The sequence below is a fragment of the Urocitellus parryii genome, chromosome 5 (genome assembly GCF_045843805.1).
Source record: "Urocitellus parryii isolate mUroPar1 chromosome 5, mUroPar1.hap1, whole genome shotgun sequence".
NCBI lineage: Eukaryota > Metazoa > Chordata > Mammalia > Rodentia > Sciuridae > Urocitellus > Urocitellus parryii.
The window spans coordinates 102834959-102907047 of NC_135535.1; the positions used below are offsets into that span (position 1 = coordinate 102834959).

Genomic DNA, 72089 nt, shown 5'->3' on the forward strand with positions numbered 1-72089 from the left:
AATAGCTTCATAGTTTTAGTCTTATACTTATGTATTTAATCTATTTTGAGATTTTTTTTGTGTATACATGGGAGATATAAGTTTCAAATTTCATTCTCCTTAATGTGGATATTGCCTTTTCTTAGCAACATTTATTAAAGATTGTTTTTCTTGATTGTGGGTTATCCCCTATCTTGTCTTTCTGTTTTAGAAGTTTCTATCTGTTAGTCCTGGTTTTAGGGTTTCCCTCTGGTTGTCTGTCTGTTTTTTGTTTTTATCTGTCACTGGCCCTTTAAGACATTGGCAATGCTGCATTGATCACACTGGTAGTCTCTGGGAAAAATCATGACTGAAAGGGTCACGTGTGTGTCTAAGACTATGACTAGATAAAAATGTAAAGATGTCTAGCCTTTGAATGTTATTCTGAATTATTATACAGCCTTGCATTTGGAATTGGCTTGCCAGAGGAACGAGTTTAAGAGGAACGAGTTTATATTATATATGTGCAGGTATTCCTGAAGTTGCATTATAGGGAATACAAACAGCTAGGAACTAAATTGATGGTGAAAGAAAGGGCACTTTCTTTGGTGTGCAAGGATAGACGGGCACAAGAAGAAAAAGTTAAATCCCTTTCAACCCAGGCTGGCAGGCCTGGCACTGCTTCTCAATCCAGCCCCAGGCAATCACAGACCACGCTGCTGTGGATCAGGAACACCATTCCTGGTGAGGAAGAAAAATTCTAGAAAAGCTCCTGGGCTATAGAGGAATGGGCAAAGGGGACTTGGCCTCTGCCCTGCCTTCCAACGTCCTTGTCCATGGTGAATGGGGGCTGCCAGCCAAAAAGGATGTGGTAGTGGGTGTCAGTACCACTATATTATGACCTGGGAAGAGGAATGGTCTCTTCTTTTAAGATGTGATAGGACACCTTATTTGGACAAAGGGACACCCATTATGGGGGCAGAATAATTCTTGCTATGACAGTATTCTATCAACCTAAATGCATGGGGAGACTGGCAGGATGAAAAACTGCACAGGAGGACTGTCAGGCTAAATGACTGCATAAGTAAGTGTGTGTGTGTGTGTGTGTGTGTGTGTGTGTGTGTGTGTGTGTGTGTGTTTGTGTTGTGGGACCCAGGTATGGCTCACAAACAGAGTTAGAGTGGAGAAAAAAATCTGCAACCTCTTCAGTTCTGGAAAAAGCAGATGTTACAAAAATAAGCTGAGCAACTGTAGGAACCTAAGGCCTGGCTGAACAAAAGCTGAAGGTCCTGGACTGCTTAGGCTAAGCTGCAGCTATACAACCAGCAGCAGAGGCCATGCCTGCATAGAGATAGTCACTTGTCTGGCCTCAGCATCTGGGATGAAGCCCCCCTGGCCCTGAGTGTAACCAGGGGCCAGGGTAATGGTGATGTTGAGGTGTAAACTAATCAATAAAATCAGTAAGAGTGTAAGTTATAGGTCATTGATTAGTAAAACATGTAGGTTATAGATATAAGATTTTGATAAGTAAGATAAGACAATTATAAAGCAAGAACTGTCATAGACGGGCTTAAGACTCCATTTTGCTCTTCTTTCTATAAAAAACTGTTATATGATCCATTTCTGAGAAACAGAAACGAAAGCTGTCTTCTTATAAAAATTTGTTTCTCTGTACTTTGTATCCCGTAGAATGTGCCCAACTCAGGATATGGTGGTGGTCGTGGTGAGCTATGTCCTGGGTTTGAGTACTTTTATGGTTCTACACGACTTTGAAATAGATTATTTCCCGGCTCAGCTGAAACTCAGGATACGGTGGTCTAACATTTGTTCGGACCTGAGATGTGGTTAAGCTAACTGTTTTTTTTTTTTTTTTTCTTTTAGCTTCTGTAACTTGCTTGCTTACATGATGTTGAGAAAAGCTCCTGAATTGTTGTTTCCATCCTTAAATTCCCAAGACACAGGCCAGGAAATTGCTGTTCTCCCACAGAGTATCAGTCTCTATGGGTGGGTGACAGACCCTGGCCACATAAATAAAGCTCTCTTTTGTTTGAATTCTGACTTAGAGTGTTTTCCGAGGCAGCTCCCATGACAGTGAGAGGCAAGTCCTCCCATACCTGCTCCTCTGTCTTGTGTCTGCTCCCCTGAGCTGCTGAGTTTTTGCCTGTCAGAAAAAACTTCTGGGTAGAGTCCTGAGTGTTGTCCACAGAGTTGAGCAGTGAAAGGGCCTCCTGGAGTCCCCATGTATGCAGGCACACCTGCCTTTTTGTCCTGTTGGTTTCTGAACAGAGACTTTCCTAAGAATCTCTGTATGGTCAATGTGACCTTAACTGGACAGGGAGCCCCAGACATACAAAAAAACTTCAGTGGGCAAACGGGGCAATTGACATAAACCCCTTGCAGCTAGTTGATATTGCTTTTCAGGTGTGCAGTGCCTGGGAGGAACAAAAACTAAAGCCAACTCCAACAAACTTGGATCTTCAAGGAAGCCTCAAGAAAAGAATGGGAAGGGCTCCTTCCATTGAAAATCAATATGCATACTGAGAAAAAAAAGGTAAGAGAGCCTGTTGGTATAATTGAAAATGAATAACTCATGTAAAGTTGATGCATTGTGATAATGAGAAGAGTGATAAGTCAGGCTCCAAACCCTTGAATGCAAACTGGGAGAAGAAAGATGATTAACTTTATATGTCATATTGTCCAATCCCTCTCCTGGGAAGAGATTTGTTACGTATATTAGATAGTCAGATAATGTTCTCCCTGCAAAAGTGATGCCAGTTTTGAAAATCAGGATAAGGTCCTTGTTCCCCAGGTGTTGAAGATCAGACATCCCCAAAAATGCCAAGGCAAGAGCAGAAAGCAAAGTTTATTTAAGAAACAGAAGAGACCTTCCTGTGGAGGTAGGCCTGGAGCTGTGGTGAGCAGGCTCAGAGGGGATGAGAGGGCCTGACTTTCTCCAGCAAGTCATACTTTAACCATTAATTCTTTAGGAAACCTCCCCAAAACTCCTTCATTGGACAAAGCCTTCAATTATACACTCTATAACACTGTCTACCTCCTTCATGTTATAAAATTTTCATTTGTGTGAATATTCTGAGTACATACTCCCTACTGGTCTACAGGCTTCCTGAGAATACAGAGTATGTGCAATTTTGATCAAAGTGTTTTTGGAATTTACCTTGTACCCTCTGTATATTAAATGCATGGTAAATCCATGTTGAATAAAGTTAATAAATGAATAAAAAAAGAAAAGAAACATAAGAGAGAGGGTGGGGTGGTGAGGGCAAGAGGGGGGGGGAGAGAGAGAGAGAGAGAGAGAGAGAGAGAGAGAGAGAGAGAGAGAGAGTCAGTCCATCCTGTGGAGAGAAGGGGGTCCGGAGCTGGTGCCTGAGGGAATGGGGGTGTCTTGCTCCTTTATAGATTTTAGGTTTTTTTTCTTCTCTTGCCTCCTCCTCCCATTGTGCCTCTGTGACCAAAAGGTGACCAAAAGACAGGAAGTGTGTGATTGCTACAGGGTGTGATTGCCTGTGTTGGAAAGTACCATTCTTCCCCTGGAAGCTGTTAGCACCCTGGTGAGAGGTGATGGGAGGTGCTATCTACCCATCTCTTTTTCTTTGATAATTAGCTACCTATCCTTTGCCCTATCTCAAAGGTAACAACTCTTGTTGCAAGTGCCACCAAAAACGTGCTCTGATTCCAGCTTTCACTTGCCACCCAGGAAAAGGAAGCTGAGCCTGTTCTGCTAGAGGTGTGCTAAAAAGTGAGTAAGGCTGTGTGGGCTAACGGGACCCTGGAAAGAATGATCAGGTTTTCCCAGCCAGACTTGTGCTTAAGGAGGAGGTAACTTGTCCTAAGAAGAAAAAATATGCCTCCCTTACCTTAAAATAGAGACATCACTAGTGATCCAGCGTCTTTTGGATACATTTTTAAAAAACATATTGAGTTAGCTTCACCAGTTCCCCTACAGAATTCCAATCCTGCCTGTGTAAAATACACGTGCATGTGCACACCCCCCCACCTCCAACAACAATGACATATACCTCCAACAACAAAATAACCCCATCACATTATGGGTAATGATTTATGCAAAGCCTGAGAACTCTATATAATGTTGTTTAGTATATTTAGCTCTGTTTTAGTCAGAATTTTTGTTGCTGTGACCAAAAGACCTGACAAGAACAATTAGTGGAGGAAAAGTTTATTTGGGGGTCATGGTTTCAGAGGTGTCAGTCTGTAGATAGCTGGCTCCATTCCTCAGGGTGGGAGATGAAGCAGCTCATCATGATGGGATAGTGTGGAGGAAGAAAGCAGGTGGGAACCTGGCACCAGGAAGGAGAGAGTGAGGGGGAGAGACTGAGAGCTCCCTGTGTTCAACAAGAAAACAAATTAAGAATCCCAAAGGCATGCCCCCAGGGACCCACCTCCTTCAGTCACACCTTACCTGCCTACAGTTACCAGTTAACCCCTATCACAGGACTAATTCACAGATTGGGTTAAAGCTTTCATAACCCAGTCATTTTACCTCCAAATCTTCTTGCATTGTCTCACACATTAGATTTTGGGGGACATCTCATATTTAAACCATAATAAACCCATAGTACCAAATCACTTATACCCTGCTGACAACAGTTCCAGGTAACCATGGCTCATTTAATAATGCCAGATTTAAAGGATGTATTCTTTTGCATCCCACTAGAAAGAAATTCCCAATTACTGTTTACTTTTGAAAGATAGGACCTCAGTACCAAATTAACCACCCAGTTTATTGGACTGTTTTACATCAGGGACTTAAAAACTTCACCTACTCTGTTTAATGAGAGTCTAGGAAAAGACCTGTGAGGGTTACAGATGGATCCACGAATTCTTTGTAATATGTGGATCATCTACTTATGGCCTGTCTTGACTATGAACACTGCATTTCAATCACTATTGCTGTACTAAACCACCCTGCCTCATGTGGATATTAGGTATCCATTAAAAAGGCTAATTTTTGTAAATAAGTCACCTATCTGGGATTCCAGATTATCCAACAAACCCAAAGTTTGATGTCATATCCAAAGCAGCCTATTTTTATGTATTTGTTCCAGTTTAGATATACATGACAGCAGAATACATTTTGACTCATTGTATACAAATGGGGCAACTTTTCATTTCTCTGGTTATATATAATGCAGAGTCACACCATCCGTGTAATCATACATATACATAGGGTAATAATGTCTGTCTCATTCCACCATCTTTCCCACTCCCATCGATCTCCCTTCCCTTCATTCCTCTCTTCCCAAACCAAAGTTCCTTCATTTTTCCTTGTCCCCGATTTCCATCCCCTCATGGATCAGCATCCACATATCAGAAAACATTTGGCCTTTGGTTTTTTGGAATTGGCTTACTTCACTTATCATAGTATTCTCTAACTCCATCCATTTACCTGAAAATGCCATAATTTCATTCTTCTTTAAGGCTGAATAATATTTCATTGTGTAACCACAGTTTCTTTATCCATTCAACTGTTGAAGGGAATCTAGGTATATAGGTTGGTTCCACACTTTAACTCTTGTGAATTGAGCTGTTATAAACCTTGGTGTGGCTGTGTCAGTATAGTATGCTGATTTTAAGTCCTTTGGATATAAACTGAGGAGTGGGATAGCTGGGTCAAATGGTGGTTCCATTCCAAGTTTTCTGAGGAATCTCCATACTGCTTTCCAGAGTGGTTGTACCAGTTTGCAGTTCCACCAGCCATGTATGAGTGTACCTTTTCCCCTACATCCTTGCCAACACTTATTATTGCTTGTATTCTTGATAATTGCCATTCTGATTGGAGTGAGATAAAATATCAGTGTAGTTTTTTCTTTTTCTTTTTTTTTAAAGAGAGAACGAGAGAGGAGAGAGAGAGAGAGAGAGAGAGAGAGAGAGAGAGAGAGAGAGAATTTTAATATTTATTTTTTAGTTTTCGGCAGACACAACATCTTCGTTGGTATGTGGTGCTGAGGATCGAACCCGGGCCGCACGCATGCCAGGCGAGCGCGCTACCGCTTGAGCCACATCCCCAGCCCATCAGTGTAGTTTTGATTGGCATTTCTCTGATTGTTAGAGATGATGAACATTTTTTCATATATTTGTTGATTGATTCTATTTCTTCTTCTGTGAAGTGTTCAGTTCCTTAGCCCATTTATTGATTTTGCTATTTGTTTTTTTGGTGTTAGGTTTTTTAAGTTCTTTATATATCCTGGAGATTAGTGCTCTATTTGAGGTGTGTGTGTTGAAGATTTTCTCCCATTCCAAAGCAGGCTATCTTGAACCTTAGAGAAGCCAGGAACAAGAGACAGATATATGGGTTACCGAGAATGTCAAGATTTTGCCATATTTGGGTACCTAATAGTTAACCCCCATATAAGACCTTAAAAAGAGCAGGAATTAAACCTTTCACTTGGACCCCAGAATATCAAACTACCTTTGAGAAGTTAAAACAAAGTCTCATTACAATCTCTGCCCTAGGTGCCTAATTTACAAAATGAATTTAGATAAAGTACAGCACACAAAACTCTTTTATGGACATTGGGAGACATACTGTGACTAACAGCCTATTTGTCAAAATAGCTTGACCATTACAGCAAAAGGATGACTAATGGCTGACTGCTGGGAGGATGGAGAGCTACCAGGCCATCCTATCAGGAAATTCAAATGTCAACCAGTACAAAAACAGTGCCCCCCATCTCAACACCTATTTCCATCTTAAACCCAGCAACCCTGTTGCTAGCAAATGATAATGAACCAATACAACATGACTCAGAGATCTTGTAGATAGATGCTAGCAGGTTGGATTTGCTGGATCAAACTATCACTGAGCTAGAATGGGACCTCTTTACCAATGGCAGCAACTTCATGGGCAATGGTCGGCAGGTAGCTGGATAGCTATGGTCACAGAACAATAGGTCTTAGAAACAGAAGCTTTTCTGCTGAAAACATCAGCCCAGAAAGCTAAACTAATTGCTCTGACAAGAGCCCTCAGATTGTCCAAAAGAAAGAAGGTAAACATTTATACTGACTCAACATATGCTTTAATGATGGTACATGCATATGGACCTATCTGGAAAGAAAGATGACACCTCACTGCTGAAAACAAAGACATTAAATGTGCCCTTGAAATCCTGATGCTAATACAGACTATGGCTGAGCCAAAATAAGTGGCAATCATATACACTGACCTTGACATCAGAAGGTTGATAATTATGTGGCCAAGAGAAATTAAGCCACTGATAGTGCAGCCAAAAGGGCCAGAAAGGAAAAACTGATTTTTAAACATTTTTTTAGTGCATTATAGTTATACATAATATTGGGATTCATTTTGACATAATTATACAAGGATGAAATATAATTTGTTCTAATTCCATCCCCTGTGATTCTCCTTTTCCTCCTTTCTCCCCCTGTTCAATTTCCTCTATTTTTCTAGTCTTTGTTCTATTTATTTATAGTTTTTTTAAAAAATTAGTTCATTATAGATATACTTAAAGATGAAATTCATTGCAGCATATTTACATATGTACATAGGATAGTTTGGTTAGTTTTGTTCCATTCTTCTCTTTTCTCATTCCACCTCCCCATCCATCCCCTTCCTCTACTTCACTGATTTCTCAGTGAAGATTCATGGAATCTCCTCCCTCTTCCCCTCCTTTTGGTCTAGTTTCTGCATATGTGAGAAAACATTCAAACTTGGACTTTCTGGGTCTGGCTTATTTCATTTAGCCAGGCCCAGTTCAATCTATTTGCCAACAAATGCCATAACTTCATTCTTCTTTGTTACTGAGTAAAACTCCATTGTGTATATATGCTACATTGTCCTTATCCATTTGTCCATTGATGGGTACCTGGGATTGTTCCATAAGTTGGTTATTGTGAACGTGTTGCTATAAATACTGATGTGGCTGTATTCCTATAAAATACTGAAGTGGAATAGCTGGGTCATATAATGTTTCCATTCCTAGAGTTTTGAGGAATTTCCTTACTGCTTTCCAGAGTGGTTATACTAATTTGCAGTCCCACTAGCCATGTATGGGTGTACCTTTCCCCCACATCCTCGACAACACTTATTACTGCTTGTATTCTTGATAATTGCCATTCTGACTGAAGTGAGATGAAATCTCAATGTAGTTTTGATTTGTATTTCCCTGGTTGCTAGAGATGTTGAATATTTTTTTTTCATATATTTGTTGGCCATTTGTATTTCTTCTTTTGATAAGTGTCTGTTTAGTTCTTCTGCCCATTTTTATTATTTTTTTGGTGATAAGACTTTTGAGTTCTTTATATATTCTGAATATTAATCTCCTATTTTTAAGAGTGGGTAGAAAAGATCTCCCAAGGGGTGAAAAAAGAGAGGAGAGGGAATTTAATAAAAATAGAGGAAAGGTCAGTAGAGTTTGATGAAGGGGACAGAGGAGGAAGAAGGGACTGGGAAAAGGAAGAACACTGGAGTGAATCTGACTGAAATTTTATTTGTGCATGCATGGATGTGCACTGTGGGTCATGGCATTTGGTGTATCCACAGGAACCTAGTTAGAAAAAGCAAAAGCAAACTGTAAATGAATTGAAGATTGGTGGAGTTGAAGGAGGGGAGAGGGGCAGGAGGAGCTGCTGGGGACTGAGTCAGAGCAGATCATTCCCATGCTTTTGGAATTATGTCGAGGTGTATCCTGGTGCTGTATCATAATTAAAGAGAATTTAAAAAAGTAAAACTTTGGTACCTTTTTGCTTTATCAGTGGGAGCATAAATCTGGTCCACATTTTCTGGAGAATATTTTGGCAGCATGTGTACATGCCTTGACATAGGCATAACATTTCTAGGAACTTATTTTAGGTAAATAGAGCAATCAAAGTTTATGGCAAAAGACTATGAGAAACAATTAATAATCATCAAATACGCAAGCTAATTATGAAATAATGTTAGCAGATTGGCATCCCCACACATGGTGTACTGAGCAAACATAGAAACATCATACGTTAAAATGTTATTTCATAACATGAAAAATATTTGTGATCTGCTATAATGGGAGGGAGAAAAAAGAACTGACAAGGTCCATTATGATTGGATGGCAGACATATGAGTAATTTTTATATCCTTCTGTATATGTGGTGGCTGTTAGCCCGTGACCAGCACCGGCTTCATGAATGAAGGTTGAAGTGGTGAGAAACCTCTAGGGAGTTTTGAATTAAAGAGACAAGACTTTAATTACCTTTAAACCAGCTCTAGGATGGATCCTCCTAGCTCCAGTCTCCAGCCACCTATTGTGGTAGCAAGATTTACTGAAGAGGCGAGAGAGAGAGAGAGAGAGAGAGAGAGAGAGAGAGAGAGAGAGAGAGAGAGAGAGAGAACACGCCAGGGAGTGGGCTTTTATTGGGGAACAAAAAATTCTGGGGAAAATACCATCCAATGAAGATTAAGGGGGGCAGCATTCCCAAGGTCAGGGGCGGTGATTGGGTCTTTGGGGTAGTGGCCAGACCTGCCTCTGCATGGAGAAGACCTCGGACCTGAGAAGGGTGGGGAAAGCTCTGGACACAGGATGTGCGCAGCCAGGGAGGTAACTCGAATCACGTGCGAGGATGGCCTACCACAGTGGCTACCTCGCCAGATAGCCCAACCGTTCCCACCTTCTGGCATTCATTCTTTTTTTCCATCATTGCCACACAGCATCAAGGATAGAAAGTGAGTCAAAGGAATATGGCAGAAGGGATAGGATGTCACTTCTGATGGTAGAACATAAAAGGCATTGTAGCTTATACCACATTCTCTTGGATCACTAACTCTGGAGGGAATAAGAAGCTCTGTGGAAAGCAACTTAGATCTTCTGCCAACAGTCAGTGAGGAACTGAGGCCTCTGACCAACAGCCATGTGAATGAACCATCTTTGTAGAGGGTGTTCCAGATTCATTGAAGATTTCAGATGAGCACAGCTCTGTCTCACACATCTTGACCACTACTTTATGAATCCATGGACCCAAAACATCCCAGCTAGGCCACTCCCAGATTCCTGACTCAGAAATTGTGTTTAAGTTGTTAAATTTTAGGGTACTTATTACATGGTCATATTTTCTAAGTATCCATGGATTACATGTACTGTTTTTAAAATTAAAGAAATAATATGACAATTAAAGATGCCTTATTTTATTTAGAGACAGAGTCTCACTGAGTTGCTTAGCACCTCACTTTTGCTGAGGCTGGCTTTGAACTCGTGATCCTCCTGCCTCAGCCTTCTGAGCTGCTGGGATTACAGGCATATGCCACTGCATCTGGCTCTTCCCATTATTATTTTTTAAAATTTGCATTGTTCTTTTTAGATATACATATACATGACAATAGAGTGTATTTTGACATACATACATATATACATACATGTATACATACATAGAGTATAACTTCCCATTCTTGTGGTTGTACATGATATGGAATTACACTGGTGATGTAGTCAATATGAACATAGGAAAGTTATGTTTGATTCATTCTACCATCTTTTGTATTCTCATCCCCCTCCCTTCCCTTCATTACCCTTTCATTAATTGAATGACCTTCTATTTTTTCTCTTCCCGCTCTTATTGTGTGTTAGTATCCATATACAGACAGAACATTTGGCTGTTGTTTTTTTTGGGGACTGGCTTATTTCACTTAGCATAATAGTATCCAGTTCCATCCATTTACTGCTAAATGCCATAATTTTATTCTTCTTTATGGCTGAGTAATATTCCATTGTTTATATATACCACAGTTTCTTCATTTATTAATCTGTTGAAGGGCATCTAGGTTGGTTCCATAGCTTGATTATTGTGAATTGAGCTGCTGTAAACATTGATGTGCCTGTATCACTGTAGTATGCTGATTTTAAGTTCTTTGGGTATATGCCAAGGAGTGGGATAACTGGATCAAATGGTGGTTCCAATCCAAGTTTTCTGAGGAATCTCCGTACTGCTTTCCAGAGTGGTTGTACCAATTTTCAGTCCTACCAGCAATGTATGAGTGTACTTTTATCCTCACATCCTTGCCAACATTTATTGTTATTTGTATTCTTGATAATTGCCATTCTGATGGTAGTGAGATAAAATCTCAGTGTAGTTTTGATTTGCATTTCTCTAATTGCTAGAGATGTTGAACATTTTTCATATATTTGATGATTGCTTGTATTTCTTTTTCTGTGAAGTCTGTTCAGTTCCTTAGCCCACTTATTGATTTGGTTATTTGTTTTTTTGGTGTTAGGTTTTTTGAGTTCTTTATATATCCTGGAGATTAATGCTCTGAGGTGCAGGTGGCAAAGATTTTCTCCCATTCTGTAAGCTGTCTCTTCACACTCTAGATTGTTTCCTTTGCTGTGAAGAAGCTTTCTAGTTTTATACCATCCCATTTGTTGATTTTTTTTGTCCCCCTTCACCTCCTTTATAGTTCTCAAAACATCAGAGGGAGAAGGGGCTTGGGTTTCCCTGGCTCTGCTTAAAAACATCATGGCTTTCTGTTCCATATGGAAGGAGGTGGACATGGAGGACGACTTCTGTGAAGTCCCTGGGCTCTTGTGGCATGGACAAGGCTGGGGTGTGAGGAGACACCTTCACATGCTGTGAAGTCTCTGGCTGGCATTAACCCGAGGAGGACGGTGTGCTACCTCCTTCCACCAGCAGGAGGTGACTATTGCCTCTTGCATGCCCCCCCCCCCCTTAGAGGTGCTGGTTGGGTGGGAAGGGGGAGCCATGGTGTTTCCAGCACAAAATAGTGTGGGATTTCCGTGGCTGAGGCAAGATCTTGGAGGCCAGGAGCTGTGGACAGAGAGGATTATCTGTCTTCCGAGGTGAGTCTGGTGCAGCCTTGAGGAGTTTGGGATCCTGAGCTTCATTGAGAGAAGACTGGGGGAGGGGAGGTTATGCAGCCCGAGGTAGCAGTTAAAGCAGTGGGAGATGTATGTAACTTCCATTGAAAATCCAATGTTTTGCTTACTTGTGGGTCATTTATGTAATGAAAGATGGTCTGTTGTTACTCTCATTGATAAGGGGAGCTCATGCTCTGGGATAAGTTCCTTCATGGAAACTCCAGTTGTTTCAGAAGTCTTTTCTGCTCTGATAGGATAATCCTTGACCTTCACAGAGAAGGTTTCTACCAGTATAAGCAAATATCTGATGTTTTCTGTGGCACAGAGCATTTGGGTAAAATCTATTTGTCAGCCATCAAAAGACTGTATCTTTACATACTGTGTCCCTTTTATAGTAGGCCACTTTTAGACTTTGGATTGTTCTTGTTGCATAAGACACTGTTCTGAGTCACTTGCTGAACAGTCTGATGGAGTTGTGACCCTTGAAAGTGGAGCTTGATTAAATTTGCCAAGGTATTCCTCCCATAATGAGCACTCTTAAGTAGGTGTTTTATCAAGACAAGAACGACACTTCAGGCAGGAGGATGAGCCTATGGGAATTTCTCTCCACTTGGCAGTACTACTCCAGGAGTCAAAACTTGAATCTTTGACCTTTCCCCCTGCTCAGCATTAAAGGTTTCATTGGTCTGGTTCAAGCTGAGTAATTAGGGCTCTGATAAACAGTTTGTACTTCTAGAAAAGAAGTAGCTCTAAAACTTATTTGGAAAAACAAGGGATCCAGAATAGCCAGTGCAATCCTGAGGAAGGAGGCAGCGCAATACCAGACCTCAAATTATACTATAGAGCCATAGAAACACACATCATCATCATCATCATATGCATACCTTCCTTTCTCACCTGCCTGATGAAATCCTTCCCACTGTGTGAGTCTAGCTCAGATACTGCTTCATGACACATTCACCATCCTCTCAGTCTGAGAGATGAAGTTCCTCACTTTGTTTGAATTGCTGTTGAAATTCTCTCATTACACTTTGTGTACAACCAGAAAAATTGTTCTCTGTATGTGTACTATGAATTGAAATGCATTCTGATGTCATGTGTAACAAATTAGAATAAATAAATAAATTAAAAAAGAAATTCTTTCTTTGCAAGTTTGTTACCTCTTTAGCATATAAGAAAAATGTTTTCTTTTATCTGCTTTCATTACTTTCCATACATCATTGTAGATGGTAAATGTTTATTAAGTACTTGTTGAATTGATGATTTCCCTGAAGAGGGACTATAAATCATTAAGTCATTTTTTTCTCTTCTTTTACTAATTTTTTATTTGAGTTGCTTATGGAGACATGACTTAAATATTTTTTATATTCTCTTGGAATTATTATAGAAAACCTCATTTTTGTGATCTCGAGTCAGTAAGAGAAGGCCAAGTAAGCAGCAATAAAGATAGATTTCACTTTGGTAATAGACTGTCTGAAATGAAGGGAAGGGACAGGAGATGGAAATAGAAAGATGGCGGAATGAATTGGATATAACTTTCCTGTGTTCATATATGAATACATGACCAGTGTAACCTCATATCATGTTCAACCACAAGAATAGGATCCTAATTAGAAGAAGTTATATTCCTCATATGTATGATATGTAAAAATATATTCTACTGTCATGTATAACTAAAAACAACAAATAAAAAAAGAAGAAAACAAAAAAGACTTTTTGATCATCATAAAAGCCACTGGGCATTATATAATACATTATGATAAATTGGTAGCTTAAACCTCATTTAGTTATTACTGGCTAAGATCACTTTTTTTTTTTCATGGTTATGTTTTTTTTGGGGGGAAGATTTTAAATCCATTCATATTATTGCTTCTTAATTGTACATAACAAAAATATAGACCATTTGTGATATGAGTCATTCTCCCCATAAGTCATATATTCTCTTGAAAAATAGGAGGAAAAAGAGAACATTTTATTTACCTGTGGGTCCTTAAGTCTGGGGATATAATAGGCTTATGATGGTTTTCACAGCCATTTTGTGGTCTGCCACTTATTTCAGAAAATTTTCAGGGTTATCATTTTCAGTTATCTTTAGAAATATACAGGATATCCAGATAGCATATATTTTAAAAAGTTCTAGTATATAAGTATTGCCTGCATCTGAGTCAGCAGTAAATTAATTGTCAATGTTTTGCTCAATGATTAATGTTTTGATCAATTAATCTACTGATAGCATCATCTTATTAAACAAAATAGTGCATTATTTGTTTCTTTGTTTGCTTTTCGATATTTTCTTTGTTCTTATGAGTGTTCTTCCCAGGCACCTGTGGTAGGGAAGAAAGACCACTGATTATTCTATGTGGTGGTTACATCTGACTGTAAGATAGCGTGGGACCACTAGAGGGCATGCTCCCTCTAGCAACTCTCGGAATTGTAGGACCTGCTCATACTTCTGAGGAAGGGAAACGTTGAAAAAGAGAGAAAAATTAAGACTATGGTGGTGAATTTTATCTGTGGAGTCTGAGCCAGTATATATTCCAAAATTTGTTAAGAATGTAGGAAACAGCTGTTTGGGGAGGCAGAAAGTGAAATACAGGATGATACTTCCTTCAGACTAATACTTAAGTAAATATTTGAATGGCAACTACATTTATTAATAACATGCTCTTCTGCCCCAGCTCCACCCATAATAGGTTATTATGGTAAATAATAGATTATATGGTAAAGAGTAGTAATCAGGGACACAGATTTAGGAGGAGACATTGCCTCTGGTCTAAATTTGCTCTGTCATGTACTGGCTTTTAGACTTCAGACTAATTATTTGTCCTTGTTCACCTCAGTTTCCTCATATGCAAAACAGTACCAACTTCATAGAGTTATGTGATAATAAAATAAGTTAAACAATTAAAATGTTTATGATTTTTTTTTCTTGAGGCAATCAGCTTCATGATGGGTACCCTCATTAATTGAAAAATGAAAGTGCTTGGAATAGGACCTGGTACATGGTAAGTTCCTTGTAAATATCTGCTACTACTCCCTCCTTTGCTACTACTAATGCTGCTTGGGTGACTCTCTCATTCCTGCTGTCAGGGTGTTTAATGGGATGGTAAGTGTTAGGGCAAAGAGATGTTGTAGTAGAACTGAGGTAGGTGTCCCAGAGTGAGGAATGAAGTAGGAGAAACCAGCTGATAGGGAGGAATGGAGTAAGGAATGATGTGAGACATGCTTTGGAGAGCTACCTCACCAGACCAGTTTGATATAAGTGAGGGCTGAAATCTTCATTCTGTCTTGGTAATTCTGCACAGCCCCTTTTTATAGCTTTATATTATATAGCTTTTTGTAGAATTAAGAAATCCAGCTGGGCACAGTGGTGCACGCTTATAATTTCAGTGACTTGAGAGGCTGAGGCAGGAGGATTGTAAATTCAAAGCCACCTTCAGCAATTTAGGGAGGTGCTAATCAACTTAGCAAGACCCTGTCTCAAAAAATAAGGGCTGGGATGTGCTCAGGGGTAAATCGTCTTTGGGTTCAGTCTCCAGTACAAAAACAAAAATCTCAAAATACAAAAAAGCCCAATCCAACCGCCTTTTCACCCTGTATTTTTTTGAGCAGAAGTAATTTGCTAGATACTAATTAATTATTATGTATAGATTGTCTCATTTATCTTTGCACACCCTCCTCCCCAAAGTAGATAATATGTTTTTTTTTTTAAATATCTTACAGATGAGGAACACAGACATAGAGAGTTTAAATAAAATTTTACCTAGTTGTATCTATGGTGACACTAGTATCAAAGATAATGATTAATGAATTGATTGTGGCCTTCTTCTGTAACTCATTATGAATAAAGGAAAGCACACACACACACACACACACACACACACACACACAATGATACAATGGAGTTTTATTCAGCCATAAAGAAAAATGAAATCATTTCATTTGGAAGAAAATGAATGGATCTAAAGATCATCATGCTAAGTGAAATAAGTCAAACTCAGAAGGTCAAGAGTCTGTTTTCTCTCATATGTGGAAGACAGAGAGGAAAAAGGAAAAAAAAAGATGGGGGCTGACCTCATGAAAATCAAAGAGCAATCAGTAGAGAAAAGGGATTAAGGGGTGGCGGAAACTGCTGGGGGATGATATTGGCCAAATTTTATTGTTATATTGTGTGCATGTAAGATTATGTAACAATAAATCCCATCATTATATAAAAAAGAATTATAGTTTAATAAATGCTGTAAGTATACAAAATAATTAAGAATTATATTTTAATAAATGCTAAAAGGGGAAGTTGTATATTTATGTTAATATCCCAGCCATACTGATTCAATGATATGCTGCTCTATTTTATGCATGCTCTGTCCTTTTGTCCCACCTGACTGCATGACTTAAATGTACCTTAAATGCTTTGTCATAGTTGCTGGAAATCTCATTGTTGTGCTTCTATTTAGGTTTCTATTTATCCACTGTAGAAACCCTATAATAATTTCCAGCAAAGACCAGCTCTTCTTCCTGTGTGTGCCACATACATAGAATATAGTCTAGTACTGTGCCTTTCACTAAACCTTACACTTTCACAATAGAAATCTTTTGTGTTTCTCTCCCTATCCCCTGATAGTATTTGGTGCATGATAAAGCCTTAGTAAATAAAAACCAATGAGGGAAAATGGAAACACAGCAACTAGTGGTGAACAGAAAAGTGAGTACAGCTGAAACTCATATTGACAGATAATTGTGATGTTTCATTTAATATAACAGTTAATCTAGATTTCAAAAGTCTTTATTTTCAGAATATTTAGGAAATTCAACTTAGTTGCTTGTTAGAATTTTGTAGAAGCATATTATGAGAGACATTGGGATTTGTAATGAGCATAGTAAATCAGAATTTAGAATTTTTATTTAGCTATAAAAGAAAGCTCTAATTTTTTATTTTTAAATTACAGAAATAATACATTCTAAAAGATTCAAGTGATAAAGAAATATCTAATGCAAAGTGTGAAACCCTCTTTGTGTGCCTTTTTCTGTTCCTGGTTTCCTTCTGCATAGTCAATAACTGTCAATAATTTTATATGTATCTTTTTTAGACACCTTTTAATTCATATTTTTGTGTAAATGTGTGAATCTACTTCTGTGTATGTTCTTTGATAAAGTAAAATGTATACCACATGTAAATTTTTACTCTTAAATATTTATAAGGTTTTGAAATACTTTGTCCATATATTTGTATATACTTCTCTTACTTATGTATAATTTATTCTTGTTATCATCTAAATAGTTGTCTAATGTGTGAATATATGGCAATTTATTTAAGCACTGCCTTCATTGGTAATATCATTTTTCTAATTTTGTTTTGTGTGCTGGGCATTGACTCTCAGCCTCATGTGTGCTAGGTGAGGTCTCTACTCTTGAGTTATATCTCCTGCCAGAATTCCTAATTTTAAAATACTTAGTAAACGATTAAACATCTTTTATGTATTGTTATACTTAAATGAAAAATTTAAAGGATATATTCCCTAGAAATAGAATTGCTAGGTAAAATTGAAACATTTTAATTTTTGATAGTTTCTTGCTACATTATCTTTTGCCTAATTTACATGCCAGTGTAAGTCCTCAGAATGTTTGTTTCTGCATTTACCTTGCCAACACATTACTTTAAAATTATATAGTCAATACATTGGGTGAAAAATATTACTTATGCATTTCTTTTATTATATTGAAGTTGTGATCTTTTCATATTTTTATTTACAATCTGGTTTTCCTGTGAATAGCCTGTGTATTTTTTGGTTTCACTTTTCTGTTTTTTTAAAATTTTAATTGATTAAAAAAAATGACAGCGGAATGCATTATAATTATTATTACACATATAAAACAATTTTTCATACCTCTGTTTGTATATAAAGTATATTCACACCAATTCTTGTCTTCCTACATGTACTTTGGATACTGATGTCCATCACATTCCACCATCCTTGCTAACCCCCTGCCCCCTCCCTTGGGTTCACTTTTCTGTTGCATTTGTAGCATCTTTTGGTGTACTTCAGATATTAATCCTTTTGCAGTTAAACACGTTGTTCTAAAGCATCACTTGTCTCTTGGCTTTGTGTTCTCATCTGTCAATAAGAAACTTAATTTTCATGTAGTCAAATTTGTCAGTTTTTCTATTGGAAGTCTGGGAATTTGTTAAACTTATAATTGTCTTCCAACTCCATGATTATACATATATTTTATTGAATACTTCTGTAATTTCGTAAATATAATGAGGTTTCAATTCATCCAGAGTTAATTTTTGTATATTATGTGAGGTCAAGATTTAAATATATTTGTTTCTTCTAAATACTTTCTCACCTTCTTTCCCTCTTTCTTTCTTTGGTACTGGGGATTAAATCCAGGGACAGTCTGCTACTGAGCCACATCATCCACCCCTTTTATAAATTTTGTTCTGAGGGAGGATCTAAATTGCCCAGCAGACTGGTCTTGAACTTGAGATTCTCCTGACTCAGCCTCCCGAGTCACTGGTATTAGAGACCTTCACACTATTTCTTTTTCTTTCCTTCCCTCCCCCTCTCCCTCTCTGCAGGAAAAACAGACTGTAAGCAAGTGACTCAAAGCCAGTTCTCGCTTGTCCAATGTTCCTATTCCTGCAGGGAGCTGGGGAGGGGCCCTGGGTCCTGGCTGGTCACAGCCTCTGAAAGTGCTAAAGCCCACAGAGACAGGCAGACTCACCCTAGCTGCTCTCTGGGAAACCTACGACTAACACTATTTCTTAGGCAATTCTTTTTTTTTTTATTAGTTGTTCATGACAATACAATGATCTTGAAATATCATACATTTGAATCAAATGGAGTATAATTTCTCATTTTTCCGAGTGTCTTAAGCAATTCTTTTGAGTATATTGATATAAAATTCCCATGAGTATATTGATATATTTCTGAACTCTACTTTATTCTGCTTTCTATTTTTGTATTTGACAATGTCATCTCATAATTCATTATGAAATCTCTTACTGTAAATTCTGTTCTTTGTCCTTTTCCTCCCCTTTTCTCCCTTTCCAGCTCTTCTAGTTGGTGAGTTCTAGTTTCATTGGCTATTTATAAAAGTTGATTAATTATTTTTCAAGTGTTCCTTTTTTTGATTTTTTTCTGGTTTACATTTTTTGGTCTTTAATCATTTAAAACATCACTTGCTTTACAGTAATTTTCATATTCTTCTAATTTCTCTCTTTTGCCCATGTGGATTATCCATTTAGGACTGATTGAATTGGCATGTGTTTTCAAAATTTTTAGTGTCCTCCTGGGAAATCTTATTCTATTTGTTTTGCATGAGTATTTCTGTGCTTTTTTTTTTGCAGGGTGTTATTATCTGATTTAGATAAAATTTTAAATTAAATTTTTGGCTAGGAGAATTCTTCTCATCATAGGTCGTACAAGTTTGTACTCAAACCTGTAGACAGTGGCCTGGGATTTTCTCCTCACTTTTTTTAAAATTTTGACTCTTTAAAAATTTTTTTTTTGTAGTTGTAGATGAACAGAATACCTTTATTTTATTTGTTTATTTTTATGTGGTGCTGAGGGTCAAACCCAGTGATTCACATGTGTAAAGCAAGTGCTCTGCCACTGAGCTACAGCCCTAGCTCTCCCTTCAATTTTTTATCATGAATATTTTCAAACAGAAGTTGAATGAATGGTATAATTAATGTTCATATAACCATCATTTATATTTAACAATTGTGAACATTTGAATATATATATCTATATATAGTACCTGCTGGATGATTTGAGAATAAGTTTTATATATAACATTTTACCTCTAAATACTTAAGTACTCATATTTTAAAACTGTCGTTCCACCACAAAAATCCTAATACCATTACCACTCTCAAGCTTACCAATCATTTTCTAATATTTTGTGCTTCCTTGTCTGTACTAAAAATTGCCTCAGTTGTCCTCAACATTTTCATCATAACTGTTCTGTACAACCAGGATTTTGTCAAGTTTTACTTACTGATTTAAAAAATGTATACTTAGGGCTGGGGATATGGCTCAAGCGGCAGTGCGCTCATCTGGCATGTGCGGGGTGCTGGGTTCGATCCTCAGTACCACATAAAAATAAAGATGTTGTGTCCACCGACAACTAAAAAATAAATATTAAAAAACTCTCTCTCTCTCTCTCTCTCTTAAAAATGTATATTTAATTGACAACACTTTTATGTGGAAGAATATGATGCTTCAATATACATGTACAACATGCAATAATTGGATCATTGTAATTGGCATATCTAACTCCTGAAACATTTATCATTTCCTTGTTCTGGGAACATTCAAAATTCCCTTTACTATCTATTTGGAAACACTTCATGAATTGTGAACAACCCTAGTCATCCTACAGTGCTATAGAACCTGAGATGTTATTCCTTCTATCCTTGTATCCTGAACTCCTTAACCATCATCTCTCCATCCCTCTCACCTTCACATATTTCCAAGACTCTGGAAACTACTATAATACCTCTATTTCTAGGAGACCAACTTTTTAGCTACTACATGTAAGCAAGAGGTTGCAGTCTATGTCTTTCTGTGTATGACTTATGTTACTCAATGTAATGTCCTCCAGTTCCATCCATGTTGCTGAAAATTATTGATTTTCATTCTTTTATATGGCTGAATAATATTTCTTTGTGTATATAAGCACATTTTAAAAAATCCATTCATCCGTTGTTGAACACCTCAGTTGGTTCCATATCATGGCCATTGTGAATAGTGCAGCAGTATATGACTGGAGGTAACTCTTTGGTATGATGATTTCATTTTCTTTGAATATATATCTATCCAGAAGTAGGGTAGTTGTATCATATGGTGGATCCATTTTTAATTTATTGAGTAGATTTCATATTGTTAACATAATGGTTGCACTAATTCTTATTCTTACCAGCAGTGTATAAGACTTCCCTTTTCTCTGCATCCTCACAGCATTTCTTCTTTCTATTCTTCCCACATGCCTCCTCCTCTCCTCCTCCCCTCCTCATCCTTTTTTCCTTTTCCTCCTCCACATCCTTCTTCTTCTTTTGTTTGTTTTTTGATAATAGCTCATCTAACTTTGGTGAAATTATATATCATAGTGGTGTTTATTTTCATTTCCCTGATGGTTAGTGATGTTAAGCCTATTTTCATATACCTGTCAACCATTTGTGCATTTTTAAAGAAATATCTTTTGAGATCATTTACTAATTATTTTTGGATGATTTATGTTTTTGTTGTTGAGTTTCTTGAGTTCCTTATATTTTCATGTGTGTGTGTGTGTGTGTATGTATATATATATATTTCTCCTCTTCTTTTTCCTTCTTTCCTTTTTTCTTTTCTCTCCCTCCCTTCCTTTCTTTCTTCCTTGCTTCCTTTCTCTCTCTCTCTCTCTCTCTCTCTCTCTCTCTCTCTCTCTCTCTCTCTTTTTCTCTAGGCATGATGGTACACACCTGTAATCCCAGCTACTCAGGAGGCTGAGACAAGAGGATTGCAAGTTTGAGGCCAGCCTGGGCAACTTTGGGATACCTTTTGTCAAAATAAAAATAAAAAGGACTGAAGATATGGCTCCGTGGCAGAGCACTGCTGGGTTTAATACCTGGCTTGGCCAAAAGAGAAAAAGAAAAAATATCATTGCCCATACTGATGCCCTGAAATATTGTTTCTTCTTTGAGTTTCATAGTTTTCTGGTCTTATATTTAAGTCTTTGATCCATTTTGTGTTAATTTATTGGTAATGGGAATTGAACCAAATCCCCAGCCTTTTAATTCTTTTTTTTTTTTTTATTTTGAGACAGGATCTCACTAAGTTGCTTAGAGCTTTGCTAAATTACTGAGGTTGGCCTCTAACTTGCAATCCTTCTGCCTCAGCCTCCTGAGTGACTGGGATTACAGGCCTGTACCACCATGCCTGGTTGAGTTACTTTTTATATATGGTGAAAGAAAGGCATCCTTGCTGGTGATGGAGGACCTGTCATGGAATGTCAAATCCCAAGGAGGATGAGAGAACTCTCTATGAAGTAGATAGACTTGATGTGAGTTTCAGCAACTGAGCAGAATAAGGAGGTTGTCTGTATGGTAGGATACATCAGAGTGGGAGACAGAGCCTTACAGGGTAAGGAGGGCTTCTACCCATGGAGTTAACCTTGTGTGGGCTGTTGGAGCCTCAGGGAGGCTAAGTTATGGGTAGGAGATTAGCATCAAGAATCAGAGCACAAACAGAGTAAAGGAGGTTTTCCTGTGAAGTGATGGCTCAGCTCAGGGTTTTAGAACCTCAACAAGGTGAGAAGTCTGAGCGCTGGGGATGGTGTTAGCTGGCCCTGTTCAGGAATATCCAAGAAGAGTGAGGAGAACATCAGTGCTGGGGACAGGGTTTAGGACTGGGGAATCAGAGCTCAACCAGGAAGAGAAGGATGCTTTAGTAGGAGAGGGCTGGTACCAATAGTGGGAGATTAGTAACATCTGGAAGATTAATCAAATAAATGAATAAGTCAAAGTTAAAGGACAATAGGTTTCTTACTAAACTGGGACATTGGATTGGAATTGGAGTTATTAGTGGGAACTCATGGTTTTCAATATATTTAGATACAGAAATAAATATAAAGATCTGTATTATGCTGAGGAGGAGAATTTAGGTAGGAGAGACTAAAAGAAGGGGAATCATTTGGGAAAAGCTGAGAGCAAAGAATGTGGGCATGAGTTGAGATCAGTTTTGTGGAAAGTTCCCACATGAAACTTTTAGTTTTTGATGTGTTTTCCTCTTGGCTTTTTGAAAAAAAATTAGCACTAGGTTGAAGTTTATCCTTCACATATAATTCCATGCCATTATCCCAACTGTTCAAAATATTCCTATGTACCTCCTAGAGCTGTTTGTTGGTGTATGTGGAGAATAAAGGGAAAGAGAAGTGTGGAATGAAATATGCCTCCTTTTCTACCACCTAATAAAGACAGATGCTTTCAGGACTTCTGGCGGTGACCAGTAGCAAAATGAATAGAGATTCATGATGGAGATAATTATTAACATCAAGGGAAAGCACAGAGGAGCTTCTTTAGAAGGAACAGGATTTAAATTTTGTCTTCCCCATCGTACTACAGGAAGCTGACTCTTGAATGTGGGGAGGCTGTCATCTGATATTTGTGTCAGTGATCATCCTAGAATGTGATATCAAGAAGCCGCCTGATCAGGCAGAAATGAGGAGGTGAATGCAATATGAACAAGTGTTTGCTTAGTTAGTTGGTTGGGTGAATGTGGAACACCAATTTTATTTTTTTGCTGATGAGTTTCAAGAGCACAGTTCTTAGGAAAGACTTCTCTAAATTGCTCATTTCCCCTTTTCCTTTCCTTCCTATTTCTTGCCCTTGCCCTTTGAGTTCCTGCTTTTGTTACATCTGCTTAGCTGTATTTACTGTTTAAAGACTAACTCTCATGGTGCTGGTCCTGGTGATTGCACCTCTCTGTGTGGAATGAGTGGTTTCATGCTGTGGTTTGAATTCTCATGAGACAGTCTCAGGGGTATGTGCCTATTTATTGCTTCTGCTCTCATCCAGTTGAGAGAAAGAGCAGTCGACCACCATGTTTGGATCTCATGTATAAGATGTTTTAAGGAAGGGATGACGCAGATTTTCTGAAGAAAGCAGAAGGGCTCTTTGCAGTATGGCTTCGGAAATCACTTATGCTGAAGTGAGGTTCAAAAATGAACCGAAGTCCTCAGGTACCAATTCAGATTCTCCTGCAGGTAAAAAATCATTTTCTGGTGGTCAGAGTTAGTGATGTGGTGAAGGAGGAAGGGAAGGTTTATAAGCAAGGCATAGGTGATGTTAGTTGCTGTTCTCTGAGTGGTTGTGTCTGGGAAACCCTAGAGTCCCTGATATTTTGTTGCCTGTAGATAAGCATTAAGAGGTTGAGGGGTCGTAAAGTGGCAAAGAAAAGATTTATGATACTTTCCTTACTGGTGCCATTTAGGACAAATGTTTATATTTTATTGTATATTCTCCCACATACAAATATACAGCCATGTGTGTTGGAGTGGATTTGTATGTATATATATTGTGTGTGTGTGTGTGTGTATTTTTTTCCTTTCTTTTTCTTTTTTCCCCACCAAACTGAAATCACCCGGTGCTGAGGCTCTCATAAATGGTAGGGAAGTGCTCTCCTACTGTGTTTAATTCCCAGACCTGAAAATGGTTTCTAACTATGAGATGGCAACAAGAAAGCTGATCTTCTCCTAAAAATATAGTTTTAAAAGATTTATCTGCTGCAGCACATATTTTTAAAGTAAAGTTGGAAAGAATCTGGAAGATTATTTAAATATACAAAAAATTCTATGCAACCACAATAAAGAGTATAAATGAAGAATATTTGAAAAAATATTCATGATGCAGTGTTAAAGAAAATGGTAGTTAACAAATCAAGATTGATGATATGTCAATTGGGCAAAAATGCACATATGAATATACATTTTAAAAACTGACTGAGGGACTGGGGTTGTGGCTCAGTGATAGAGCGCTTGCCTAGCACATACGGGGCCCTGGGTTCGATTCTCAGCACCACATAAAATAAAATAAATGTACTGCGTCCAACTACAACTAAAAAATATTTTAAAAAACTGGCTGAAAGAATGTATATTAAAATATTAAGGACAGTTATTCTCAATGGTAGGAAATAGTGTTTTTATGTATTTTATAAAATTTCTACAGTGATCATCATTGTTTCATTCCTATTCCTATTTTTAAGTTATCTACAATCTTATACTATTAGTAATTGTGTGTCACACATAGAAAAGGAGAAGAAAATGAGGAAGAGAAAACAAGGACAGAATTTATTATTGATGAAAATTATTTGATTTCTTCTTCAGCTCCCAAAGAGAACACCACTTCTCTCAAAAGTAATCCCGCTTTTCCCAAGCTGCTTCTTGGATCATTGCTGATACTTTTCCTGCTGTTGGCAATCTTATTCTTTGGTGCTTTTATCAGTAAGTATAGCAATTCAACCAATAATCAATATATGCCTTAAATGAAATGAAGATTTCTCTTAGAAACTGACATTTAACAATGTGTTTATCCAGATAGCTGAACAAGAAAATTTCTCTGGGGAGATAAAATTCAGTTGTATCTATTGGAAATTTTGTTCTTTTTTAGGATTTAGTTACTCTCCTACAAAAATAATGGAATCCATTCTCATTAGAGAATTTGAGGAATATATGTGGGTAAACATGTTGGTATAATAGAGTAAAATCTTTGAGGCATCATCTCTGTATTAGGCTCTCGGTGAGGGCAGAATGTTTCCTTAGTAGCACTTATAAATCTAGTCCTGTTTGACTTCACAGACACTTACATTTTGGGGTATGTAATGGACAAGGAGATGGAAAGAAATATTCCAGAAGAATTCTCCAATACATTATCTTCTAATTATTTCTGTTCTGCCCAAGATTATGTGAGATTTAAAAACCAAATTAGAAAATATATTTTTGCATATCTTGGCTTTCAGAATTAGTCAAAATTTTAAGCCATAAACTCAGCATACTTTTGGATAGATATTTTGTTCATTAATTTGGTCATTCAATAAGTGGTAATGGCCTTGTACTATTTGCTACACACAATGTTAGAGAGTCTAGAAAGAGTCACAAATTCTGTCCTCAAGAAACTGAATAGTCAAATGAACCAGGGCTCGCTGGGTGCAGGGGCACATACTTACAGTAATTCCAACTACTCAAGATGCTGAGGCCTGCTCAGGCAACATACTGAGACCTCCAAAAAAAGAAGAACCAGTGTTTTCAACATTGCATGGGAAGTTTTCTGTAGGTAAGAAGTGAGCACAGGATGTTGAGGTAAGCTTCCTGCAAGAGGTGCCATCTAGAACTGTATTTATCAAGAATGGTATGACATATTATATATTTGGAGAAATATAAGCATACATGACTGGAACATATAGTGCTACTTGAAGAACTTTGAAATGAAGTTATTAGGGGCAGACATGAACAGGACACAGATTATGAAGTATTGTGTACCATTATAAAGAATTTGGATTTTTTTCCCTAAATATTATTTTACAAAGTAAATTAGTCTAAAATTTAGTGGGTTAAAAGAGCAATATATTTAGCTCCCACTTCTGAGGTTTGCCAATTTAGATTGGTTTCAGTTGGGAGTTCCTCTGTCCTAGCTGAGTTTACTAGGTCAAAATATTAGAGTCACACTTAACTTCCCTGGGTCCCTTAATCACCAGATCTAAATATGCATCAAGTGTTGGCTTCCTTGATTATATCTCCTATCATTCAAAACTACCTCACTCATGCATACGATGTCAGATACTAGTCATAGATGGAGGAAGAGGATGTCAAGTGGAATGACAGGGGCAATTTCACCACATTTCCATCATCATTTATCAGGCTAGCCTGGGTTTGTTCACATGACCACTTACCGACTTCCAAGACTGAGGGTGAAAGGAATCCAAACATGTTGAAGTCTCATTTTGGAACTGGCACAGTTTCTTTTGCACATTTATTGGCTAAATGGAGTTTTAAAGGCAACTCACATTCAAGTGGTGGAGAAGCAGACCCCATATCTTGATGGAGAAGCTGTAAATTCACAGTGCAAAGGGATGTGAATACAGGGAGCGTGGAACTTTGAGGCCATTTATTCAGTGTGTCACAGTCATGGTAAGCCATTGAAAAATTCTGAGCAAGGAGTTGATATGGAAAAATTATGAAAGTTTATTTTTACCTAACTGTGACAATGGGTGTTAGAAAAAGAAGTTAGAAGGCCAATGGATAATCTCGTTGAGGCACATGGAGAGCCTGATCCAAGGAAACTGTTAGTGAAGAAAGAGGAGGTAGTTTTGAATGATAAAGGAGATATAATCAAGGAAGCCAACAATTGATGCATATTTAGATCTGGTGATTAAGGGAACCAGGGAAGTTAAGTGTGACTCTAATATTTTGACCCAGTAAACTCAGCAATAATGAATCATTCAAAAAGGTAGACAACATAGGATGAGTAGCAGATTCGTTTGGAAGATGATGATTTAAGTTTTGAACACATTGAGCTGAACCTCAAATGTAATTATTTAGTAGGAGGATCATTTTTCTGTATTTTAGGAGTGAGGTTTGAGTTTTAGAAGTTATTCAGGCAGCTGATAACACCAGGGAATGTATGATATCACTCTGAAAGAAAACTTAGTATGAGAAGTAGGGACAGGGATGAAACTCTGGAGAACACTATATTTTAATAGATGGATGAAGGAAGAGGAGCTTATAAAAGAGTAGAAGCAGCAAAAGTAAGAAATATGAGGCAGAGACAGGAATGAACACTGTCCTAAAAAGTTAAAGAGAGAGAGAACTGTGGTGAAGAATTGCAAGTCCATTTGAAAGATGACTAATAAGAGGTCCTACGATGTTACTGATGACCCATTTCGAGGATGGGTTTAGTGAAATGGTAAAAGCCAAAGTCAGAATGAGGTGGGTCAAGGACAAAACAGGGTTGGGGAAAAGATAAAATTCAACTTCTAGGGAGTGAGGTGAGTTTTAATCTGAGAGAGATATGTGCACTTAGGAGTTAGAATCATTTGTGATGGAGAGAGTTAAAGGACAGAAAAGGAAGAGAACAACATCCTCTTGATTAATCTCGAAGTTTCTAAAAAACATTTTTCTTTTCTTTAAAGTAAGCCAGACGATCCTCAGGGTTATACAAAATGTCATATAAGAGGTAAGGAGGGGTAAGTCAAGAGAATACAAATGGAAGACATGATTTACAGTAGAAGGGCTAGAGAGAGAAAAGGGGAGGGGAGGGGAGGGGAGGGGAGGGGGGATAGTAGACAATAGGACAGACAGCAGAATACATCAGACACTAGAAAGGCATTATGTCAATCAATGGAAGGGTAACTGATGTGATACAGCAATTTGTATACGGGGTAAAAGCGGGAGTTCATAATCCACTTGAATCAAACCGTGTAATATGATGTATTAAGAACTATGTAATGTTATGAACGACCAATAAAAAAAAAAAAAAAAAAAAAAAATAAAGTAAGCCAGAACTGCTTAGAATTAGCAAATTCCTCCTTCTCCTAAAGTCCCAGGCTATGAAAAAAAATTTTAAATTGTTTTTATTTTTTGACTCTATTTTTTCCATTGTTCTGTGTGATATGTTGTTTTTTTTAAAAAAATATTTTACTCTAATTTGTTATCTATGACAGCAGAATGCATTACAATTCATATCACATATATAGAGCACATTTTTTCATATCTCTGCTTATATACAAAGTATATTCACACCATTCGTGTCTTCTTCATACACGTACTTAGAGTAGTGATGTCTATCTCATTCCACCATCTTTTTTTTTACCTCTTTGCCCCCTCCCTCCTCTACCCTCACCTTTGCCTTATCCAGAGTTTGTCTAACCTTCCTATGCTCCTCCTCCCAACCCTCTATATATCAGCCTCCTTATATCAGAGAAAACATTAGGCATTTGTTTTTTTGGGATTGGCTAACTTCACTTAGCATTATATTCTCCAACTCCATCCATTTACCTGCAAATGCCATGATTTTATTCTATTTCATTGCCAAGTAATATTCCATTGTGTATATATATCCACATTTTCTTTATCCATTAATCTACTGAGGGCATCTAGGTTGATTCCACAGTTTAGTCATTGTGAATTGTACTGCTATAAACACTAATGTGGCTATGTCCCTGTAGTATACAGTTTTTAAGCCTTGTGGGTATAGACCAAGAGAGATAGCTGGGTCAAAAGGTGGTTCCCATTCCCAGGTTTCCAAGGAATCTACATACTGCTTTCCATATTGGTTGTACCATTTTGCAGTCCCACCAGCAATGTATGAGTGTGCCTTTCCCCCACATCCTCGCAAACACTTATTGTTGTTTGCACTCTTAATAGTTACCATTCTGACTGGAGTGAGATGAAATCTTAGAGTAGTTTTGATTTGCATTTCTCTAATTGCTAGAGATGTTGAATATTTTTTCATATATTTGTTGATTGATTATATATCACCTTCTGAGAAGTGTCTGTTCAGTTCCTTGGCCCATTTATTGATTGGGTTATTTGCTTTTTTGGTGTTTACCCTTTTGATATTAGTGCTCTATCTGATGTACAAGTGGTAAAAATTTGCTCCCAAGCTTTAGGCTCTCTATTCACTTCACTGATTGTTTCTTTTGCTGAGAAAAAGCTTTTTAGTTTGAATTCATCCCATTTATTAATTCTTTTTTTTAAAGAGAGAGTGAGAGAGGAGAGAGAGAGAGAGAGAGAATTTTTTTTTAATATTTATTTTTTAGTTCTTGGCGGACACAACATCTTTGTTGGTATGTGGTGCTGAGGATCGAACCTGGGCCGCACGCATGCCAGATGGGCGCGCTACCGCCTGAGCCACATCCCCAGCCCCCCATTTATTAATTCTTAATTTTAATTTTTGCACTATAGGAGTCTTGTTAAGGAAGTAGGGGCCTAATCCGATATGATGGAGATTTGGGCCTACTTTTTCTTCTACTAGACGCAGGGTCTCTGGTTTAATTCCTAGGTCCTTGATCCACTTTGAGTTTTGTGCATGGTGAGAGATAGGGGTTTAATTTCATTTTATTGCATATGGATTTCTAGTTTCCCAGCACCATTTGTTGAAGAGGCTATGTTTTCTCCAGTGCATGCTTTTGGCACCTTTGTGTAATATAAGATAATTGTAATTATGTGGGTTAGTCTCTGTGTCCTGTGTTCTGTACCAGTGGTCTACCAGTCTGTTTTGGTGCCAATCCCATACTGTTTTTGTTACTATTACTCCATAGTATCTTTTATCACTTCAGGATAATATCTGGTATAGGGATGCCACCTGCTTCATTCTTCTTGCTAAGGATTGTTTTAGCTTTTCTGGGTTTCTTATTTTTCCAGATGAATTTCATGACTGCTTTTTCTATTTCTATGAGTAATGCCATTGGGATTTTGATTGGAATTGTATTAAATCTGTATAATGGTTTTGGTAGTATAATCATTTTGATAATATTAATTCTGCATATCTAAGAACAAGGGAGATCTTACCATCTCTTTAAGGTCTTCTTTAATTTCTGTCTTTAGCGTTCTGTAGTTTTCATTGTAGAGGTCTTTCATTTCTTTTGTTAGATTGGTTCCTAAGTATTTTATTTTTTTTGAGGCTATTGAAAATGGGGTGGTTTTCCTTATTTCCCTTTCAGAGGATTTGTCACTGATATACAGAAATGCCTTTGATTTATGGGTATTGATTTTGTATCTTACTACTTTGCTGAATTCATTTACTAGTTCTAGAAGCTTTCTGGTGGAATTTTTGAGTCTTCTAGGTATAGAATCATATTGGTAATTAATCATTGGTAATTAGTGCTAATTTGAGTTCTTCTTTTCCTATCTGTATCCCTTTAATTTCTTTCATCTGTTTAATTGCTCTGGCCAGTGTTTTAAGAATGATGTTAAATAGAAGTGGTGAAAGAGGGCATCCCTGTCTTGTTCCCATTTTTAGAGGAGATGCTTTCAATTTTTCTCCATTTAGAATGATATTGGCCTGGGGCTTAGCATAGATATTTTGTACAATGTTGAGATATGTTCCTGTTATTCCTAGTTTTTCTAGTGTTTTGAATATGAAGGGGTATTTTGTCAAATGCTTTTTTCTGCGTCTATTGAGATGATCATATGGTTCTTATCTTTAAGTCTATTGTGTGAAAATTCTTAAATGAATTTATTTGAACTCCATTCCCTTCCCAAGATTTGGTCTTCATTTGCATCTTATGTTAGGTATTGAAGGAGACTGTAGATAAGTTCCTTTAGATCCCATTATGATGGAACTGTCATGTCCTCTTCTAACTCCTCATCTTTTAACTATTCCTGGAGCTACCTAAAATTTCAAAAACAGTAGGATTAGGCCTGTTGACTGTGAGGTCATGGGGAAAGTTTTCGTGTCCTGCTATGTCCATTTAGGTAATAAGACATTTGTAGATTTTGTTTCTGTGTCGAATGCAAGAAAGCAACAGTAAAGAGAAATGACCTGGTTTGGGGCTGTGGCTCAGTGGTAGAATGCTCGTCTCGCATATTTGAAGCACTGAGTTCAATCCTCAGCACCACATAAAAATAAATAAATCAAATAAAGGTATTGTGTCCATCTACAATTAAAAAAAAACTTTAATAAAAAGAGTAATGACCTAATGCTACCAGGAAAATGATTTGTTTTTATTCTATTTTCCAGTTTTCTTTAAAAAATATTCTCAGCTTCTTGAAGAAAAGAACTATAAAGTTTCTATGAAGACCCCAATTTACACAAATTTAACCTGTGTAAGAAACAATTCAACCGTGGAAGGTAAATTCACTGTGCCTAGAGTTCAGTTGCTGACTATATAATTAAGGATCCCAAATCAATATTTATGATTTCTAGGTAGATTACACTAAGAAGAGGAGTCTCATGATCATTCTAAGCTACAAGTTTACAATACATAACACCTGAAATTCTTATATATTTAAAGTTTTCTTGATTGTAAAAAAGGATTTATTGCTATTGTATTTCTTCAGCCAGTGCTTCTTTCTGAGGTTTCTGTGCAAGGCTACTCTTTTTCTCATCTGTTGGTTATAACAACTTGATAAAAATGATGATGAATACATTATTGTGAATGTGACTATTTTACATTAAAATACACTGTTTTAAAACATTTTTATGTTTACAGAAAAATTGAGCAGATAATATTAAAAGATTCTATTTTACCCCCCCCCCCCCTTGGACACAAGCCTAAGTAAGGACATTTGTTATGACAAATGAACCAATATTGATGTTTTTATAACTAAATTCATGATTTTTTCCCTTTGGTTCTAGGAATTAATCTCAGGATTTCACACACGCTAGGCAAGTCTTTATCACTGAGCCACCTCTCTAGCCAAAAGTTCTTGATTTTCTAAATTTTCAACTATTGTACTTTTTCTATACTAAAGTCCCATGCAGTCCCCCACATTACATTTAGTTGTCATCTCTCTTTAAATTTATCTTTGCTGTGATAGTTTTTCAGAACTTCCTTGTTTTTGATAACTCTTAACAATTTTGGGGAATACTGTTCTATGTATTATCGGTTGACCCTCTATTAAAAGTTGAAGTTTTTCTAATGATTATATGGGGATTATTTGTTTTTGGGAAGAGGCTCACAGATGTAAAAAGCTATTTTCATCACATCGTTTTAAGTGTTTGCATTATCAAAGTGATTTTTGACTATTGATGCCAAACTTGATTACCCCAGGTAGTGTTTGTCAGGTTTCTCCATTGTAAATATATTTCCTCTCCTATTCCCAGACTACAGAGTTCACAAGGAGGTTGCTGTGTGTAGATAATATTTTATTTAGGGTGGAGGAGTCATGCTTTCTGTTCATTAGGGTGGAGTGTTACGTTAGGGCTCTCCAGAAGAACAGAAGCAATATGAATATGGATATTTATTTTAAGAACTTGGCTCATGCAATCTTGAGGGCTTGATAAGTCCAAAATTTGGTCTGGGTAACTTGCAGGCTAAAGATTCAGGAAGGAGTGGCAGATTGAGGCCAAAGGAAGTCTGCTAAGCTTTTAAAAGGTTATTATATTTTTCAATGATAAAATATCCATTTAAAAAATCTTCTGTGTTTTTATTTAGTCTATTTTTTCTTTTGTTTGTTTTTTTTTTGAGGGGGGATATTTACTTGGATTGAATCCTGGGGTCCCAGACTACTGACCACATCCCAGCCCTTTTTTAATTTTTAATTTTGAGACAGGGACTCACTGAGTTGCTTAGGGATTTTCCTTTGTTTCAGGATTGTTTGTATCTTCTTGTTGAAGCATTTTTATCATGGTTGCTTTAAAATCTTTGAAAGATAATTCTAACATTTTTGTTATTTAGTTTTTTTATATCTACTGATTATCATTTTTTTACTAAATTTGAAAACTTCCCGGTCCTTAGTATGATTAATTTTTTCTGTTGAAACTTGAACATTTTTATTTTGAGGTTTTGGAGTCTGAGTTTTATTTAAACATTATATTTTGCTGTTTTTTTTTCTGATACCAGTCTAGCAGGTGAAGGGGTCCTTGACACATTACTGCCTGTTGGAGTCAACTTGGCTCCTTGGCACCTGAGGAAAGGAGTCTCCTTGTTATATCTCGGTGAATATTGGAGTTGCAACTTCCATGCTATTTCCTTAGGTTTGTAACTTTAATAATACATACACTTTAAAAATACATTTTCATATAACACACCTATTTGCCCTTCTGGCCAATAAAGGAAAAGTCTGGAGTTGTTGCCCAGAGAAATGGAAGTCATTTAGTTCCAGTTGCTACTTTTTTTCTACTGATGCAAAATCTTGGAATGAGAGTCAGGAGAACTGCTCTCGAATGGAGGCTCATCTGGTGGTGATCAACAGCAAGGAAGAGCAGGTACTTTCTAAGAGACAATGGAGTCATGAGCCTGTCTCACTTTGGTACATGTCTTTGCTAAGAAGGGATATTGATGATGTGGCAGAAGACTTTCCATAAGACAGATAGGAGAGGCTCCCTCAGCCTTCAAATGCCACACCTTGTACCTTCTTCAGTGTAACTAACCTACCCCCAGGGATATTGTGGCATTCAACATGTAAGACCTGAGGGTTTAGTGAAAGGATGAAAATGTTTCTGCCTATAACAGCAGTTGGTTATTTCAATATATAACAGTTTTCTGAATTATCAAGTGCTTAACAGAAAGGAGAATCAACTTGAATAGGCAAAGTTCAATCAAGAGATTCATAATCAGCAATCAAGAGTGAAATTTTAAGAACTGTGAAGTGCTGGTTGTTGTGGTACATGCTTGTAATCCCAGGGGCTTGGAGGTTGAGAGAGGAGAATCTCAAGTTCAAAGCAATCCTCTGAAATGCAGCAAGGCCTTAAGCAATTTATCAAGACCCTGTCCCTAATTGAAATATAAGAAAGGGTGGGGATGTGGCTCAGTGGTTAAGCACTCCTGGGTTCAATTTCTGGTACAAAAAATTCATGATGTTAAAAAAGGAAAATGATTAAATTTGTAAGAATTTTCTTATGCACAATTTTGAAGGATGTTCTCTCAGTGAAGAAAAGAGGGAAAGTGAATTTGAGATGGAAATTCATTATGATTGTAGATAGGAATTGCTTCCATATTTAATAAAATTAAAGCTCACAGATGATGTCTTTGATCCTTGTGTGCTCAAAGACCTGCAGTTCTGAGGTCCCCATCTGGTTATTCCTGAATCATCTCCTTTTGTTTTCACTTGTGTATGACCATAAAGAGTTCAGTTGAAAAATCACACTGTACCTTTAAATATGTATAATTATTAGTTGTTAGTAAAATCTTTAAAAATACATAAAGAAGATGGAAATGTTAACTACACCAATTTGATTATTATGCACTGTGTATATGTGTCAAATTATCAAGTTATCTGATAGATTTTACTATTAAAATAAGAAAGAAGAAATAAATCACCAAAATTCTTTTAAAATTATTTTTATTGGTGAATTATGTTTACACATGAGAGCAGGCTTCATTCTGTTATATTAATACCAGTACATAGCATAATTTGGCAAATTAAGAAAAAAACACCTCAGTTCAAGCTGAGTATCTAGAGCCTATGACTTCTTTTCTTTTTCTTTTCCTTTAGGATTTCCTCACTCAGTATATGGATAAAAAATCTGCTTATTTTGTGGGGCTAACAGATCCAGAGGGTCAAGGACACTGGCAATGGGTTGATCAGACCCCATACAATCAAAGTGCCACGTGAGTAGAGAATTCGATAAAGGAATCCTGGGTCCTGTGTCATGCAGGAAGTTTAGAGTGTTCCAGCATCAGTTCTGAAACTAAAACAGCTCACTCTTGTCCTGTTGCACACACAGTTAATCAATTTTATTACCTCATGAAATTATCACAGAACCCTAGGAGGCACACATTATTTTTCCTATTATAGATAGCACTGAGGAAATTCAGTTTGGAGAGTATAGATAGTGCAGCTAAGAAAGATCACCCACCTATAGTCTTCAGAACCAGGTGGATTCTACTTTGCTTTTAAAAAACTCTATTTATTCTCTGTGTTTAAAAATCAAGTTTTTGTTGTCTTATTGTCTAATTTTTTGAGTTCTTTGTATATTCTGGTTATTAGGGCTCTATCTGAAGTGTGTGGAGTAAAGATTTGTTCCCAGGATGTAGGCTCCCTGTTTATCTCTCTTATTGTTTCTTTTGCTGAGAAAAAACTTTTTAGTTTGAGTAAGTCCCATTTGTTGATTCTATTTGTGGGACGAAGAGCTTGAGAAGAAGATTTACATTAAACAGGGATGAGAGGTGGGAGGGAAAGGGAGTGAGAAGGGAAATTGCATGGAAATGGAAGGCGATCCTCAGGGTTATACAAAATGTCATATAAGAGGAAAGGAGGGGTAAGACAAGTTAATACAAATGGAAGAAATGATTTACAGTAGAAGGGGTAGAGAGAGAAAGGGAGGGGAGGGGAGGGGAGGGGAGGGGAGGGAGGGGGATAGTAGAGAATAGGACAGACAGCAGAATACATCAGAATCTAGAAAGGCAATATGTCAATCAATGGAAGGGAAACTGATGTGATACAGCAATCTGTATACGGGGTAAAAGCGGGAGTTCATAATCCACTTGAATCAAACCGTGTAATATGATGTATTAAGAACTATGTAATGTTATGAATGACTGACCAATAAAAAAAAAAAACAAAAACAAAAACAAAAAAAAAAAAACTTACATTTTGGGCAAAATCAATTAACATAAAGCTGATTTTATAATAACAAAAAAAAAAATAAAAGAAGAAATAAAAAAAATCAAGTTTTTAAATATTATTGATATTATTATGATTTAATATTTCTTATAAAGCAAAAATCTTACATTTGGATACTATTATAATATCTCATATTTATGTAATCTTTAAAGGCATTTAAATACATTAGTATACTCCCACCTTTGATCCTTATATCTTCTTTGTGAAATATGTAGTGCTGTTACTCTGGTCCAGTTTTTAGATGGGTAAACTGAGAATCCAAGAAATTAAATTAATTGACCTAGAAAACAGGAATAAGTAGAAGATCTAGAGGTTTAACTAGTTCTCCAGACTTCAAAGTCATCCCATTAAAAAAGGAAAAAAAGCCTATATTGATACATGGGACCATGGTGACTTCCCTTTATCATATAAGAAAAGCCCATGGATTGACAGTCCCCTGGCAACAGGGCCTATGTTTAGAGGAGAGCCTGTGGGTAACTTTGGGTCAAATGTTTAGTACAATAAGGTTTGAGAAAATATGAGTGATGACGGCGCAAATTTCAAGATAAATGCCAGAGGTGTTGGTGGAGGAGAAACTGCATGAGAATTGGGGAAGGTTGGTCTGGGCATATCTGACCCTGACTTCCCCAAAGTTCCACCCCAGCCTCTGACCCCATAACTGACTCTAACCCCTTTAAAATCAGTCTTGGAAGAATAACTTCATCCTTTTTCTCTGATTCAGATTCTGGCATCCAGGTGAGCCAAGTCATAGTGATGAGCATTGTGTAATAGTAAATCATCGTCCTACATCATTGCAATGGGGCTGGAATGATGCACCTTGTGAAAAACAACTATCAGTTTGTGAAATGATGAAGATCTACTTATGAATCAACACTTTTCATGGAAATGTGTTTGGATTTTCATTCATTATTCTAGAAGTAGCTCATAAGTTCTTGTTTATGAAAGACATTCCATAGACATTTAGGTATGTGGTCAACTATTCCACTTTTGAGGAAATGCTGTGTTGTATATGGAATTTATCAGTTTATTTTCTGAAAAGCACCTAATACAATAATTGTGGGAGGGCTTTTACTTAATGTACAATGAGTTTAATCCATATTATTTCTGTACCATAATGATGATACAGAATTTTCAAAAGATACATTTTACTCAAAATGCCTTTGACTGCCTCAATGAAGAGAGTAATTGAACAGAAGTGAAATATTTAATCCTGTGTCTAGCCAGTACTGGAACTCTTCTCTTCACTCTACTTTGTGTTGTATGAGTGTGTTCTGGTGTTTTTAACTTATTTTTCTCTAGAGCATCTTTGCATCAATGTGTGTGAACAGGTTTTATGTGAGGTTTGTGTTTAAAGAGCGATATAGAATTAGAATCCATCCTACTGAGTGCTAATCACTGAAAAGGATTGTAAAAAGTAATACAATAGTTATGGTATTAAGGCACTAAGGCTTTGGGCAGAATGTTCAGTACTGGGGAGAGTACTTTCACGTGAGTATCATTTTGGAGAAATGATAATGTTGAAGCTGGCTGATTTCTCTGAAGGTGGAGATCTGCTGACAACTGACAACCCTCCAGAACCCTTTGGATATACATTTTATTGAGATGATTTTAATTATGAAACATGGATTATGTTACAGCTTAGATATGAGATGTCTCTAAAAAGCTCATGTGTGTGACAGTGAAAGAAAATTTAGTGTTGAAATGATTGGGCTGTGAGAGCCTTCACCCAATCAGTGCATTAATCCTCTGATAGAGACTGAATAAATGGTAACTGTAGGCATGTAGGGTGTGGATGAAAAAGGTGAGTCACTGAGGGTGTGCCTTTGAGGTTGGTATTTTGTTGTGGTGGGAGGAGTTCTGTTGTTTCTCTTTCTCTTTGCTTCCTGGTGGGCATGTCCTGAGCCACTTCCTCCTCTACACCTTTCTCCTCTGATGGTCTATTTCACTTCAGGCCCAGAGCAATGGGAGCTGGCCATCTATGGACTGAGACCTTTGAAAGCATGAGCCTCAGATGAATTTTTCTTCCTCTAAAATAGTTTTTTTGTCAGGTATTTTGGTCACAGTAGCAAATAAGCTGACTTAAAACCGATTAGTAGTCCTTTCTTTGCCTACATGAACATCATCAGTTGTACACACTTCCTAGGGATGAGTTCAATTATTCAAGGACAGAAGAAATATTGAGGCACAGTCCAGCGGTATTAAAGCAATTGTTCAGTGTAAAGTTTTGATGAAATATTGTGTAATAAAATTTTGGATGAAGTGCTTTGGAGCAGTTAAAAATGTTGTAAATGGAATTTTTAAAATGAGGAACCAGCTTTGAGGACTGTGGTTCATGTTTGCTGTCTATTCATCCCTTCTTCCTCAAAAACAATATTTCAATATTGTTTAATTTCTTTCTTGAATCTCATGTGACTTTGGATGCTGTAAGTGAATATGGATTAATCCAAGTCAACAATGCAATCATAATAGTAGCTGGTTTAGGAATATCATGAATTGTTAGTCTTGCTAAGAAATTGCTTCTTCCGTTTCTCTGAGGAATCAGGGAATGAATCTCCCTCTCCTAATGAACATGAAAGGTCCTGTTCACTACTGACAGTCATTCTGTAACCACAAGGGGAACTGGCCTTCAAATGATATAAACACCATGGATGGCAGAGTAGAGCCATGGGAAGGACCTGGTTATTTAAGTTCTTTGTGGGTCACTGAATCAACTGTTTTTACAGCATAGCCTACTGTGAAGTTTTATTGTGAAGACTAATAAATTTGTAATTATTTGTCCAATGGAATCCTGATGGATTTAAGAAAATATATTAGTTTTAGTGACTAGATTTTATTGAGCTATAGTTTACATAAGTAAAAGGCACACACTTTCCGAGTATAGTTCCATGATTTTGTCAAGTGCATGCAAACCTGTAACCACCATGATTATCTACAATAAAGATTTCTAGCATTGCCCAGTGTTCCCTGTCCTAACTGTCTGAATGCAACGTTGTGTTTCCTGCTTTTCAAATTCCATATAAAAAGATATCAGAGTTTGCTTTTTCTTTTTACTTTCTTTATCTCAGTATGTTTGTGAGATTCTCCTAAGGTTTTTTTTGTATTTTTTTCATTGGTAGATTCAATTTTTTTATGGAATTGTGTTTCATTGTAACATGATCTGTTTATCTGATTTGCTGTTGGGTAAACTTTGAATTATTTCTATATCTTACCATCCTGAATAAAGCTTCTTCTTTTACATGACTTTTTTTGTGACTGTGCATTTATATTTCTTTGAAATGTTCGCAGGAATAGAATGTTTTCGCATCACAGTATTATAGAGAATAATATAACTGCCATAAATTTCTCTGTGTTTCAGTTACTATCCATTTCTTCTTGAAAATTCCTGGAATTTACTGATTTTTATGCTTTTGTTTTTTACAGATTGTCATAAGTTGGATCATTACACAGATTCTTCTGATGTCTTCTTACACTTAGTAATATGCATTAAGATTCCTCTTTTTTATTTTATGTCCTGTTGACATTTCTTTTTATTGCAGGAAAATATTCTACCATAGTTTATTCATCTATTGAAGTACATGTTGATTGCTTCTAATGTTTGACACGTAGGAATGAAGTTTTTGTTTGGCCTCTTATGTGGGTTTTTGTGTGGATGTGTTTTTAATTCATTTGTGTTAACATCTAGGAACACTCTTGTTGACTTGGGGGTTAAGACTATACATAGAACTATCTTCCAAAGTGGCTATCATTTTGTATTTAACCAGCCATGAATCAAAGTTTTCCTATTGTTACATTTTCTTGCCAGCATTTGGAATTGACAGAGTTGTGGATGTTGTCCATTAATATGTGTGCTGTGGTGTCTAATTTTTAAAATGTTTTTCTCCCTATGAATTACAATGTAAACTGCTTGAGTGCAATGACTTTGATTTGTTTACTGTTGAGTCCTCAGACATAATAGAGTATCTGGCCCCAAGTTGTCATTCCATAAGTATTGATTGAAAGAGAAAATGAGTGTAAAATGTTGTCCATCACTGGGTAAATTTCAAACAGAGTAAAATGTTAGGATATTTATCGAGTTTGGAAATTTAAGCCCAATCCTACATTCTAACTTTTGTCAATAATGAAGTTCATGCTGTGATGTCTGTCAAATGCACTTATTTGGGTAGAGACAAGGGAAGAGAGGGGTATTATTTATTGGCTCCCTAAAGCCACAATCACAAGTTTCATAAAAGATGAAATATGTAGAAATTTTATTTTAAAAAATTAAATTCAATTTATGTTTAACTGATACATAAATCATTAAATTGTGCATATTATGGGGGTACTATGTAATGTTCCAATATATGCATGCATAGATAGTGTTTAAATCAAGTTAAACATATCTAACTCCTCAAACATTTATCAGTTCTTCATGTAAAAAGTCAAAATCCTTTTTTTTTAATTGAAATTTTTTTAGTTGTAGATGGACACATACCTTTATCATATTTACTGTTATCTAGTACTGAGCATTGAACCCTGTGCCTCACACATGCTAGGCAAGAGCTCTACCACCCAGCCACAACCCCAGCCCTCAAAATTTTTTTTTCTAGCTTATTTTTATTGATGCATTGTAATTGAGGGCACAGAGTAGTGTCTGCTTTCCAGATTGGAGCTGTGCTGCAGATGTTAGCAGAGGGGCAGCCTGACAAATGAAGATACTGCTGACTTCCCAGCAGAAACCTGAGAACACTAGATGTATGCAACCCCTATTCAGTCTCCCAGATTCATGAGGTGAAGCTGTTTTTATAACAAATCCTCTGAAAATTGTTTTTCAGAAGCCGCATTATCCCATCCGTCCTAAAGGAACATGCGTTAGTGACAGATAGTGGGACTTTACTTCATTGTAATACTAAAATCTCCATGCAGGGAAAACCCGAAGGCTCATTTCCATAACATGGAAAGTATAAGGAAGCATGTTGTCAGACTTCCTTGTGCGGGAAAGTCCCCACCCACGTTTGTGATGATGTCTTCTCTGGACCAGGTCATGTATTCCCTGCCAAATAAACTGCAGCCTGCTCTGGTGGCCAGCAGGGCTTGGGAGCAATTTCCCGTTTGCAAACAAATTGATTCCATATCATCGCTGTTCTTGATGTTATGTTCTGCCTGGATTCTCAACAAGAGGTGGATCCATTAAGTTGGGTCACACAGTCATTGTTCAAGGAACTGGAAGAATTGTGATGCTGTGTATAGAGGGGAGCTGTCACAGCCCACCATCCCTAAGCTCTGGGTTCTTGCTGCTTATGGAGAAGGTGCAGAATGCAAAAGCTGGGCAGGTGGCATCTACAGATCCTCAGCTTCACTGAAGTGCTTCAGGCTGGCCTTGTGCCATGACCTCGGGGATGTGCAATCATTTCTCCTCTCACCTTCTGAACCCAGGCCCAGGGTTTACTGCTGCAGCTGCTGCAGGAACTTGGACACCTGCAAGATGGTTTCTGTTGCAAGGACAGTACCCTGCAGCAGCATTCCCATACTCTTCCTGGAGACCAGCCTCTTTCTCCAAGAACAGGGCCTGAACTGAGCTTTGGGGCTGTTGTTGCCCACACAACCCTCCATTCAGGGAACTGTCTCTGGAAGGACAGATCATTGGCAGCACTGGTCATTTTCAAAGGGCACAGGTCCTGGAACCTTCAAACTTTGCAACAGTGTCTGAAGGATCTTCATTATGCCTCCATGTGCTCTGGTTTGTCCAGGTTTCGAAGCCTAATTTTTAAAAAGTCAGTTATTGAATATTCCCAATTATTTTATCCTTTAATTCTAAATTTCCTTCAAAAATATCAGTTTTAATCAACAAATTAATTAGGCATATTAATAGGATTCACTGAGATATTTTCTTAACCCATTTTCATATCCATACCTCCTCTTCCACTCCCTCCATCCCAGCAGACTTCCCAGTTGCTACTAATCACAATTTTACATTCAGGTAAACTTTTCACATATTTTGTTTTAATAGGAGAGAAAAGAAGATACTTTCTATGTCTGTTTTTTTTTTTTGGTTGCCATGATTTTCTCCAGATCCATTTTTTTTTGTTGAAAATGACAGGAATTTTTTTCTTTTTAATGAGTGAATAATACTATATTGTGTATATATACCATATTTTCTTCATTCCATCTGTTGGTTAATGGATACCTAGATTGATTCCATGTGTTAGTTAAGAATAGTGCATGCCGTCAGTGTAACTGACTCTTTTGTAAGCTGACTTCATTTCCTTTGGATATGTACCCAGGAGTTATGTTGATTGATCATGTGATAGTTCCATGTTTAGTTTTTTGAGGAACCTCTATATTGTTTTTCATAGTGGGCATATCAACTTACATTTCTACCATCAGCATATAAGACTTACCTTTCTCTGTGGTCTCACCAGCATTTGTTAATTTTTGTTGTTTTGATAATAGTCATTGTAAATTGGGTGAGATTTTATCTCCTTTCAGTTTTGGTTTGCATTCCCCTGATGGCTAATGACATTGAGCAAAATAAAATACATTTCTTGGTTATTTGCATATTTATTTTGAGAAGTGTGTATTCAGATTATATACCCATTTTTATTTGGATGACTTGTTTTTGTTGTTAAGTGTTCTTTTATCATCTTTTATAGTTCAGATAACAAGCATGTATAAGATTCATAGTGGCAAAGATTTTCTCCCTTTGTGTAGGTCATCTCTTCACTCTGTTGATTTTTCCTTTGCTGTGTAGAAGCTTTTTAGTTTGATATAATCCAACTGTCAGGGTTGCTTTTGATTCCCATGCTTTTGGGAAATATCCAGCTTTTGGTCCTACCTGGAAAATCATTGCCTGTACCCATGTCTTGGAGAACAACATTAAGGAAGGTTAAACTGGAGAAGGGTAAGGAAGTTAAGAGCTCTTTAGCTTGCTTATCCTAAAGAGAGCTGAGAATGTTTTCTCTTCCTTCACAGTCAGATGACCTGATCATTGAATTTATTTCTTCATCTTTAAGGGGAATTGGAAAAAATGGCAACATTTTATACCCACTTCTTCCATCTCCCCCTATGATTTATTTTATCTCAAGGTAACCATGGGAAAAACTTTGGGTTTCTATCCTGTTTCCCAAAGTCTGTTTCATCATGTGCTACAGCTATGACTATCCCATCACTAGAAGTGCCCTGCTGAGTTCAAGTCCACTTTTTATGGAGGTCCAGTTATGGAGGTCTGTTTAATTAAATCATTGGCTATTGATGATGGCACTTGGTTCCTCTAGCAAGCAGCTCCCATTCTGGAACTATCTTGAGGACCATAAAGAGTCACATAATTGGCATAATGTCAGGCATGGCTGAAAGGAGCATGTGATGAATAAAAAAAAAACTATCTACTATTATCTTTATTTTTCCAAACCTATTTTGGGAATTTTGGGGAGGAAAACCCAAATATTATAAAAAAGATGCTTGTAATACCCTTATGACTGAGAAAATTTTAAGGTGTTAGAAACTCTGTGCCAAGAACTGAGGTTTGAAACAAATGTATATTTCTTTTTATAACCCAATATTGTGAGTTCAATGTCCATATATCCATAATAGATTTCCATGTATTCAGACTGCTTCCTTAAGTAAGTGGAGATGTTTTTGGTGTTACTAAAGAAAAAAATGTACATCATCTACATTCTACAACATGAAAAATATTGAGGAAGGATCTCAAAGTCCTTGACTTGAAGTCTGCTTCTGAATTTAAACCATTTCAGGCTTCCCTTTCCCTGAGGAGGGAGTATTAAAAATTTTTATTGACCTTTGCCCAATATCATCTTGACGGATACCTGTAACAATATTAACATCAAGTGCTGTAGTACTGCCAAGAGGAGTAGAATTTTTATTTTCTAAGCAAATGACAAATCTTGTGAAACCAAGAAAATGTATGGATATAAAGCACCTTCAGTTGGTACCACTGGCCTTAGGGATATTTTGCTTGTCAATCCCTGAAAGGAACTTTAAAAGACCATGTAGCCTCTTATGCAATTTTACATGTAAAATATTTCTTCATGTTATAGAAGCAAAGATTTCAACTTTGGAACTTTGTAAATACTGACCTTTAAAATTATTATACCTCTTTTTAAATATATATCCCAGGGTCTATAAACCATAACAAAGTATTAACCTCCATGATCCATTAAAAGAAGAATAAGTGAAAATTCTGTTATGCTGGTTACCAGTAGTGCTGTGGGTGATGAAGGCTTTTCCCTCTGGAACAAAAAGTGTTTTGTTTAGTGATTAGATGTTTTACACTCTTTTACCCCTTGAACTAATATTTATTTCATACTTCTCTTATCCACTAAATACATACGTAAGTACATGTTTAAAAATTTCCTTTCCTGTGGGGTACTCAGCTTTACGGTTGTAAACATTCTTTTGGATTGGCTATTGTTACAAGTATAATCAGTATACAATATTGAACACATCATGAGTTTATTATAAATTTTTATAAAGCATTACTAATAAAGAGAAATTCAATTTGAAATCTTAGCAAGGTGAATGGGAATTTTAAAAACTGCAATCTGATGTATGTTAGCATGAGGTAGTTTTCAACATCAATGATATTCCTAATTTTCAAATGATGATACAAACTGATAAATTTTGGTCTCTTAAAATAGTAGATAGAAATGATATGAGGTTTGTTAGAAAGTCACCCAAGTTTTTGAAAATTTTAGTTCTCTATCATGATCATATAGTAAACTAATGTGAAAATCATTTGTAATGGTTTGCCAAATGAGAATTTGATTATGTTATTGTGGTAGCTATTTGTTGATGTGACAAAATATCTTACAAGAACAAGTAAGATGAGGAAAAGTTTATTTTGGGGTCATGGTGTCAGGGTCTAAATTCATGGACTCCAATACTCTAAGCCTGAGATGAGTGAGAACATTATGGCAGAAGATCATGGTGGAGGAGAGATCTCAGCTTGGGGGAACCTGGGACAAGACATAATCCCCAAGGGCATGCACCAGTGACCAACTTCCTCTAGCCACACTCTTATCTTACCCCCACAGCAGTCCATTCAAGTGAGTAGTATATCAAATGAATGAATCCACTGATGGGGTTACAGTTCTCATAGCCCAATCTTTCCATCTTTGAACATTGTTACATCAGCTAACATGAGCATTGGGCACTCACTAGATCTGAACAATAATAGACATTCTTCGATAAGGTGCAAAACTGGGATAAGTTGCAAAAGGTTTGCTATTTCTCATTCAGTTGTTATTTGTTTTCTCAATTTCTAAGGAATATTTATACAACATTTTTTATAAGTCTTATCAGATGATGATGAATTACAATTGCTATGCTTTACATTTTCAAAGCACCTTATCGTGTCATTGTTCTCAGAACAGTTTGGGAAAAAAAACAACTAATATACATTCTTTACATATGTTTTTATTTCTAACATAAATAGAATACATATTTTTTGTTAACAGTTGATCTAGAAAGTTAGTATAGTCATGTTAAGAAGATTGCACATCATGAACAAATTGTTTTTATCCCAGGGATGTTAGGATGGTTTAATAGATGCAAATTAATGAATATAATTCTCCACATAAGTAGGTTTTATGACAAAAATCACATAGTTATCTAAATAGATGCAGAGAAATACTTCAACAGAATTCAGGACCCATTCATGATAAAAGCACTGGAGAAAGTAGAGGTAGAAGGAACTAGAGATAGAAGGAATTTTTCCATTGGTGAATTATAACTTTACAGAAAAACAGATTTTTTTTTGATATGTTCATACATGCATATAGCATAATTTGGTCAATTTTATTTCCTTGTTCTTCGCCTTTCTCTCCCCTCCTTCCCCATCCTTGATTCTCTACCTTTATTCTAGACCTCTTCTATTTTAAATTTTAAAATTTATTCCAATTTTAAAATTCCTTTTTTCTCTCCATCTTCCTTATATTAGAAAAACATTCAACTCTTGACTAAATGTGATCCATTTCATGTAGCATGATGCCCCCCAGTCCTACCCATTTACCAGCAAATAAGACAGTTTCATTCTTTTATGGCTGAATATAGGAAGAGCAGAACAGTAGTGGAAAGTGAACAGGGGAAGGGAGGAGGAGAGGGAAACGGGAAGTATTGGGGAATGTATTAAAGCAAATTATGTGATGTGCATTTTTTTCTTTTCTTTTTTTTGTCTTTTCAATTTCCTGATTCCTTTTTTCTTGAATTCTACCTATTTACTCTCATTCTCTTTAGCAACTTCTTTCCTCCCCTTCTAATACCTTTCCTCCTAAGCATTACGATGCTGTTTATGTGTAATTTACAAAATGGGTATAGGTAAATGTTCTGAGGCATTATATAGTGCTACCAAGTCCCTAGCTACCCCCAAATACTCCAGACCATTCTCCTGTTAATATCCCTCATTAGTAGAGCAACCTTCCAAGGTTGCCAAGAGATATCAACCTCAATACCATCACATCATTTGACCTAAATATAAGTTCCAAGACCAAACCACAGACCGCTATATGTCATCAGAATCCATACACAGTTTAAGAAATGAAAAATCTGCTTTAAAGTGCAACAAACCTCATCATCTCTAGTCATAGTCTGCCATCACAGAAGAGAGACCCCAGAGACACACAAAACCAAATAAATTTATAGGAGTAAATAGTAACTCAGCAGTCAAACACATCAATAAGTAACATGAGCAGCAAGAAAAAGGAAGGAAGAAAAAGAGTACAAACAATGCAGGACAGCCTAAATATACAGGAGGACCTAGAGGCATCAGAAAAATGGTCAAATAACAAACTCAAGGAATACCTTATACAGATGGAATGGAATCTTAAAGAGGAGATGAGACAGCAAATTCCAACAATGAAAGAACACATTGAAAATGAATTACATAAACAGATAAAAGAAGCAAATAAGCATCTTTATCAGGAGATAGAGATTATAAAAAAATCAAACAATAATCCTAGAAATGAAGGAAACTATGAACCAAATTAAAAACTCAAATGAGAATATCACTAACAGAGTGGAGCAAGTAGAAGCCAGAACATCAGATAATGAAGAAAAATAAATCATCTTGAAAAGAGTCTATCCAACTCAGAAAGGCTGATAAAAAATCACGAGGAAAACATCCAAAAGATATGGGATAACATAAAAAAACAAAACTTAAGAGTCATTGGGATAGAGGAAGGTTCAAACCAAGGGAATGAGAAATCTGTTGAATGAAATAATTATGGAAAACTTTCCAGATATAAAAAAGGAAACGGATGTACAAATTGTAGATGCATTCAGGACACCGAGCATACAAAATCACAGTAGACCAATGCCAAGACACATTGTTATGAAGATATCCAATATACAGAACAAAGAGTAAGTATTAAAAGCTACAAGAGAAAGGAGGCAGATTACATTCAGGGGTAAACCAATAAGGTTAACAACGGAGTTTTCATCACAGACCCTGAAAGCGAGAAGATCCTGGAACAATGTGTTTTAAACACTGAAAGACAATGGATGCCAACCACGAATTTTGTATCCAGCAAAATTAAGCTTCAGGTATGACAACGAAATAAAAATCTTTCATGATAAACAAACATTAAAAGAATTTGCAGCCAGAAAACCAGCATTGCAAAGCATTTTGAGCAAAACACTACACGAGGAAGAAATGTAAAACAATAAAACCAAAACCAACAGTGGGAAGTACCTAAGTAAAGTGAGAGGGTAGGGGAAAAGCTAATCATGGAGAAACAAACCAAATTAAAAAAAAAGATAAATAATCAAACATGGCTGGAAGTACAAACCATATATCAATAGTAACTCTAAACGTTAATGGCTTAAACTCACAAATAAAGTGACATAGGCTGGTAACATGGATTAAAAAAACAAATCCAACAATATGCTGCCTCCAGGAGACACATATGATTGGAAAAGACATACACAGGCTGAAGGTGAAAGGTTGGGAAAAAATATACCACGCACAGGGTCCTCGTAAGCAAGCAGGGGTGCCATCCTCATATCGAATAAAATTGACTTCAAGACTAAGTTAATAAAAAGTGATAAGAAGGACATTATATACTGTTAAAAGGAACCATTCACCAACAAGACATAACAATTATCAATATTTATGCACCAAATTTTGGTGCTGCGACGTTCATAAAACAAACTTTCCTCAAGTTCAAGAATCAAGTAGACCACAACACAATAATTATGGGTGACTTCAACACACCTCTCTCACCATTGGACAGATCCTCCAAACAAAAGTTGAATAAAGAAATTATAGAACTCAATAACACAATCAATGACCTAGACGTAACTGACATATATAGAATATATCAACCATCATCAAGTGGATATACTTTTTTCTCAGTAGCACATGGATCCTTCTCAAAAATAGACCATATATTATGCCATAGAGCAACCCTCAGTAAATATAAAGGGGTGGAGATAATACCATGCATCTTATCTGATCATAATGGAATGAAACTGGAAATCAATGATAAAAGAAGGGAGGAAAAATCCTACATCACATGGAAAATGAACAATATGTTACTGAATGATCAATGGGTTACAGAAGACATAAAGGAGGAAATCAAAACATTCTTAGAGATAAATGAAAATACAGACACAATATATCAGAATCTATGGGACACAATGAAAGCAGTTTTAAGAGGGAAATTCATTGCCTGGAGGTCATTCCTAAAAAAAAAAATAAGGAAAAGAAAAAACCAACAAATAAATGAGCTCACACTTCATCTCAAAGCCCTAGAAAAGGAAGAGCAAAACAACAGCAAATGTAGCAGAAGGCAAGAAATAATTATTTCTATGCTTTTAATGAGTGAATTATAATTATACACAATAGTGGGATTAACTGTTACATATTTATATATGTACATGATATGACAATATAATTTGATCAGCATCATTCCTCAGTGAATTATGGTTTTCCCCTGGCTCCTTCTTTGCTTTTTTCTTTTTCCTGGGTATCTTGAGCTGAACAGTATTTCTCCACCAAACCCTTCTTCTATGATGTTCTACCTCACCTCAGACCTAGAGCAGTGGAGAAGACTGACTATCCACTGAAACTTCTAAGATCATGAACCCCAAATGAACATTTTCTACTCAAAGATATTCTTGTCAAATGTTTTGGTCACAGTGACAAAAAGCTAACTCATAGAGGAGGATTTGGAAATAAGGATGGAATTTCTTTCTGATGAATTAATTTGATTTATTCTTCAGATCCCAGGGAAAACACCATTCCTCACCAGAGTTATTTTGGTTTTCCAAGCTTCTTCTTGCCTTGTTGCTGATACTTTTCCTACTGAAGGAAATCTTATTGTCTGCCTCTTTTATCAGTAAGTATGACAAATGAGTCAGTTAGCAATACCTGACTTTCATGAGCAGAAACTATCCATTAGCATCTGACATTTCACAATGATGCAGACATTTGAAAAATAAATATTGTTTGAGGCAGGGGATAGAGTTCCTGAGTTTTCACTGGGAATTAAGAGTAGATATGTGTGTATGTTTTGATGTTAGAACTGTGTGAGGATGCATCTGTATTTCCTTAATAGTTTTTATAAGGCTAGTCTTATCTGACTTCACAGACATATTTTGGATGATCAGGTGGACATGAAGGAGATGGAAGGAAATACCAGAGAGCTCCCAGTGAATTTCCTCCTAATAATTTCTGTCTGGCCCATTGTGAGATCTCAGAAAAAATCAAATTAACAAATAGGTGGGTTTATACATATGCTGTATTTCAGAGTTTAACAAGTTTTCAAAAGTGGTAAAACTCAGCATTTATTAGGGTAGATATTTGATTCATTACTTTGGTCATTTGATAAGTAACAATGGCCATATATATTGTTTGCTAGGCACTGTGTTAGAGAATCCAGAAATAGCTCCAGGCACTGGTCTCAAGATATTAATAGATTAGTCAAAATACTCAGTGCTGTGCTGGGGTTGTGGCTCAGTGGTAGAGTACTCACCTCACTTATGTAAAGCCCAGGGTTTGATCTTCAGCACAGATAAAAATAAGTAAATTAAATAAAGGTATCATGTCCATCCACAAATATATATATATATATATATATATATATATATATATATATATATATATATATATACACACACACACACACACACACACACACACACACACACATACACCAGTGCTTACAACATGAGATGGGAAGGGTTGTAAGTAAGGAGGCTTATATAGGTTTCCTGGAGGCTTAGATAGGAGGCTTAGATAGGTTTCCTGAAGGAGGAGACACCAGTTAGTACCAAAATAATATAGGCATATTTATTATATTAAATATAATATATTTATTATATTAAAACATGGAAGATTTGGGAGCAATTATAAACATACCTGATTTGGGGGGAAACATATATATTGTGATATGAAAAACTATGAAATGAAGTTGTAGGTTGAACACATAAAAAGAATTCAGATCATGAAGAATGTTATATAGTATCAAAAATATTTTTGATTTTTTCCCCTGAAGGTTATTTTATAAAATATCCTTTTCTACTTAACAAACAAGCCTAAAAGTGAATTGAAACAACTATTTATTTAGCTCATGCATCTGTGGCTTAACAATTTAGACTGTTCTCAGATGGGAGTTTCTTTGGTACTGGCTGAACTCCCTCATGCATATGAAGTTAGGGACCCATAATAGGCAACTTGGCTTGAGAAAAAAACATGTCAACTGGATTGAAAGGGGCAATTTTACCATATTTTCATCATTATTCATCAGGCCAGCCTGGGCTTGTTCACATGGGCACTTACAGACTTTGAAGATGGAGGGTGAATGGAAACCAAGCACATTAATGTTTCAATTTGGAACTAGCCTGGTTGCTTTTTCACATTCTATTGGTCAAATGGAGTCTTAAAGGCAGCTCATATTCTATTAGTGATAAAACTGATCCTATTTCTTTATTGGAGAAGGTACAAAATCACATTGCAAAGGGGTGTAAATACCAGAAGGATGGAACATGGAGGCCAGTTTTGCAGTGTGTCAATCATGTGGAGTCTTTGCTGAATTTTGGGCAGGGATTTGACATAATCAAATTTGACTTAAGGAGGCATGCTTTTATTGAGGTTTGGAAATGGATTTAAGAGGACAAAGGTGAAGATAAAGATAGGCATTTTTTTTTCTAGAAAATGGACAGAAGTAGACAGCATTGTGTTGAATAAGATACACCAGACTGAGAAAATCATTGGTTGTATGTCTTCTCTCATATATGATAATTTGGGAGCAAGAAGAGGAAAAGGGATGATGTCTCATTAAAATTGAGAAAAAAGTATTAGAGTAGAGGCAGAGGACCAGGTGATAGAAGGGGGAAGGGATTAGGGAGGTACTGGGGAATGAAATTGACCAAATAATGTTATGTGCACATGTGACTACATAGTCACATAGCAGTGCATCCTATTATGATGTATAAGTATAATTCACCAAAGAGATGCTAATTCATTATCTCATTGGAAAACATTGAGAGACTCATTTAAAGATAGTGTTAGTGAAGAAAGAGAAGACAGGTAAGCTTTGAAGGGTAAATAAAATATAATCAAGGAGGCCAATGCTTGATGCATATTGGGGATTAAATGACCCAGAGAAGGCAAGTATGAATATAATATTCTGACCCTTTAAAATCAGCAGTAAAGAAGTTGTTCAAAGGAGTAGGCAGTGTAGGATAAATAGTGGGTTTCTTCTGAGAGATGATTACTTATGTTTAACACATTACAATGTGTTAAACCACAATGTACATGTCCAGTGGGAGGCATATTTGCCTGGATTTTAGGACAGAGTTCTGGAATTTAGAAAGTGATTTACATAATGATAGCAAGTCCTACATGGGAATACATGCTATCACTCCAGAAGAGGACTTTAAACAAGAAGTAGAGATTAGGAAAGAACTCTTGGATATGCTACATTTTTTAAAAAAGGTGAATGGAGGAAGAGATCTGATGAAAGAGAATAAGAAGCAGCAGGAAGAAAGGTGAGGCAGGAACAGGAGAGAACACTGTACCAAGAGCTAAGGAGGAAGACCTGGGTGAATGGTTTCAAGAGGCCATTAGAAAATGACTAATAAATGGTCATAGCAAATTACTGATGATCCATTTCATGGATAGTTGTAATGAAACCATGGAAGCCAAAGCCCGAATGAAGTGGGTCAAGGAACAAATATTAAGTTAGAGGGAAAAAAGAGATTTAATTTCTTGCAGTAGTGTTGATTAACCCATGGCCTTGCATATTCTAGGCAAGTGCTGTGATACTGAGATGCTACTGCAGTCTAGAAAATTTAATTTCTAGAGGTGGGGATGAGTTAGTTCTAAATTGGGAGAGACACACAAAAGAGATGAAGAATAATGATGTCCTCTTGATCAATCTTTGGGTTTTTGAAAAACATTTTTTTCTGTTCTGTAAAAGATCACCCAGAAATTTTTAAAGTTAGTAAATTCTTCCTTCCCCCAAATTCCCAGGTTGTGTACTTCCTTAAATAACTTCCACTCCCATCCCACAAAATTTAGCCTTTGTTTGCATCTTGGGTTAACTCTGGAAGGAGACTATGGATAACATCCTTCAGATCCCATTATGATGGAACTTTCATGTCTTCTTTCAACTCCTCATCTTTCAGCTATTCCTGGAGATACCTAATATTTCCAAATCAGTAGGATTAGGATTCCATTGACTGAGGGGTCATGGGGAATCTTTTTCCATCAGGCTCTGTCCAGTTTGGTAATTGGACATGTGTAGATTTTGTCCATAGAATGCAAGACAGCAATGTAAAGAGCAAAGACCTAATGCTACCAGAAAAATGATTGGTTTATGTTCTATTTTTCAGCTTTCTTTCAAAAAGTGCTCACCTGTTTGAAGACAAAAATTATAAAAGATTTATAAAATAAATGATTCACACAAATTTGAAGTGTGTAAGAATGAATTCATCCATGGAAAGTAAAACTTCATGTGCCTAGAATTCAGTTGCTGACTATAGTATGTAAGATTACCAAATCAGTATTTTTGATTTCCAGGTAGAACACACTAAATAGTGGAGTTTCCTGGTCATTGTAAGCTACAAGTGTACAATTCAATAGAATCTAACATTCTTTTAATTTTTTTGGTTGTAGATGGTCACAATATATTTATATCTATGTGGTGCTGAGGATCAAACCACACGTGCCTCACACTTGTGAGGCAGGTGCTGTACTGCTGAGCTACAGCCCCAGCCCAGAATATAACATTCTTATATGGATATTGAATGTTGTCCCTGTGAAGCTCAATTTTGAAAAAGAATATATTGTTATGATATTTCTTCAGACTGTTCTTCTCTCTGATTTTTCTGTGGAAGGCTAGTATTTTTCTCACATGTCAGTCAAATAGTTGATAAAAATGAACAGAAATATATTATTGTGAATGTGATTTTTTTACTTTTAAATAGAGTGTTTTGAAAACATTTCTAAATTTACAGAAAAAATTGAAGAGATAATATTAGAAGAGTGTATTTTAATCCTACCTTGCACACATAATGCCCATTATTTAAGCTATTCCTAAGTAAGGACATTTTTTTTTTACAACAAATGAACCAATATTCATGATTTTTTTCCCTTTTTTAGTAGGAATTGAATTCAGGGTTCACACATGCTAGGCATGTCTCTATCACTGAGCCACTTTCTTAGCCCAACATTCTTGATTTTACAAATTTTTAACTCTTGTTATTTTTCTATACTAGAATCCCATGCCTTCCCTCACATTCATTTATTTGTCATATCTCTTTATGTTCCTCTTTGCTATGATATTTCTTCAGATCTTTCGTGTTAGATGACTCTGACAATTTAGGGGAATACCATTCTGTATATTATTGGTTGTCTCTGTGTTAAAATAAGCTTTTCTAATGATTATAGGGGGATTATTTGTTTTGGGGAGGAAGATCACAGATATAAAATGCTATTCATCACATTATTTCAAGGGCATATATTATCAAAGTGAATGTTAACTATTGATGCTTAACTTGATCACCTGAGGTGGTGTTTGTCAGGTTTCTCATTGTGAAGCTACTTTTCCCTCTCCTATTCCCACACTGTACAGTTCATAAGGAGGTTGCTCTGTGCAGCTAATGTTTTATGATGGAGGAGTTATGCTACTATTTATTAGGGTGGTGCATTATGTTAGTGCTCTCCAGAGGAACAGAAGAAACATGAACATGGATATTTATTTTAAGAACTTGACTCATGGATAATTCCAAAATTTGATCTGGGTAACATTCATGCTGAAGGCCCAGGAAGGAGTAGGCAGATGGAGGCCAAAGAAAGCCTTCTAAGCTTTTAAAAGACTATTAAATTTTTCAGTGATAAAATTTCCATTTTTATATCTTCTGTTTTTTTGTTGAGTCTATTTTTTGTTATTTTCTTTTTTATTAAATTATTTATTCATTTTATTATCCATGATTGCAGAATGCAATTCATTTTATATTACACATACAGAGCACACTTTTCCAAGTCACTGATTGCACAGAAAGTATTTTCACACCATTCTTGTCTTTATACATGTACTTAGGGTAATGTTGTCTAACTCATTCCGCCATCATTCCTACCCCTATTACCCCCCCACCTCTCCCTCCCCTTTGCCCTATCTAAAGTTCCTCCATTCCTTCTATGCTCCCCCCCCATTGCCATTATGGGTCAGCATTCCTTTTGAAATGCGAATGAGTCACCCAAGATGGAAATTCAACCAAGTAATTTTTAATGGGGGGCTGCCTGAAGGGAAAAAAAAAGGAGACGAAAGAGCAGTAGCCTGAGCCTGCAAGCTTCAGCTTAAGAAGGGTTGCTTAGGCGATATGGTGGGTGCTGATTGGCAGGGTGACTCAGGAACAGGCGAGCAGACACTGTGTCCTGTGGGGATAGGTCTAGAAAACTTTTGACTTTGGTGCCCTTCTGCTTGGTTCCTTCCATGAGGACAGGGAGGGGTAAGGGATTACATGATGTTCTTCTCCAGAGACTGAAACTTAACTTCAGCAGGGAGAAATCCCATCAGGGAAATAAAACCAAAAGGCAAGGTCTTTCACACACCCAACACCTTTGTTTCTTTTTGGGGGATGATGGTTTGTTTGGGTACCTAAGATTGAACCTTGGGCTGCCAAACCCCTGAGCCATCTTCCAGTCCTTTTTATTTTTTATTTTGACACAGAGATTTTCCAAGTAACTTAGAGCTTTTTCTTTGTTTCAAGATTGTTTGTATCTTCTGGTTGAAGCATTTTTATCATGGCGGCTTTAAAATCTTTGTTGGATAATTGTAACTTTTTTAATCTGTTCCCCCCATTGAATATCATTTTTTTTTTACTAAAATTGAGAACTTCCTGGTTCTTGTTATGATTAATTGTTTTGTGTTGAAACTTCTATATTTTTGTTTTGAGGTTTTGGAGTCTTGGTTATATTTGAACATTATTTTTAGCTGTTTTTTTTTCCTGATACCAGTCCAGCAGGACAAAGTGGCCCTGACACATTGCTGCCTGGTAGAGGCAGACTTAGCTCCTTGGCACCTGAGGAAAGGGGTCTTCTTGTTATATCTGGGTGAATATGGGAGCTGCAGCTTTCATGTGATTTCCCTAGGTCTGTAAATTTAATAATGCACACATTTTAAAAATAAATTTTTATATATTGCACTGATTTTACCTTCTTGCCAATGAAGGAAAAGTCTGGAGCTGTTGCCCACAGAATTGGAAGTCATTTAGTTCCAGTTGCTACTTTTTTTCTACTGATAGAAAATCTTGGAGGAGGAGTCAGGAGAACTGCTCTAGAATGCAGGCTCACCTGGTGGTGATCAACAGCAAGGAAGAGCAGGTAATTTTAAAGGGACAATGGAGTCATGAGCCTGCTGACTTTTGTACTTTTCTTTGCTAAGAATGGATATTGATGCTGTGGTAGAAAACTTTCCTTAAGACAGATAGGATGGGCTGTTTCCCTGCCCTTCAGACTGCCAGCTGATGATTGGCTCACAGCGGCCCCAGCAACATCTAGCTGATTGGCTCCTCTGCGGTGATGTTCATTGGGCTGTTTCCCTGCCCTTCAGACTACGGAACTGCTCATTGGGGGACTTCTTTGGCTCCGCCCACGCGACCCAGCCAATCGGCCTCAAGAGCAGGAGGATTGGGGGAGGTGGAGTGGTTTGTGTGGGGAGAGGCTTGTGGAAGCCGGTGGTGGCAGTTGGGCTCTGAGGGTTTTTTCCTGAGGAGCTGTTTTGCTTGGCGTTTGTAGTTCTAAAAATAAAGTTAGTTTCTTTTGAAAAAAAAAAAAAGACAGATAGGAGAGGCTCCCTCACCTTCATATTCCACACCTTGTACCTTCTTCAGTGTACCTAACATACTCCCAGGGAACTTGTGGCATTCAATATGTAGGACCTGGGGGTTTAATGGAAGGATAAAAATGTTTCTGCCTACAACAGAAGTGGCTATTTCAATATATAACTGTTTTCTGAATTATCAACTGCTTAACAGAAAGGAGAATTAATTTGAACAGGCAAAGTTAAATCAAGAGACTCACAATCAGCAATCAGGAATAAAATTTTAGGAATTTGTGAAATGCTGGTTGTTGTGATGCATGCTTGTAATCCCAGGGGCTTGGTAGGCTGAGGCAGGAGGATCTCAAGTTCAAAGCAATCCTCCATAATGTAGCAAGGCACTAAGCAATTTAGCAAGATCCCCTCCCTAACTGAAACATAAGAAAGGGTGGGGCTGTGGCTCAGTGGTTAAGCACCCCTGGGTTCAACTTGGGGTACCACCCCCACCAAAAAAAACCAAAACAGCAACAACAACAACAACAACAACAAAACACTTGATATAATGAAAGAAAAATGATTAAATTTTTAAGATTTTCTCATGAATAACTTTAAAAAATGTTCTTCAGTGAAGAAAGAGGGAAGCTGAATTTGAGATGATAATTCATTATGGTTGTAGGTGTGAATCACTTCCATATTTAATAAAATTAAGGCTCACAGATGATGTTTTTGATCCTTTGGTGCTCAAAAGTCTGCAGTGCTGTGGGTCCCCATCTGGTTATTCCTGAACCATCTCGTTTTGTTTTCATTTCTGTATGACCATAAAGAGTTCAGTTGAAAAAAAAATCACACTATACCTTTAAATATGTATAATTATTAATTGTGAGTAAAATCTTTAAAAATATAAAGAAAATGGAAATGTTAACTAGGCCAATTTGATTATTTTGCACTGTGTATATGTATCAAACTATGTATCATGTTATTTGATAGATTTTACAATTCAAATAAGAAAGAAGAAATAAACCACCATAATTCTTTTAAAAGTATTTTTATATTTACATATGAGAGTGGACTTCTTTCTGTTTTATTAATACCAGTACATAGCCTGTTTTGGCAAATTAAAAAAAAAACAAAAAAACAAACACCTCAGTTTAAGTTGAGTATCTAAAGCCTATTACTTCTTTTCCTTTTCTTTTCCTTTAGGATTTCCTCACTCAGATTATGGATAAAGGCACTGCTTATTTTGTGGGGCTGTCAGATCCAGAGGGTCAAGGACAATGACAATGGGTTGATCAGACCCCATACAACCAAAGTGCCACGTGAGTACAGAATTAGATAAAGGAATCCTGGGTCTGGATCATGCACGAAGTTCAGAGTGTTCCAGCATCAGTTCTGAAACTAAAACAGCTCACTCTTGTCCTGTTGCACACACAGTTAATCAGTTTTATTACCTCATGAAATTATCACAGAACCCTAGGAGGCACACATTATTTTTCCTATTATAGAACTAAGGAAATTGAGTTTGGAGAGTATAGATAGTTCAGCTAAGGTCACCCAACAACAGTCTTTAGAACAGGTGGATTCTACTTTGCTTTTAAAATCTCTATTTAGTCTGTAATACAAATTCATGTTTTTAAAGATCATTATGGATTATTGTGATTTAATATTTCTCATAAAACTAAAATCCTAAATTTGGACACTATTACAATATCTCATATTTATGTAATCTTTAAATGCATTTAAATACATTTGTGTACTTCCACATTTAATCTTTATATCTTCTTTGTGAAATATATAGTGCTGTTACTCTGGTCCAGTTTTTAGATGGGCAAACTGAGAATCTAAGAAATTAAATTATTTGACTTAGAGAACTGGAAACAGTAGAAGATCTAGAGATTTAACTAGTTCTCCAGATTAAAATGAGGGAAAAAAGCCTATTTTGATAAATGGGACCATGGTAACTTCTCTTCATCATATAAGAAAGCCCCATGGATTGACAGTCTCCTGGCAACAGGGCCTATGTTTAGAAGAGAACCCATGGGTAACTTTTAGTCAAATGCTTAATGCAATAAGGTATGTGAAAATATGAATGATGAGGGCACAATTTTCAAGATAAATGCCAGAGGTGGTGGTGGAGGAGATGCTGCATGAGAATTGGGAAGGGTTGTTCTGGGCATATCTCACCCTGACTTCCACAAAGTTCTACCCCAGCCTCTGAACCCATAACTGATTCTATCCCCTTTAAAGGAAGTCTTGGAAGAATAACTTCATCCTTTTCCTCTGTTTCAGATTCTGGCATCCAGGTGAGCCAAGTCATAGTGAAGAGCATTGTGTTATAATAAATCATCGTCCTACGTCTTTACAATGGGGCTGGAATGATGTACCTTGTAAACATAGTCACTGGTCAGTTTGTGAAATGATGAAGATCTACTTATGAATCAACACTTTTCATGGACATGTGTTTGGATTTGCATTCATTATTCTAGAGCTAGCTCATAAATTCTTCTTTATGAAAGACATTCCATAGACATTTAGGTATGTGGTCAACTATTCCACTTTTGAGGAAATATTAGCGTTGCATATAGAACTTATCAGTTTACTTCCTACAGAGCACCTAATACAATAATTGTGGGGGACTTTTACTTTATGTACAATGAGTTTACTCCATATTATTTCTGTACCATAATGATGGTACAGATTTTTAAAATGATACATTTTACTCAAAATGCCTTTGACTGCCTCAGTAAAGAGAGTAATTTAATAGGCTTGAAATATTTTATCCTGTGTCTAGCTAGTGCTGGAACACTTCTCTTCACTCTACCTTATGTTGTATGAGTGTATTTCTGTGTCTTTTACTTATTTTTCTCTAGAGCATCTTTACATCAATGTATGTGAACAGGTTTTCTGTGAGGTTTTTGTTTAAAAAGTGATATAGAATCAGAAACCATCCTATTGAGTGATAATCACTGAAAAGAATTTTAAGAAGTAATACAGTAGTTATGGCTTTAAGCCACTAAGGTTTTGAGTAGCATGTTCAGTACTGGGGAGAATACTTCTATTTTCATGCATCTATCAGTTTGTAGAAATGTTAATGTTGAAGCTGGCTGATTTCTCTGAAGGTGGAGATCTGCTGACAACTGACAATTCTCTAGAGTCTATTGGATTTAAATTTTATTCAGATGATTTTAATTCTGAAACATGGATTATGTTACAGTTTAGATATGAAGTGTCTCCCAAAAGCTCAAGTGTGACAATGAAAGAAAGTTTAGAGTTGAAATGATTGGGTTGTGAGAGCCTTTATCCAATCAGTGCATTAATTCCCTGATAGGGACTAAACAAATGGTAACTTAGGTATATAGGGTGTGGCTGAAAGAGGTATGTAAAAGACACAATTATTGTCAGTAACTGAGAGTATGCCATTGAGGTTGGTATTTTGCTGTGGTGAGAGGAGTCCCATTTTTTCTCTCTCTCTGCTTCCTGGTGGGCATGTCCTGAGCCTCTTTCCTCCTCTGCACCTTTCTGCCCTGATGGTCTGTTTCACTTCAGGCCCAGAGCAATGGGAGCTGGCCATCTATGGACTGACCTTTGAAAGCATGAGCCCCAGATGAACTTTTCCTGCTTTTAAATTTTTTTTTTGTCAGATATTTTGGTCACAGTAGCAAAAAAGCTGATTAAAACAGATTAGTAGTCATGTGAAGAGTCCTGTTCACAACTGAAAGTCATTCTGTAACCACAAGGGGAAGTAGCCTTCAAATGATAGAAACACCATGGAAGGCAGAGTAGAGCCTTGGGAAGGACCTGGTTATTTAAGTTCTTTTTTTTTTTTTCATTCTACAGTAACTAATTTATTCAGTTAAAAAGGAGTAAAAGTTGTACAGTTCATAAAATAATATTTCAGTAATACTATTTTATCAAAATATCAAGGGGGTAAATTGTGAAAGATTATATTTTTAATTTCTATTTCCATGTTTATTAATTATGATCAGAAGCATGTAACAGAACCAAATGAAGAATCTTAATAACAAAATGTCAAAATGTTCCTCCCTGACCTAAATCAGATTTGACAAGATAGTAGACATTTTTTCTCTATATGTAACTTACATACTATATAAAAGAATCATGAACTAGAAAAAATGATCCCAAGGTTTTTTCAGAATGGTGTAAAATAAAAAATGTCAGTGATATATTTAGCCACTGACCTCTATTCATTCCTAGTTATGATGTAAAGAGGAATAAAATCACAAATGCAATTCAGATATTTTTCCACCCAGGAAGTGTTTTAGATTAAAGAGAAAACAAGCTTTTGTTTTATGCCCACTTGTACAAATGCCAGTAATGTAGACATCAAACTTTAACATAATATAAGAGTAAAATCTATGATTTAGATCAACATTATTTAATAAAAATATATTGAATTCACCCAAAATTTTAATTCAGTTTAGACACAGGTATTTTTAAAAAGCCATCTGGCCCCCAAATGGGTATTAACTCTACCAAAACATGAAATTAACCTATATATCCTATACCTAAGAGTACTACTTCTGTTTTTATACTATAAGCAACTGAAGAAGATATAAACATTCAACTTCAGTGTGCATGTATATGTATGTATGTATGTATTTGTGTGTGTCCCTAAAACTCCTTGAATGACACCACCAGGATTACAAAACAGCACAGAAAATTTTACTATTCATATGCCTGTAAATATGTAAGTATGCACATCTACACACACACACACACACACACACACGCACAGCCTCACATCCTGACAGCAAAAAGCATATTATGATTCAGTCTCTCAGCTCTAGAGTGTATTCCTTCAACAATGTCAAATGTGATTATACTTTATGTCATATTGACTTTGGATAGTAGATTGAATTCAACAGCTTTCAGTGCAGGTTGTGATACAGTTGTCAAATACCAACCAGAATCACATTTGAATTTACAACCTAGAACTCAAAGGTCTTTTCAACGTATTGAAATGAATAGAGGAGGAAAAAGATTTAGAATGAATTTTGACTTCTGAGAGTCAATGATTTAATAAAGTCTAGTTAAAATATTTATGTATAAACATTATTTTCTTAGACACAAGTCAATGAACATTTCTAAGTAGTCTATTTATGGCAGAAAGTCATTTATCACTACAAACTATGAAAACCTACAGGTAAAATTTACCCAGAAGAATATTTTTCGAACTATGGGTATTTTTTTGTTTAAAAATTATAATGATTTGCAAGCATGGTCACACAATTATTTCTGGTAATAATATTTCATTATGAGTATAAAGTAATTAAAGTGTTTACTCAGGCATACTTTCCAAAATCAGTTAATGGCATTATCTTAAAATCATTTACATTACAAATATTTAAATGTAAAAATATTATAAATCAATATGCAAAAATATTATTTTAAAAAATATACCTTAAGAGAATAAAAATATTTTAAAAATCAAAAGAATTTCCATATTATAGTAAAATTATACGTGATATTTTTCCCATGCTTATTTTTTTTTTTTATTGGTCGTTCATAACATTACATAGTTCTTAATACATCATATTACACGGTTTGATTCAAGTGGATTATGAACTCCCGCTTTTACCCCGTATACAAATTGCTGTATCACATCAGTTACCCTTCCATTGATTGACATATTGCCTTTCTAGTGTCTGATGTATTCTGCTGTCTATCCTATTGTCTACTATCCCCCCTCCCCTCCCCTCCCCTCCCCTCCCCTTTTCTCTCTCTACCCCTTCTACTGTAAATCATTTCTTCCATTTGTATTCTCTTGTCTTACCCCTCCTTTCCTCTTATATGACATTTTGTATAACCCTGAGGATGGCCTTCCATTTCCATGCAATTTCCCTTCTCACTCCCTTTCCCTCCCACCTCTCATCCCTGTTTACTGTAAATATTCTTCTCAAGCTCTTCGTCCCTACCCTGTCCTTGTTTACACCCCTTATATCAAAGGAGTCATTTGGTATTTGTTTTTTAAAGATTGACTAGCTTCACTTAGCATAATCTGCTCTAATGCCATCCATTTCCCTCCAAATTCTATGATTTTGTCATTTTTTAATGCAGAGTAATACTCCATAGTGTATAAATGCCACATTTTTTTTATCCATTCATCTATTGAAGGGCATCTAGGCTGGTTCCACAGTCTTGCTATCGTGAATTGAGCTGCTATGAACATCGATGTAGCAGTGTCCCTGTAGCATGCTCTTGTTAGGGCTTTAGGGAATAGACCGAGAAGGGGAATAGCTGGGTCAAATGGTGGTTCCATTCCCAGCTTTCTGAGAAATCTCCATACTGCTTTCCAAATTGGCTGCACCAATTTGCAGTCCCACCAGCAATGAACAAGAGTGCCCTTTTCCCCGCATCCTCTCCAGCACTTATTGTTGTTTGACTTCCTAATGGCTGCCAGTCTTACTGGGGTGAGATGGTATCTTAGGGTAGTTTTGATTTGCATTTCTCTGACTGCTAGCGATGGTGAGCATTTTTTCATGTACTTGTTGATTGATTGTATGTCCTCCTCTGAGAAGTGTCTGTTCAGGTCCTTGGCCCATTTATTGATTGGGTTATTTGTTATCTTATTGTCTAATTTTTTGAGTTCTTTGTATATTCTGGTTATTAGGGCTCTATCTGAAGTGTGTGGAGTAAAGATTTGTTCCCAGGATGTAGGCTCCCTGTTTATCTCTCTTATTGTTTCTTTTGCTGAGAAAAAACTTTTTAGTTTGTGTAAGTCCCATTTGTTGATTCTATTTGTTAACTCTAGCGCTATGGGTGTCCTATTGAGGAATTTGGAGCCCTATCCCACAGCGTGTAGATCATAACCAACTTTTTCTTCTATCAGATGCCGTGTCTCTGATTTAATATCAAGCTCCTTGATCCATTTTGAATTAACTTTTGTGCACGGCGAGAGATAGGGATTCAGATTCATTTTGGTGCAAATGGATTTCCAGTTTTCCCAGCACCATTTGTTGAAGATGCTATCCTTCCTCCATTGCATGCTTTTAGCCCCTTTATCAAATATAAGATAGTTGTAGTTTTGTGGATTGGTTACTGTGTCCTCTATTCTGTACCATTGGTCCACCCGCCTGTTTTGGTACCAGTACCATGCTGTTTTTGTTACTATTGCTCTGTAGTATAGTTTGAAGTCTGGTATCGCTATACCGCCTGATTCACACTTCCTGCTTAGTATTGTTTTTGCTATTCTGGGTCTTTTATTATTCCATATGAATTTCATGATTCTTTTTTCTATTTCTACAAGATATGCTGTTGGGATTTTGATTGGCATTGCATTGAACTTATAGAGAACTTTTGGTAATATCGCCATTTTGATGATGTTAGTTCTGCCTATCCATGAGCAGGGTATGTTTTTCCATCTTCTAAGGTCTTCTTCTATGTCTTTCTTTAGGGTTCTGTAATTTTCATTGTATAAATCTTTCACCTCTTTTGTTAGGTTGATTCCCAAATATTTTATTTTTTTGGGGGATATTGTGAATGGAGTAGTTGTCCTCATTTCCGTTTCAGAGGATTTGTCGCTTATATACAGGAATGCCTTTGATTTATGCGTGTTGATCTTATATCCTGCCACTTTGCTGAATTCATTTATTAGCTCTAATAGCTTCTTTGTTGACCCTTTTGGGTCTGCTAGGTATAGAATCATATCATCCGCAAATAGTGATAATTTAAGTTCTTCTTTTCCTATTTTTATGCCTTTAATTTCTTTTGACTGTCTAATTGCTCTGGCCAGTGTTTCGAGGACTATGTTGAACAGAAGTGGTGAGAGAGGGCATCCCTGTCTTGTACCAGATCTTAGAGGGAATGCCTTCAATTTTTCTCCATTCAGAATGATGCTGGCCTGTGGCTTATCAGAGATTGCTTTTACAATGTTGAGGTATGATCCTGTTATCCCTAATTTTTCTAGCGTTTTGAACATAAAGGGATGCTGTACTTTGTCGAATGCTTTTTCTGCATCTATTGAGATGATCATATGGTTCTTATTTTTAAGTCTATTGATGTGGTGAATAACATTTATTGATTTCCGTATATTAAACCAGCCTTGCATCCCAGGGATGAATCCTACTTGATCATGATGTATAATTTTTTTGATATGTATTTGAATCCGATTCGCCAGAATTTTATTGAGGATTTTTGCGTCAAGGTTCATTAGAGATATTGGTCTGTAGTTTTCCTTCTTTGATGTGTCTTTGTCTGGTTTCGGAATCAGGGTGATGTTGGCCTCGTAGAATGAATTTGGAAGTTCTCCCTCTTTTTCTATTTCCTGAAATAGCTTGAAAAGTATTGGTGTTAGTTCCTCTTTAAAGGTTTTGTAAAACTCTGCTGTATACCCATCCGGTCCTGGGCTTTTCTTAGTTGGTAGTCTTTTGATGGTTTCTTCTATTTCCTCTATTGTTATTGGTCTGTTTAGGTTGTCTATATCCTCCTGGCTCACTCTGGGCAGATCATAGGACTCAAGGAATTTATCTATGCCTTCACTATCTTCTATTTTTTTGGAGTATAAGGATTCAAAGTAATTTCTGATTATCTTCTGTATTTCTGAAGTGTCTGTTGTGATATTGCCTTTTTCATCCCGTATGCTAGTAATTTGAGTTCTCTCTCTTCTTCTCTTCGTTAGCATGGCTAAGGGTCTGTCAATTTTATTTATTTTTTCAAAGAACCAGCTTTTAGTTTTGTCAATTTTTTCAATTGTTTCTTTTGTTTCAATTTCATTAATTTCAGCTCTGATTTTAATTATTTCTTGCCTTCTACTTCTTTTGCTGTTGTTTTGCTCTTCTTTTTCTAGGATTTTGAGATGAAGTAGGAGATTATTTATTTGTTGGTTTTTTCTTTTTTTGAGGAATGAACTCTAAGCAATGAATTTTCCTCTTAGAACTGCTTTCAATGTGTCCCATAGATTCCGATATGTTGTGTCTGTGTTTTCATTTAACTCTAGGAATTTTTTAATTTCCTCCTTGATGTCTTCTAAAACCCATTGATCACTCAGCAACCTATTGTTCATTCTCCAGGTGATGCTTGATTTTTCCTTTCTTCTTTTATCATTGATTTTCAGTTTCATTCCATTATGATCAGATAAGATGCATGGTATTATCTCTACCCCTTTGTATTGTCTAAGAGTTGCCCTGTGACATAGTATATGGTCTATTTTTGAGAAGGTTCCATGTGCTGCTGAGAAAAAAGTGTAGCTACTTGATGTTGGGTGGTATAGTCTATATATGTCAATTAAGTCTAGGTTGTTAATTGTGTTATTGAGTTCTATAGTTTCCTTATTTAACTTTTGTTTGGAAGATCTGTCCAGTGGTGAGAGAGGTGTGTTGAAGTCTCCCATGATTATTGTATGTTGGTCTATTAGACTCTTGAACTTGAGAAGAGTTTGCTTGATGAACACAGCTGCACCATTATTTGGGGCATATATATTTATGATTGTTATGTCTTGTTGGTGTATGGTTCCCTTGAGCAGTATGAAGTGTCCTTCTATATCCCTTTTGATTAGCTTTGGCTTGAAATCTATTTTATTAGATATGAGTATGGACACTCCTGCTTGTTTCCGCGGTCCATATGAGTGATATGATTTTTCCCAACCTTTCACCTTCAGTCTATGTATATCTTTTCCTATCAAATGCGTCTCCTGTAGACAGCATATTGTTGGGTCTTGTTTTGTGATCCATTCTACTAGCCTGTGTCTCTTAATTGGTGAGTTTAAGCCATTAACATTTAGGGTTATTATTGAGATACGGTTTGTACTTCTATCCATATTTGTTTATTGATGTTACTAAACCTGATTTGTTATCCTCTTTGACTACTTTCCCCCCTTTACTGTCCTACCTCCCATTGTTGGTTTTCAATGTTATTTTCCATTTCCTCTTCCTGTAATGTTTTGCCAAGGATTTTTTGAAGAGAAGGTTTTCTAGCTACGAATTCTTTTAACTTTTGTTTATTGTGGAAGGTTTTAATTTCATCTTCTAACCTGACGCTTAATTTCGCCGGATACACGATTCTTGGTTGGAGCCCATTGTCTTTCAGTGTTTGAAATATGTTATTCCAGGATCTTCTAGCTTTCAGAGTCTGTGTTAAGAGATCAGCTGTTATCCTGATTGGTTTACCCCTAAATGTAATCTGCTTTCTTCTCTTGCAGCTTTTAAAATTCTCTCCTTATTCTGTATGTTGGACATCTTCATTATAATGTGTCTAGGTTTGGATCTCTTATGATTTTGCACATTCGGCGTCCTGTAGGCTTCTAGGATTTGGGATTCTGTCTCAATCTTCAATTCTGGGAAGTTTTCTCGTATTATTTCACTGAATAGACTGTTTATTCCTTTGGAATGGAGCTCTGTGCCTTCCTGTATCCCAATGACTCTTAAATTTGGTCTTTTGATATTGTCCCATAATTCTTGGATGTTCTGCTCATGGTTTCTTAGCAGACTTGCTGAGCTATCTATGTTCTTTTCCAGTTGAAATACTTTGTCTTCATTGTCTAATGTTCTCTCTTCTAAGTGATCTACTCTGCTGGTAGTATTCTCAATTGAGTTTTTAAGTTGGTTTATTGTTTCCTGCATTTCTAGAATTTCAATTTGTTTGTTTTTTATTACCTCTATCTCCCTGTGAAATTGATCTTTTACTTCCTGGATTTGTTTGTCAATGTGATCTTTCATTGTCTGATTTTGCTGTCTCATGTCTTCCTTGAGACTCCAGATCATCTGAAGCATATATATCCTGAACTCTTTATCTGATATTCCATCTGTTGCAGCTATTACCTCTTCTAAAGTTGAGTTGACCTGCATTGCTTGTGGTCCTTTCTTTCCTTGTCTTTTCATACTGCTCGCGTTTCTTTCTGCTTGGTGCAACTGTTGTGTTTTGAAATTTACCCCCTATTTAATTATGTTGCTCTTGTATACTTGAAGAGTCTCCCTTGCAGGTGCGGGCGGCTGCTGTACCCCTACTCCAATTGGGGTGACGTGTCTACCACGCTGGCGGCTCTCTGGGCCTGTTCCGGGAGTGGAAGGCGGCTCTGCTCTGTCCCTATTCCAATTGGGGTGTCGTGACTACAATGCTGGCAGGTCGCTGGGCCTGTTCCGGGCGTGGGCGGTGAGCTTGGCTGGCGGGATTCCACCTAATGGCAGTCCCTAACCTCCCTGCTTGCTAATTAATGGCTTCTCTGAGGCGCCACGCCTTCTGTAGCTGCGGGGCAGGCCGCGTGAATCAGTTGGCCTGGATATCCGGGGTCCTGCTGCTGGCTGTTTTGATGTTGCAAGCAGTTGGAGAGCGGTGGTGTATTCTTCAGCTTTCCCGGATGGTGGCCGCTGACTGCCTGGATGGAGTGTCCGCTGTTTTGATGTTGCACTCTGAAGGAGAGTGGCGGTGTATCCTTCAGCTTTCCCGGATGGTGGCCGCTGACTGGCTCGGTGGAGTGTCCGCTGTGGGGGATGGGACTGTACCGCTTCCTTCCCCTTCTGAGATCCTGTGCTCGGCCCAAGGGTCCGTGTGGGCTTGGCTGGTGGGATTCCACCTAATGGCCTTCCCTAACCTCCCTGCTTGCTAATTAATGGCTTCACTGAGGCGCCACGCCTTCTGTAGCCGCAGGGCAGGCCACGCGAATCAGTTGGCCTGGATCTCCGGGGCCCTGCTGCAGGCTGCTGGGATCCCTGGCACTCTATCCTTAAGTTCTTTCTGAGTCACAGAATCGACTTCCTTGTGTAGGAACATCCCCACCCACATTTGTGATGATGACTTCTCTGGACCAGGTCATGCATTCCCTGCCAAATAAACTGAAGCCTGCTCTGGCAGGCAGCAGGGCTTTGGGAGCGATTCCCCATTTGCAAACAAATTTGGCTCCATGTCATTATTCTTGGTGTTATGTTCTGCCTGGATTCTCACCTAGAGGTTGATCCATTAATTTGGAGGACACAGTCATTGTTCAAGGAAGTGGAAGAATTGTGATGCTGTGTGTAGAGGGGTGTTGTCACAGCCCACCATCCCTAAGCTCTGGGTTCTTGCTGCTTCTGGGGAAGGTGCAGAATGCAAAAGGTGGGCAGGTCGCAAGTACAGATCTTCAGCTTCACTGGAGTGCTTCAGGCTGGCCTTGGTGCAGCAACCTTGGGATGTGCTTTTATTTCTCCTGCTCACCTTCTGAACCCAGGCCCAGGGTTTACTGCTGCTCCTGCAGTTTTATGCTCAAATTTGGGACCCCCAAAAGACCACCAGAGACCAAGATCAATGTAAGCAGCAAAGAGGTGTTTGTTGCGAGGTAGCTCAGTCCTCTGCGTGTGCACACAGCAACTGGTGATGCTGAGAGGCCAGGAGCCCAGGGTTTGCACCAGTTTTATACACTCTTTGTGGAAGGCAGGGACCCCCACATACATCATAGCATCTCTTAGCAAATCATCTCACACAGCGGGAAAATCATTAAACAACTCTTAACATTGATTAGCACATTCACTGGTGGGAAAAAGTTGAGTAAGGGTGATTGGTTAGTACAAAAGGGGATTCCTTTGAACTGATTGGTTTAAACCACACGGGGAGTATGTGCTGAACTACATAGTTTCCCAACATGTTATCAGCCACCATAAACTACTGGGTTTATGTAGTTTATGACCCAGAGGATCATCTGGCATCCCAGGTATTTTCCCTGTCTCATGCTGATTGGTGGTTGCTAGGGGTTTGCTATGGGTCCTCACCTAGCCTGACTGAGTCAGGGACACATGGCTCTGCAGATCTCTCCCGTTATTTGTAGATAAACAACTCAGCCTGGTGGGTATGTGCCTAGGAGTGCCCTGTGGGTCTTTCCAAGGACAAGGGTCACGCCCCCTTCTTGGACAGGCTTTGCTCTGAGGTAGAGGCTGGTTTCTCAGCAGGAACTTGGCCACCTGCAAGATGGTTTCTGTTGCAAGGACAGAACCCTGCAGCAGCATTCCCATCCCTCTTCCTGGAGACCAGCCTCTTTCTCCAAGAACAGGGCCAGAACTGAGCTTTGGGGCTCTGGGTTCTAGATTGGGCTGCTGTTGCCCTCATAACTCTCCACTGGAGAGAAGCATCTCAGGGAGGTCACATCATTGGCAGTATTGGTCATATTCAAAGGGCACAGGTCCTGGAAACTTCAAACCTACCAAGTGTGTCTGTAGGATTTTCATTATGCCTCCATGTGTCTTGGTTTGTCTGAGTTTCACAGCCTATTTTTTTAAAAGTTATTGAATACTTCAGTTATTTTATCCTTTAATTCTAAATTTTCTTCAAAAATATCAGTTTTAATCAACAAAATAATTAGGCATGTTAATAAGATTCACTGTGATATTTTCTTAAACCCATACAGTCTGCACTGATCATATCCACACCTCCTCTTCCACCCCCTCTACACCAGTAGACTTCTCAGTTGCTAGTAAAAACAATTTTATATCCACACTAACCTTTTCACATATTGTTTTTTTTTAAAGAGTGAGAGCGAGAGATAATTTTTTAATATTTATACTTTAGTTTTTGGTGGACACAACATCTTTTTTTTATTTTTACTTTTATGTGGTGCTGAGGATCGAACCCAGTGCCCCGTGCATGCCAGGCGAGTGCGCTACTGCTTGAGCCACATCCCCAGCCCCACATAATTGTTTTTAATAGGAGAGAAAATAAGATACTTTTTTTCCCTATATCTGGTGTAGTTTTCTTGCCATGATTTCCTCCAGCTTTATTTTTATTTTTATTTTTTGCTTCAAATGACAGGACATCTTTCTTTTTAATGAGTGAGTAATACTCCATTGTGTATATATAACATATTTTCTTTATTCCATCTGTTGGCTAATGGGTATCTAGACTGATTCCATGTCTTAGTTATGAGTAGTGCATTCAGACAGTGTAACTGACTCTTTTGTATGCTGACTTCATTTCCTTTGTATATATACCCAGGAGTAATGATGATTGATTATATGAGAGTTCCATATTTAGTTTTCTGAGGAATATCCATGTTGTTTTTCATAGTGGCCATACCAATTTACATTTCAACCATCAGTATGTAAGAGTTTCTTTTTCACTATGGCCTCACCAGCACTTGTTAATTTTTGTTGTTTTGGTAATAGTCATTCTAAATGGGATGAGATTGTATCTCCTTTTAGTTTTGGTTTGCATTTGCCTGATGGCTAATGACATTGAGCAAAATAAAATACATTCATTGGTCATTTCCATTTTTCTTTTGAGAAGTGTGTGTTCAGATCATATACCCATTTTTATTTGGATGACTTGTTTTTTTGTTGTTAAGTGTTCTTTTATTTTTTCTATAGTTCAGATAACAACCATCTGTGAGATTAATAGTGAGCAAAGATTTTTTCCCTTTGTGTAGGTCATCTCATTCTGTTGATTTTTCCTTTGCTGTGTAGAAGCTTTTTAGTTTGATATAATCCAACTGTCAGGGTTGCTTTTGATTCCCATGCTTTTGGGAAATATCCAGCTTTTGGTCCTACCTGGAAAATCATTGCCTGTACCCATGTCTTGGAGAACAGCATTAGGGAAAGTTAAATTGGAGAGGAGTAAGGAAATCAAGAGATTTTTAGCTTGTTTGTCCTAAACAGAGCTGAGAAGAATGTTTCCTCTTCCTTAACAGTCAGTTGACCTAATCATCAAGCTTATTTCTTCATCTCTAAGGGAAACTGGAAAAAAATGGCAACATTTTAAAACCACTTCCTCCATCTCCCCCTATGATTTATTTTATCTCAAAATGACCATGGAAGAAACTTTCTGGGTTTCTATCCTGTTTCTCAAAATCTGTTTCATCATGTGCCACAGCTATGACTATCCCATCACTACAAGTGCCCTGCTGAGTTCAAGTCCACTTTTTATGCAGGTCCAGTTGTGGAGGTCTGTTTAATTAAATCATTGGCTATTGGTGGTGGCACTTGATTTCCAGTCCTTTTCCCTCCCTGGGTGGGATTGCATGTTTCAACTGTTCACTCACATGATTGGTTCCTATATCAAGTAGCTTCCATTCTGGAACTATCTTGAGGACCATCAAGAGTCACATAATTGGCATAAGGTCAGGCATGGCTGAAAGGGGCATGTTATGAATAAAAAACTGTCTACTATTATATTTATTGTTTCAAACCTATTTTGGGTGTTTGGGGGAGGAAAACCCAAATATTATAAAAAAGATGCTTTTATTATCCTTATTACTGAAAAATTTTAAATTTTATTACCCTTATTACTGAGGATGAAAACAAATGTATACTTCATTTTACAACCCAATATTTTGAGTTCAATGTCCATATGTCCATAATAGATTTCCAGGTATTCATACTGCTCCCTTAAGTATGTGGAGATGTTTCTGATGTTAATAAAGAAGAAAAATCTACATAATCTACATTTTACAACCATCAAAATAGTGAGGCAGGATCTCAAATTCCTGGAGAGTGTCATGAAGTCTGCTTCTGAATTTAAGCCATTTCAGGCTTTCCTTTACCTAAGGAGAAAGGATGAAAAATTTTTATTGCCCTTTGCCCAATATGAGTCTTGACTGATACCTGTGACAATATAGACCTCAAGTAAGTAGTACTGCCAAGAGGAACAGAATTTTTATTATCTAAGTAAATGACAAATCTTGTGAAACAAAGAAAATGTGTGAGTAGAATTAAAGCACCTTCAGTAGGTACTCTGCCTGGACCAGTGGCCTTACTAATGTTTTGTATGTCCACCCCTGAAAGTTACTTTAAAAGACCATGTAGCCTCTTATGCAATATTACATAGAAAATATTTCTTCATGTTATAGAAGCAGAGGCTTCAACTTGTGGAGCTTTATAAATACTGACACTTAAAATGATTATATCTGTTTTTAAAATACATCTCCTAGTGTCTAGAAACCATAACAAAGTGTTAACCCCCATGATCCATTAAAATAAAAATAAGGTAAATTCTGTTATTCTGGTTACCACTAGTTATGTGGGTAATAAGGCTTTTCATTCTGGAAAAAAGTGTTTTATTTAGTGGTTAGATGTTTTACCTAGTCTTTTCCCTCAGAATAATATTTATGTCACACTTTTCTTATCCACTAAATACATACACAAGTACATGTTTAAAAATTTCCTTTCCTGTGGTTTGTTAGGCTTTAAGGTTGTAAAAACTCTTTTAGCTTGGCTTATTGTTACAAGTATGATCAGTATACAATATCAAATACATCATGAGTTTACTATAAATTTTGATAAAATGTTACTAAAAATGAACATCCAGTTGAAATCTTAGCAAGGTTAATGGGGATTTAAAAACTGCAATCTGGTGTATCCAT

The 72089-nt window shown here is 36.9% G+C and overlaps 1 protein-coding gene across 1 annotated transcript; it reads left to right on the forward strand.

Annotated features, from left to right (window-relative positions):
• Positions 1-23294: 23294 nt before the first annotated feature.
• On the forward strand, positions 23295-38611 carry LOC113201518 (C-type lectin domain family 4 member A-like). Its single transcript, XM_026415276.2, has 6 exons — positions 23295-23543; positions 24663-24779; positions 31015-31125; positions 33053-33204; positions 34434-34549; positions 36286-38611. The coding sequence occupies exons 1-6, from the start codon at positions 23462-23464 to the stop codon at positions 36428-36430; spliced, it is 723 nt and encodes a 240-aa protein (XP_026271061.1). The 5' UTR covers positions 23295-23461; the 3' UTR covers positions 36431-38611.
• The last annotated feature ends 33478 nt before the right edge of the window (positions 38612-72089 follow it).

Bases quoted from the DNA above. Each gene is read 5' to 3' on its own strand.
- LOC113201518 (XM_026415276.2), top strand. From the start codon at position 23,462: ATGGCTTCGGAAATCACTTATGCTGAAGTGAGGTTCAAAAATGAACCG. The intron at 23,544-24,662 runs GTAAAAAATCAT...TTTCTTCTTCAG, and splicing joins CAATTCAGATTCTCCTGCAG to CTCCCAAAGAGAACACCACT. The intron at 34,550-36,285 runs GTGAGTAGAGAA...TCTCTGATTCAG, and splicing joins CCATACAATCAAAGTGCCAC to ATTCTGGCATCCAGGTGAGC.